Here is a 72,089-nt window from a genome sequence, read left to right on the forward strand (position 1 = left end):
GCAGCCTCCAGAGAATGCAACTGCTTCTTCTTCTTCTTCTTGGGCCTCCAGACCGGCGAGGGAGGACCAGCCTCAGGTCGGGGGTATAAGAGGAGGAGCCCTGGGATCAGTGCGGTGCCCCGACCTGCGATACAACCGCTGCACCAGCAAAGGCGTATCGATCCAGGCCGGTCCATCCAGGACGATCCATCCAGGACAATCCATCCAGGCCGATCTATCCAGGCCGATCCAGGCCGGTCCATCCAGGACGATCCATCCAGGCCAATCCAGGCCAATCAAGGCCGATCCATCCAGGTCAATCCAGGCCAATCCAGGCCGGTCCAGCCAGGCCAATCCATCCAGGATGATCCATCCAGGCCGGTCCATCCAGGCCGATCCATTCAGGCCAATCCAGGCCGGTCCATCCAGGACGATCCATCCAGGCCCATCCATCCAGGCCAATCCAGGCCCATCCATCCAGGCCCATCCAGGCCGACCTATCACCAACTCATACCAAATCAGAGATAGGTCAAAAAAATAATTAGGAAGGCAAAGAGGAACTATGAAATTAACTTATCAAAGAACACAAAAAACAGTAAAATATTTTACATGCACATCAATAAAATAGGATGGTTGGGATGGGAATAGGGCCATTCAGGGATGGACAGGATAATACCACAGGTAATGATAGAGATATGGCAGAAATATTAAATCATTGTTTTTCTTCAGTATTTGCCAGGTGGATAGAAGAGTGGACATGACATTGGATGGTGAGATTAGGAATGAGATAAGTGCATTTAAAATAGAGAGAAGGGATATGTTAAATAAACTAATCAAACTCAAAGAGGATAAAACCCTTGATTGCATCCACGCATTTTAATAGAATCTCTGTAATCTCCTCCAGCCCCACAACCCCCCGAGACCTCTGCGCTCCTCTAATTCTGCCCTCCTGACCATCCCTGATTATAATCGCTCCACCATCGGTGGCCGTGCCTTCTGTTGCCTGGGCCCCAAGCTCTGGAACTCCCTAAATCTCTCCGCCTCTCTTTCCTCCTTCAAAACGTTCCTTAAAACCTCCCTCTTTGACCAAGCTTTCAGTCACCTAATTTCACCTTATGCAGTTCAGTGTCATTTTTTTTTTAAATCTCACAATACTCCTGTTAAGCACCTTGGGACATTTCACTACGTTGAAGATGCTATGTAAATAGAGGTTGTTGTTGTTGATGATGAGGAGGAGGAAACTCACTCTCTGGCAGTGGGAATGGAAACTTCTGCAACGCACTGTCTGCAGTTTTCCGGCCGATTCCCAAACATCAGTAAGTCTACTCCCAAGCAGAAGACCTGCTATTGTCTTGCTGGCCCTTTGTGCAATTGTCTATACCAAGCCTTCTGATTCCATGGGCAGAGACTGGACGATCACAGGAGCCTCCCCTGGCCCCACCCCCAGCCACAGTTCCTTCAGCAACTAAAGCAGACAGCAGATGTGAGTTTAATGTAGATTCAACTGTCCCTCCCCCCACCCCCCGCCCCCCCTCCACCTCTGCATTTCACAACCCTCAGAGAACAAGCTCAGCCCCAGTGACGATGGTTTAAAAGCCCGTTCGAAGGTGCCACCGATGTCTGGACCGCATTGCATAATGCTGGCTTCTTTCTCCAGGAGCAGGGATGGAGATGCCCGGGGGCACCGCCCCAGTGGTTATGGTGGGACCACACCCGCCAGTCACCTCACCCACTGATGCCAGCGGAGGAGGTGGCGTTAAAGGTGGAAGGGCACCCAGTGTGAATGACGCAGACGAGCATCTCAGGCAACCATCTACGCAATGCTGCCTGAAAATCAGACAGCCACCCTTCTTTGGGTCGCCCAGAGACCAGCCACCGACTCCTAGCCTTCTCCCTGCTCAAGGGCAATGATTTTGACATTTTTTTTTTCGGGTCATTATCTCATTGATGTGTGTGGGATCTTGCTGTGTACAAATTGGCTGCAGCGTTTCTCAACATGACAACAGTGAGCACACCTCCAGAAAAACCAGTACTTCATTGGCTGTGCAGCCCTCTGGGACGTGCTGAGGTTGTGAGAATGGCTGTAGAAACGGAAATCTGTCTTTTTTTTTTAACTGACGCGCTGCACCGCAATGAGAAACGTACGGTGACATTGTGGGGTCAAAGTCCTGACAGGGATTGCCCAGGAACCGCCCCAGGAAATGCCGGACATGCTGTGGTACTGGTTCTCCGCCATTTGCAGGGGTTCCCGGCATGTCCCGGGAACTTGCAGTCCCGTTAGCTGCTGGCACAGGCTTGTCACCTTGTGGAGACTGGTGTACCACGACTCCCTCAGCACGGCAGAGATACGGTGCGGCAGGAAGACTAGGCATTGCGAATCACCACCCCCGGCTCAGTGACAACTGCCCACGATTCCTGTGTGAAGGGGGGAGCGGTGGGTAATGGAGGCAGAAGTTTCATCCCTCATGGCATGTCAAATGGCATTTCTGGATCCCTGGTGGGTCTTGGACCCCACAATGCCAACTGGTCAACCTCCTTGTTAGGCAGTCCCTCGGAGCACTCTGCAACAGTAAAGAAAAAGACGGATTTGCATTTGTACAGTGCCAGTCACCACCTCAAGAAACCCAAAGCAATTCAGAGCCAATGAAACACTTTTGAAGTGTAGTCACTGTTGTAATGTAGGAAACGCGGCAGTGAATTTACGCACAGCAAGCTCCCACAAACAGCAATGGGATAAATGAACAGGTAATCTGTTTTAGTGATGTTGATTAAAGGGATAAATATTGGCCAGGACACCGGGGATAACTCCCCTGCTCTTAGAAACATAGAAACATAGAAAATAGGTGCAGGAGTAGGCCATTCAGCCCTTCGAGCCTGCACCGCCATTCAATGAGTTCATGGCTGAACATGCAACTTCAGTACCCCATTCCTGCTTTCTCGCCATACCCCTTGATCCCCCTAGTAGTAAGGACTTCATCTAACTCCTTTTTGAATATATTTAGTGAATTGGCCTCAACAACTTTCTGTGGTAGAGAATTCCACAGGTTCACCACTCTCTGGGTGAAGAAGTTTCTCCTCATCTCGGTCCTAAATGGCTTACCCCTTATCCTTAGACTGTGACCCCTGGTTCTAGACTTCCCCAACATTGGGAACATTCTTCCTGCATCTAACCTGTCTAAACCCATCAGAATTTTAAACATTTCTATGAGATCCCCTCTCATTCTTCTGAACTCCAGTGAATACAAGCCCAGTTGATCCAGTCTTTCTTGGTATGTCAGTTCCGCCATCCCGGGAATCAGTCTGGTGAACCTTCGCTGCACTCCCTCAATAGCAAAAATGTCCTTCCTCAAGTTAGGAGACCAAAACTGTACACAATACTCCAGGTGTGGCCTCACCAAGGCCCTGTACAACTATAGTAACACCTCCCTGCCCCTGTACACAAATCCCCTCGCTATGAAGGCTAAAATGCCATTTGCTTTCTTAACCGCCTTCTGTACCTGCATGCCAACCTTCAGTGACTGATGTACCATGACACCCAGGTCTCGTTGTGCCTCCCCTTTTCCTAATCTGTCACCATTCAGATAATAGTCTGTCTCTCTGTTTTTACAACTAAAGTGGATAACCTCACATTTATCCACATTAAACTTCATCTGCCATGCATTTGCCCACTCACCTAACCTATCCAAGTCACTCTGCAGCCTCATAGCATCCTCCTCGCAGCTCACACTGCCACCCAACTTAGTGTCATCCGCAAACTTGGAGATACTACATTTAATCCCCTCGTCTAATTCATTAATGTACAATGTAAACAGCTGGGACCCCAGCACAGAACCTTGCAGTACCCCACTAGTCACTGCCATTCTGAAAAGTCCCCATTTACTCCTACTCTTTGATTCCTGTCTGCCAACCAGTTCTCAATCCACGTCAGCACACTACCCCCAATCCCATGTGCTTTAACTTTGCACATTAATCTCTTGTGTGTGACCTTGTCGAAAGCCTTCTGAAAGTCCAAATACACCACATCAACTGGTTTCCCCCTTGTCCACTTTACTGGAAACATCCTCAAAAAATTCCAGAAGATTTGTCAAGCATGATTTCCATTTCACAAATCCATGCTGACTTGGACCTATCATGTCACCTCTTTCCAAATGCACTGCTATGACATCCTGAATAATTGATTCCATCATTTTACCCACTACCGATGTCAGGCTGACCGGTCTATAATTCCCTGTTTTCTCTCTCCCTCCTTTTTTAAAAAGTGCCGTTACATTGGCTACCTTCCACTCCATAGGAACTGATCCAGAGTCTATGGAATGTTGGAAAATGACTGTCAATGCATCCGCTATTTCTAAGGCCACCTCCTTAATAACTCTGCGATGCAGTCCATCAGGCCCTGGGGATTTATCGGCCTTCAATCTCATCAATTTCCCCAACACAATTTCCCGACTAATAAGGATTTCCCTCAGTTCCTCCTTTTTACTAGATCCTCTGACCCCTTTTATATCCGGAAGGTTGTTTGTGTCCTCCTTAGTGGATACCAAACCAAAGTACTTGTTCAATTAGTCTGCCATTTCTTTGTTTCCAGTTATGACTTCCCCTGATTCTGGCTGCAGGGGACCTACATTTGTCTTTACTAACCTTTTTCTCTTTACATATTTCTAGAAGCTTTTGCAGTCCATTTTAATGTTCCCTGCAAGCTTCCTCTCGTACTCTATTTTCCCTGCCCTAATCAAACCCTTTGTCCTCCTCTGCTGAGTTCTAAATTTCTCCCAGTCCCCGGGTTCGCTGCTATTTCTGGCCAATTTGTATGCCACTTCCTTGGCTTTAATACTATCCCTGATTTCCCTTGATAGCCACGGTTGAGCCACCTTCCCTTTTTTATTTTTACTCCAGACAGGGATGTACAATTGTTGTAGTTCATCCATGCAGTCTCTAAATGTCTGCCATTGCCCATCCACTGTCAACCCCTTAAGTATCATTCACCAATCTATCCTAGCCAATTCACGCCTCATACCTTCAAAGTTACCCTTCTTTAAGTTCTGGACCATGGTCTCTGAATTAACTGTTTCATTCTCCATCCTAATGTAGAATTCCACCATATTATGGTCACTCTTCCCCAAGGGGCCTCGCACAACGAGATTGCTAATTAATCCTCTCTCATTACACAACAGACAGTCTAAGATGGCCTCCCCCCTAGTTGGTTCCTCGACATATTGGTCTAGAAACCATCCTTTATGCACTCCAGGAAATCTCCTCCACCATATTGTTTCCAGTTTGGTTAGCCCAATCTATATGCATATTAAAGTCACCCATGATAACTGCTGCATCTTTATTGCATGCACCCCTAATTTCCTGTTTGTTGCCCTCCCCAACATCACTTCTACTGTTTGGAGGTCTGTACACAACTCCCACTAGTGTTTTCTGCCCTTTGGTATTTCGTAGCTCCACCCATACCGATTCCACATCATCCAAGCTAATGTCCTTCCTTACAATTGCATTAATTTCCTCTTTAACCAGCAACACCACCCCGCCTCCTTTTCCTTTCTGTCTATCCTTCCTAAATGTTGAATACCCCTGGATGTTGAGTTCCCAGCCTTGGTCACCCTGGAGCCATGTCTCCGTGAAGCCAACCACATCGTATCCGTTAACTGCTATCTTCACAGTTAATTCGTCCACCTTATTCCGAATACTCCTCGCATTGAGGCACAGAGCCTTCAGGCTTGCCTTTTTAACACACTTTGACCCTTTAGAATTTTGCTGCAAAGTGGCCCTTTTTGTTTTTTGCCTTGGGTTTCTCTGCCCTCCACTTTTACTCATCTCCTTTCTGTCTTTTGCTTCTGTCTCCATTTTATTTCCGTCTGTCTCCCTGCATTGGTTCCCATTCCCTGCCATATTAGTTTAACTCCTCCCCAACAGCACTAGCAAACACTCCTCCTTGGACATTAGTTCCGGTCCTGCCTAGGTGCAGACCATCCAGGTTGTACTGGTCCCACCTCCCCCAGAACCGGTTCCAATGCCCCAGGAATTTGAATCCCTCCCTGCTGCACCACTGCTCAAGCCACGTATTCATCTGAGCTATCCTGCGATTCCTACTCTGACTAGCACGTGGCACTGGTAGCAATCCTGAGATGACTACTTTTGAGGTCCTACTTTTTAATTTAGCTCCTAGCTCCTTAAATTCGTCTCGTAGGACCTCATCCCGTTTTTTACCTATATCGTTGGTACCAATGTGCACCACGACAACTGGTTGTTCACCCTCCCTTTTCAGATGTCCTGCACCCACTCCGAGACATCCTTGATCCTTGCACCAGGGAGGCAACATACCATCCTGGAGTCTCAGTTGCGGCTGCAGAAACGCCTATCTATTCCCCTTACAATTGAATCCCCTATCACTCTTTTTCATGCCCTCCGGTGCAAAATAGTGCCATGGAATCTTTTATGTCGACCTGAGAGAGCGGATGGGGCCACAGTTTAACATCTCACCTGAAAAACTGCACTTCTGGCAGGACAGACCCACCTGAGGTGGTGGCACAGTGGTATACAGTTGGGAGGGAGTGGCCCTGGGAGACCACAACATTGACTCCGGACCCCATGAAGTCTCATGGCTTCAGGTCAAACATGGGCAAAGAAACCTCCTGCTAATTACCACCTAGCACCCTCCCCCACCTGATGAATCAGCACTCCTCCATCTTGAACACCACTTGGAAGAAGCACTGAGAGTAGCAAGGACACAGAGTGTACTCTGGGTGGAGACTTCAATGTCCATCACCAATAGTGGCTCATAGCACCACTCCTGACCGAGCTGGTCGAGTCCTGAAGGACATAGCTGCCAGACTGGGCCTGCAACAGGTGGTGAGAGAACCAACACGAGGGAAAAACCTATTTGACGCATCCTCACCAATCTACCTGATACAGATGCACCTGTCCATGACAGCATTGGTAGCAGTGACCACCGCACAGTCCTTGTGGAGACGAAGTTCCGTCTTCAGACTGAGGACACCCTCCATTGTATTGTGTGGCACTTCCACCGTGCTAAATGAGATAGATTCAGAACAGATCTAGCAGCTCAAAACTGGGCATCCATGAGGCGCCGTGGGCCATCTGCAGCAACAGAATTGTATTCCACCACAATCTGGCCGGCATATCTCTCACTCTACCATTACCATCAAGCCAGGGGACCAACCCTGGTTCAATGAAGAGTGCTGAAGAGCATGCCAGGAACACCTAAAATGAGGTGCCAGCCTGGGGAAGCTGTAACACAGGACTACATGCATGTTAAACATAGAAATTTACAGCGCAGAAGGAGGCCATTTCGGCCCATCGTGTCCGCGCCAGCCGACAAAGAGCCCACGGCCCTCGGTCAGCAGCCCTGAAGGTTACATATAAACCTATGAACAATGACGGAAAGGCAAAGAGCACCCAGCCCAACCAGTCTGCCTCACACAACTGTGACACCCTTTATACTGAAACATTCTACACTCCACCCCAACCGGAGCCATGTGATCTCCTGGGAGAGGCAAAAACCAGATAAAAACCCAGGCCAATTTAGGGAGAAAAAAATCTGGGAAAGTTCCTTCCTGACCCATCCAGGCGATCGAAACTATTCCAGGAGACCACCCTGGCCATATTCTATTCCCTTCAGTACTTACCATTATATCTGTGCCGTCCAACAAAAGGTCATCCAGGCTAATCCCAATTACCAGCTCTACGTCCGCAACCCTGCAGGTTACTGCACTTTAAGTGCCCATCCAAACCATCTCTTAAAAGTGGAGGGGGTTTCTGCATCCATCACTCTTCCAGGCAGTGAGTTTCAGATCCCCACAACCCTTTACGTAAAGAAGCCCCCCCCCTCAAATTCCCTCTAAACCTTCCACCAACCAACTTAAAACTATGCCCCCTTGTAATAGACCCCTCCACCAATGGAAATAGACCCTTACTATCCACTATGTCCAGGCCCCTCAATATTTTGTACACCTCAATGAGGTCTCCTCTCAACCATCTCTGTTCCAATGAGAATAAACCCAGCCTATCCAATCTGTCCTCATAACTAAGATTCTCCATTCCAGGCAGCATCCTAGTAAATCTCCTCTGCACCCTCTCTAGTGCAATCACGTCCGTCCGATAATAAGGTGACCAGCAGTACTCCAGCTGTGGCCTAACCAAAGTATTATACAATTTAAGCATAACCTCCCTGCTCTTATATTCTATGTCTCAGCTAATAAAGGCAAGCATTCCATATGCCTTCTTAACCACCTTATCCACCTGGCCTGCTACTTTCAGGGATCTGTGGACAAGCACTCCAAGGTCCCTTTGTTCATCTACACTATTAAGTGGCCTACCGTTTAATGTGTATACCCTTTCCTTATTAGCCCTCCCAAAGTGCATCACCTCAAACTTCTCTGAATTAAATTTCATTTGCCACTACTCTGCCCACCTGACCAGTAGATTGATATCCTCCTGCAGCCCATGACTTTCCTCTTCATTATCAACCACATAGCCAATTTTAGTGTTGTCTGTAGACTTCTTAAACAGCGGAAGCAGCATGCTACAGACAGGGTTAAGCGATCCCACAACCAACGGATCAGATCAAAACTCTTCAGTCCTGGTGGTGGACTATTAAGCAACTAACGGGAGGAGGCTCCATGAATATCCCCATCTTCAATGATGGCAGAGCTCAGCACACAAGTGCAAAAGACAAGGCTGAAGCGTTTGCAACCATCTTCAGCCAGAAGTGCCGAGTGGATGATCCATATCGGCCTCCTCCTGAGGTCCCCACCATCACAGAAACCAGTCTTCAGCCAATTCGATTCACTCCACATAAAATCAAGAACCGGTTAAGCGCACTGGATACAGCAAAGGCTATGGGCCCCGACAACATCCCGGCTGTTGTGCTGAAGTCTTGTGCTCCAGAACTAGCCGTGCCTCTAGCCAAGCTGTTCCAGTACAGCTACAACACTGCATCTACCCAACAATATGGAAAACTGCCCAGGTATGTCCTGTCCACAAAAAGCAGGACAAATCCAATCCGGCCAATTACCACCCCATCAGTCTACTCTCAATCATCAGCAAAGTGATGAAAAATGTCGTCGACAGTGCTATCAAGCAGCACTTACTCACCAATAACCTGCTCACCGATGCTCAGTTTGGGTTCCGCCAGGACCACTTGGCTCCTGACTTCATTACAGTCTTGGTCCAAACATGGACAAAAGAGCTGAATTCCAGAAGTGAGGTGAGAGTGACTGCCCTTGACATCAAGGCAGCATTTGATCAAGTGTGGCATCAAGGGGCCCTAGTAAAACTGAAGTCAATGGGAATCAGGGGGAAAACTCTTCACTGGCTGGAGTCATACCTTGCACAAAGGAAGATGGTTGTGGTGGTTGTAGGTCAATCATCCCAGCCCCAGGACATCGCTGCAGGAGTTCCTCAGGGCAGTGTCCTAGGCCCAACCATCTTCAGCTGCTTCATCAATGACCTTCCCTCCATCATAAGGTCAGAAGTGGGGATGTTCGCTGATGACTGCACAGTGTTCAGTTCCATTCACAACTTCTCAGATAATGGAACAGTCCGTGCCCACATGCAGCAAGACCTGGACAACATTCAGGCTTGGGCTGATAAGTGACAAGTAACATTCGCGCCACACAAGTGCCAGGCAATGACTATCTCCAACAAGCTTGATGTTAAACTGAGGCCCTGTCTGCTCTCTCAAGTGGATGTAAAAGATCCCATGGCACTATTTCGAAGAAAAGCAGGGGCGTTATTCCCGGTGTCCTGGGGCCAATATTTATCCCTCAATCAACACCACTAAAATAGATTGTCTGGTCATTGTCACATTGCTGTTAGTGGGAGCTTGCTGCGCGCAAATTGTTGCTGCGTTTCCTACGTTACGACAGTGACTATACTTCAAAAAAAGTACTTCATTTGCTTTAAAGCGCTTTGGGACATCCGGTGGTTGTAAAAGGCGTTATACAAATGCAAGGCTTTCTTTCTTGTATCATTCTTTCTCTCTAAGGGACATCAGTGAACCCGTTGGGTTTTTATGACAATCCGACAGCTTTGTGGTCACTTTTACTGATCCCAGATTTTTAATTTCCTGATTTTTAAAAAAAACTGAATTGAAATTCTCAAATTGCGCATTGTGGGATTCGGTGTCATGTTCTGTGGATCATTAGTCCAGAGACACAAGCAGTACACTGGCCATAGCCCTGCCATCGTGGAAGCTCAAATACAATCATTTCTTTGTTGGCTGATCATTTTCTTTCAAAGGAATGTTATCCCACTGGGTTCAGTCACAAGATCTGCAACACAGCGTGGAGCGAGCGAGAGCGTTTCCATAGTGAAACCATCCTCACAGCAGCCACAGAGGTCCACCACAGGACTGCCTTCTATCAATATCAGGCAATGTGAGAAAGATGGAGTGGCCCCTCTCTTTAAAGCTTCACGTAGCTTCCTGCTGTCAGACAATATTCTTCAGCCCCATTTAAAAGGAGGCTGTTATTTTGGCCTCATTCCATGTTCAATCAGACGGAAAGAAAATCACACTGCGTGGCTCTCTACACAAGCTGAATTCAGAGAACATCCCTATCACTAAAATATTCCTGCATCCCCAGAGCCTCAGCACATTTACCCAGTGTGTGTGGAAGATGGGAACAGGCAGAGGCCATTCAGCCCCTCGAGCCTTCCTCCATTCAATTAGCTGGTCCTGCCCACCTTGGCTCCGTAACCCTTAATACCTTTACCCAACAAAAAATATATCGATCTCAGTTATGAATTGTTCAACTGACCCCCGGCCTCAACAGCTTTTTGAGGGAGAGTTCCAGATTCCTACTGCCCTTTGTGTGAAGAAGCGTTTCCTGGCATCACCCCTGAACGGCCTGGCTCCAATTTTAAGGATATGGCCCCCTTCTTCTGGAGAACTCTCTCCCTGAACCTCTCCGCCTCGCTCTCCTCTTTTAAGATGCTCCTTAAAACCGACCCCTTTGACCAAGTTTTTGGGCACTTGTCCTAATATCTCCTTATGTGGCTCGGTGTCAAATTTTGTTTGATAATCGCTCCTGGGAAGCACCTTGGGACGTTTCACTGCATTAAAGGCGCTATATAAATGCACGTCATTGTGCCCTTCCATCGGTCAGTCCAAACAATGAGGAACAGCTCAGTTGCTCCCCGGTGTAAGTGGAAGGGATAAAACGCCGATGATTTGGAAGGGCATCGCTGGACGTACTCGCGAACTCTGCATGGTAGGGTCACGGAGTACAGGGAGCGAGCCTCATCGTGGCCTCAATCCTTGCAGCATCCGAGTGGAGACATCCTCACACCATTTGTCTCCGGAGTGGATCAAATGGCGAGGCGCAGACATTAGAGTGACACTCCGGAACCATCTGTCGGGGACAGAGGGGAGCCCTTGAGCAAACAATGACAAACAGAAGTGAAAAGCATTTCAATGATTTGCACAAACATGCGAAGTACTATCAAGTGTTTGAGTTAGCAGGATCTTGTCAAGCCAAGTAAACAAAAACAACATGCTCACTGTGCTGTATTTACACCCAGGCTTTCGACAGATCTGGCAGACGGGCCACGGAATTCCACAAAAATCCCAGGACCAGGCAGCACAATAAAAATAACCCAAACCCGACACACAGGATATTTGCTCAAGATGGTGAGGGTCACACTGGTGTATTTTCGACTCTCTCTCTCTCTCTCTCTCTCTCTCTCTCGTTTGTTTCCTTTTCTTTTCTTCTTCAGCTTTGGGCCCCTCTCTCTCTCTCTGCCTCGTTCTCCGTCCAAGCCATTGGAATGCCCCCACCCCCACTCCCTCCATCACCTGCTGGGACCTGAATGGTGGATGGAGTATCTAAGCAGCAGGGGCACAATTAGACAGAAGTTCAGCCTTTGATCATTTGCCCATATGTGAGTCCAACAGCTGACCACATGTGTCCGGGGGACAACAAGCTAGCCCAGCACAGGTTAACCTGCAGAATGGCAGACTGCATTTATAACCCCATTTCCATGTATTAAATTCCCAGTAAGTTCCACTACATGGCATCTTGAAATCACAGAGGTTAATAAAACTTGATTGCCTCTTAACTCCGGCAGCATTTCATTTAACCAAATCTCATTAAAATGCAGATAATAAGGTCCTGAATCATGTCGGCATTTCCTCTTTAGTGCTGCATCCCTTAAAATTATTTTAATTTTTTTCTAAAAAGAAGTTATAAACTTTGACAGGGAATGATAACCATGTGTTGAGAACACTGGAGGCACAGGTTACACACACAACCTGCCTAACCTTCCCCTCCCTTCATCCATAAAAGGGGCCATCTTCCGGTTTCCACAACACGCCATTTTCCAATTTAGTTTCGAGGGGCGGCTGAAGTCAGAATGATTAACCCTACAGGGTTGATGCTCCAACAGTCACGCCCAGAAGGAGTATCGGCCTCCGCAATGGCAAGCCACAAAACCATGGCCGCAATTCCCATCTTATTCCATTCACTATTTTAAGCAGAAGCTTCTTGCGCTGAGCCAGTGCGAGGGGCAGACATTTACCGGGTAACTTAAATTAACAAGGGTGATCCCAGAACTGAGGGGTTTTCACTATGAGGAAAGGCTGAACGGGCTGGGGCTCATTTCCCTGGAAAAGAGAAGACGGAGGGGAGACCTGATAGACATTTTTAACATTTTAAAGGGTTCGATAGGGTAGACGTAGAGAAGATGTTTCCACTTGTGGGGAGTCCAAAACTAGGGGCCATAAATATAAGATAGTCGCTAATAAATCCAATGGGGAATTCAAGAGAAACCTCTTAACCAGAGAGTGGTGAGAATGTGGAACTCGCTGCCACAGGGAGTGGTTGAGGAGAATAGTATCGATGCTTTTAAGGGAAAGCTGGATAAACACAAGAGGGAGAAAGGAATAGAAGGATATGGTGATTGGGAGAACATAAGAAATAGGAGCAGGAGGAGGCCATTCGGCCCCTCGAGCCTGCACCACCATTCAATAAGATCATGACCGATCTTCTACCTCAACTCCACTTTCCTGCACTATCCCCATCTTATTCCATTAATTTACTTAATATCCAAAAATCTATCGATCTCTGTCTTGAATATACTGAACAACTGAGCATCCACAACCCTCTGGGGTAGAGAATTTAAAGATTCACCACCCTCTGAGTGAAGAGGTTTCTCCTCATCTCCGTCCTAAGTGGACAACCCCTTATTCTGAGACTGTGTGACCCCCTGGTTCCAGACTCCCCAGCCAGGGGGAAACATCCTCCCTGCATCCACCCTGTCAAGCCCTGTAAGAATTTTGTATGTTTCAATGAGATCATCTCTCATTCTTCTAAATTCTAGAGAATATCGGCCTAGTCAACTCAATCACTCCTCATAGGACAATCCCCCCCCATCCCAGGAATCAATCTGGTGAATCTTCGTTGCACTCCCTCTATGGTAAGTATATCCTTTCTTGGGTAAGGAGACCAAAACTGTACACAATATTCCAGATGTGGTATCACCAGGGCCCTATATAATTGCAATAAGACGTCTTTATTCTTATACTAAATCCTCTTGTAATAAAGGCCATTCGGGGGGAGTTCAAAACTAGGGCCCATAAATGTAAGATAGACAGATATAAGATGTGAGATGAAGAGGGTGGGAGTGGGCTGGTGTGGCGCACAAACTCCGGCACGGAGCAGGTAGGCCGAAGAGCCTGTCTCTGTGCTGAACATTCTGTGAGATATGTAACCAACGATTCTATTTATGGCGGTATGTGTTGCTAAGCTGCAGAGAGCGGTCCATTAATCTGGGCAGTTTTACAAATGGAAAGCACCAGGGATTACGGCAGCGTTGTCTTTTTCGATGGAGTTCAAAACTTTCAAAGAGAATAAGTATCATGTTTTAAATCAAAACACTGCAGAAAAGAAACGAAAATGCTGGAGCCAGCCAGCAGGTGAGGCCCAAGCTGTGGAGAGAGAGGGAGATGCAGGGGTAACCTTTCTGTTCGATGAAACCTTCGTCAGAACCGGTTTAAGTGTTCCAAAACCTTTTGGTGCAGTGACTGAGCCAGAGGTGCTGCCTTGCTTTCTGTGGCTTAAATCTGCAGGGACAATTGTGCACTCTCTGAAAGGGCGAATCAGTTTAAGAGTCGCACAGTTTTAACTCAGGTTAATTTTAAAGTTGGCTGCAGTCAGGATCTCTATACCTTATAACTTGCTGTCAGCTTTTTTTAATGAAGGGAATGCACAGTTTGGCTTCTATGAGAATGATACCTTTGCATATTATCTGCCAAAAAAGTCATCAGCATATTCATGAAAACGCTATTGATTTAAGGATTTCAAGTTATCAGTAAAACAACAAGGGCTGTTTTGATTAGAAGTTATCTAAAGATCACTGGGGTCCGGAGTCAGCTGCCTGTCAGGAATCCCACTTCACAATGCCATCGCTGAAAATTGGTCGCTGACCATTCGCTTCAAACAGCAGCAAACGTTCCCACAAGTAGATTTGGAGAAGCGATTCTCAGTGCCACATGGTTCCATTCCGCAGGAACCAGCTCAGAGTTCTGCCCAATCAGGGGCGGGCTTGGTAATTGACACAGTGTTGGAGGTTGGGGGGGGCCTAGCATTTCCTGGGAGATCTCCTGCTCCTGTTCACGGGAATGAGCGAGGTCTCAGCCCAAGTTATGGCGGAGGACAGGGAGAAGAGTCCCTTCATGTTTTAATCTTCCTTCTCCAGGCATCCCCTGCCTCAGCTCATCCATTGCTGAAACTCTCATCCATGCCTTTGTTAACTACAGACTCTACTATTCCATCGCTCTTCTGGCCGGCCTCATATTCTCCACTCTCCATAACCTTCAGTTCGCCCAAACTTCTGCTGCCCATGTCCTAACTCGCACCAAGTTCCGTTCACCCATCACCCCCCCATGCTCACTGACAATGTTCCCGCTCATTTTTTGGGCGGGCATCACATTCCCTTTAACATGCCCGTTCTTTTTCAATATAACAGCCCGTGAGCCGGCTGCACAAACTCGCAGCTTAAAGGGACCATTACTTGCTGACCGACATTGGCTCCTTGTCCAGCAACGCATTAAATTTACAATCATCATCCTTGTTTTCAAAGCCCTCCATGGCCTCGCCCCTCCCTATCTCCGTAATCTACCCCAGCCCCCACAACCCTCCGAGATCTCTGCGTTTCTCCAATTCTAGTCTCTTGACCATCCCCGATTTTAATCGCTCCACCATTGGTGGCCGTGCCTTCAGCTGCCTGGGCCCCAAGCTCTGGAACTCCCTGCCTAAACCTCTCCGCTTCTCTACATCTCTCCTCCTCTAAGATGTTCCTTAAAACCTACCTCTTTATCCGAGCTTTTGATCACCTGCGCTAATATCTCCTTCTATGGCTCAGTGTCAAATTATGTTTAACAATCACTCCTGTCAAGCTCTTTACTCTGTTAAAAGCGCTATATAAATGAAAGTTGTTTGTTTAAAATTACTTTCAGCGATATTAGTGGGCAAGGATGTACCGGAATCAAGCAACATTTCCAGGCCTACTATTTCTATTTAGGCTTTAAACTATTTATTTACAATGGGTTAAAATAGCAGATAGAGGAACGTCAGATAGGAAGGCATGAAACATTCAACCTAGTCATATATATTTATATTCATTCACGGGATGTGGGCGGCGTTGGTAAGGCTGGCATTTATTGCACATCCCTAATTGCCCCTTGAGAAGGTGGTGGTGAGCCGCCTTCTTGAACTGCTGCAGTCCGTGTGGTTCTCCCACAGTGCTGTTAGGGAGGGAGTTCCAGGATTGTGACCCAGCTACGATGAAGGAACGGCCGATATATTTCCAACTCAGGATGGCGAGTGACTTGGAGAGGAACGTGGAGGTGGTGGTGTTCCCAAGCGCCTGCTGCCCTTGTCCTTCTAGGTGGTAGAGGTCGCAGGTTTGGGAGGTGCTGCTGAAGAAGTTGCTGCAGTGCATCTTGTAGATGGTACATACTGCAGCCACGGTGCGCTGGTGGTGGAGGGAGTGAATGTTGAAGGTGGTGGGTGGGGTGCCAATCAAGCGGGCTGCTTTGTCCTGGATGGTGTCGAGCTTCTTGAGTGTTGTTGGAGCTGCACTCATCCAGGCAAGTGGAGAGTATTCCATCACACTCCTGACTTGTGCCTTGCAGATGGTGGAAAGACTTTGGGCAGTCAGGAGGTGAGACACTCGCCGGAGAATACCTAGCCTCTGAACTGCTCTTGTTGCCACAGTATTTATGTGGCTGGTCCAGTTAAGTTTCTGGTCAATGGTGACCCCCAGGATGTTGATGGTGGGGGATTCGGTGATGGTAATGCCGTTGAATGTCAAGGGGCGGTGGTTAGACTCTCGCTTGTTGGAGATGGTCATAGCCTGGCACTTGTGTGGCGCGAATGTTACTTGCCACTTATCAGCCCAAGTTTGAATGTTGTCCAGGTCTTGCTGCATGTGGGCACGGACTGCTTCATTATCTGAGGAGTTGTGAATGGAACTGAACACTGTGCAGTCATCAGTGAACATCCCCACTTCTGGCCTTATGATGGAGGGAAGGTCATTGATGAAGCAGCTGAAGATGGTTGGGCCGAGGACACTGCCCTGAGGGACTCCTGCAGCAATGCCCTGGGGCTGAGATGATTGACCTCCAACCACCAAAACCATCTTCCTTTGTGCTAGGTATGACTCCAGCTTTAAACTATTTATTTACAATGGGTTAAAATAGCAGACTTCATTTTTCTTAGGGCTCCTTGATGTCATGCTCGGTCAAATGCCACCTTAATGTCAAGGGCAGTCACTCCCACCTCACCTCTGAAATTCAGCTCTTTTGTCCATGTTTGGACCAAGGCTGTAATGAGGTCTGGAGCTGAGTGGTCCTGGCGGAACCCAAACTGGGCATCGGTGAGCAGGTTATTGGTGAGTAAGTACCGCTTGATAGCACTGTCACCGTCCATCACTTTGCTGATGATTGAGAGTAGACTGATGGGGCAGATTTGGATTTGTCTTGCTTTTTGTGGACAGGACATACCTGGACAGTTTCCACATTGTCGGGTAGATGCCAGTGTTGTAGCTGTACTGGAACAGCTTGGCTAGAGGCGCGGCCAGTTCTGGAGCACAAGTCTTCAGCACAACAGCTGGGATGTTGTTGGGGCCCATAGCCTTTGCTGTATCCAGTGCACTCAGCCGTTTCTTGATATCACGTGGAGTGAATCGAATTGGCTGAAGACTGGCTTCTGTGATGGTGGGGACCTCAAGAAGAGGCCGATATGGATCATCCACTCGGCACTTCTGGCTGAAGATGGCACCATTCACGACTGGATGTGTCAGGACTGCAGAGCTCTGCTCTGATTTGTTGATTATGGGATTGTTTAGCTCTGTCTATAGCATGCTGCTTTCGCTGGTTAACATGCATGTCATCCTGTGTTGCAGTTTCCCCAGGTTGGCACCTCATTTTTAGGTACGTCTGTTGCTACTCCTGGCATGCTCGTCTGCACTCCTCATTGAACCAGGATCGCCTGGCTTGATGGTAATGGTAGAGTGAGGGATATGCAGGGCCATGAGGTTACAGATTGTGGTGGAATACAATTCTGCTGCTGCTGATGGCCCACAGCGCCTCATGGATGCCCAGTTTTGAGCTGCTACTTGAATCTATCCCATTTAGCACGGTGGTAGTGCCACACAACATGATGGAGGGTGTCCTCAGTGTGAAGACAGGACTTCGTCACCACAATGACTGTGCGGTGGTCACTGCTACATACTACCACTAGGTAGTCCCTCGTGATGAGGATGACGCTCTTCACACCAAAATAAGATGGGCTGACAGGTGTTACAATGAGTTACATCCTGAAGAATGGAAGATGCCTGTGTGTGGATTTTTTAACGTGTGGTGGCCGTTGCACACCATCCACCACACGGGCTTGACAGAGCGAGGTGTTGATCCAGTGGTGAGAATTGACCAAAGCGATTGGATATCAAGCTCTGTTGCACCTCCCCTGAGCCCCGCTGCTGCTGTATGCTGCACTGCCCCTTGCTGGGCCCGACCTCCGCCCCTCGCTGGGCTCGGACACTGCCCCCCCCACTGGGCCTGACCTCCGCCCCTTGCTGGGCTCGACCTCCAACCCTCACTGGGCTCGACCTACGCCCCTCGCTGGGCTTGACCGCCGCCCCTCGCTGGGCCTGACCTACGCCCCTCGCTGGGCCCAGATCTCAACCACTGCTACCAATGCTGTCTTGGACAGATGCATCTGTGATAGGTGAATTGGTGAGGACAAGGTCAAGTAGGTTTTATCCCTCTTGTTGGTTCTCTCACCACCTGCTGCAGCTCTGTCCGTCAGAATTCAGCTATCGATCCATTCTTGGTGATGGGCATTTAAGTCCCCACCCCTTGAAGTGAGCTAGCGGTAGGGAACGGTAGCATAGTGGTTATGTTCGTGGAGCTGGAAATCTGGAGTCTTATGTTAATGATCTGGAGATGTGAGTTCAAATCCCACAATGGCAGCTGGGGAATTTAAATTCAGTGAATTAAATAAATGTGGAATAAAAAGCTAGTATCAGTAATGGTGACCATGAAACCACTGGATTGTTATAAAAACCCATCTGGTTCACTGATGCCCTTACCTGGTCTGGGCCGATATGTGACTCCAGACCCACAGCAATGTAGCTTGACTGAAATGGCCCAACATTTATAGGCAATAAGTGACATCTCGATCCTGCATTACTCCATTAAACTTGGTTTATTTATAGGAATTCTAAAAACAGAAATGATAAAGCTTTAAAAATCTATTTGAAACACCAAACATCTTTAATGAGTGGGGTTTTCTGTCTGAATGCAGTGTATAGAGACTATAACATGTTGAACTCATAAAACCTGGCGTATTCCTGCTATGCAATAGACAGACTATTGCTCGCTGTTAAATCGGAAAACTTTGTTGTAAGAAAGAACTTGTATTTCTATAGCGCCTTTCATGACCATAGGACGTCTCAAAGTGTCTCACAGCCAATGAAGTACTTTTTGGAGTGTAGTCATTGTTGTAATGTTGGAAATAGAGCAGCCAATCTGCGCACAGCAAGCTCCTACAAAAAGCAATATGATAATGACCAGATAATCTGTGTTAGTGATGTTGATTGAGGGATAAATATTGCCCAGGACACCGGGGATAACTCCCCTGCTCTTTTTCGAATAATGGCAATAGGATCTTTTGCAGCCACCTGAGAGAGCAGATGGGGCCTCGGTTCAGCATCTCATCTGAAAGATGGCACCCCCGACAGTGCGGGGCTCCCTCAGTACTGCACCTCCGACAGTGCAGCGCTCCCTCAGTATTGCCCCTCTGACAGTGCAGTGCTCCCTCAGTACTGCACCTCCGACAGTGCAGCGTTCCCTCAGTACTGCACCTCCGACAGTGCGGGGCTCCCTCAGTACTGCCCCTTCGACAGTGTGACGCTGCCTCAGTACTGCACCTTCAATAGTGCAGCGCTCCCTCAGGCAGTGCAACACTCCCTCAGTACTGCCCCTCTGATAGTGCAGTGCTCCCTCAGTACTGCCCCTCTGACAGTGCAGCACTCCCTCAGTATTGCCCCTCTCAGTACTGCCCCTCCAACAGTGCAGCATTCCCTCAGTACTGCCCCTCCGGCAGTGTAGCACTCCCTCAGTACTGCACTGAAATGTCAGCCTAGTTTGTGCTCAAGTTCCTGGAGTGGGACTTGAACCCACAATCTTCCAACGAGGCGAGAGAGCTGTCCACTGAGCCATGCCTGACACTGACATTGAGCAGACACTTGGACAGAACTTAACATCAGCATAATAGGCACAACCTCGGGTGAATTTCAGATAACCCGGAGAGGGTTCCCCAGGTGTTTATCGACACAGCCAAACTACAGGTACAAACAGGAAAGCCATTGTTTTGGCTGGGCTTTGTTATTCCTCAACTGTGGTGTTAAACTTCTAAATTCACAGATTCAAGTTGGGTTCAACACTCACCCATCAAGTGGGAGAAATAATGCAGACTGGTCAGTGTGGTGGTTGAGACAAGTTTCTAGAAATTCTGATGCTGAAAACCAGACACCAAAGGTTTGATTTTCAAATCAGAAATCTATTTTTCTACAGGGTTCAGTAGCTTACGATGTGGATCTTTGGTCAGCCGATGAATTGGGCACAGTGGTCTGCACGGATAAATCACGGCACAGAATATCAGAACTGCCGCATTTTGTGCGTGCTGACCAGTGTTTATATTGAAGAGGAGAGCAGACACTTTAGAATACATTTTGCAAGTTACAAACTATAGAAATGATTCCTAGAAGAGGGTGAGCTTGTTCAGGCATTAGTGGGCAGCACTCTCACCTCTGAGTCTGAGATTGTGGGTTCAAATCCCACTCCAGGGACTCGAGCACAAAAATCCAAGCTGATATTCCCAGTGCAGTGCTGAGGGAGCGCTTCACTGTCAGAGGGGCAGGACTGAGGGAGCGCTGCACTGTCGGAGGGGCAGGACTGAGGGAGCGCCGCACTGTTGAAGGGACAGTACTGAGGGAGTGCTGCACTGTCGGAGGGGCAGTACTGAGGGAGCGCTGCACTGTCGGAGGGGCAGTACTGAGGGAGCGCTGCACTGTCGGAGGGGCAGTACTGAGGGCGTGCCGCACGTTCTCCACTGGGCCCCCGGGCAGCGTGGAACCGGGTCAGCAGCCCCGCACCCAAGACGGAGCGCCGGCCTGCACGATGACGGCCCCATCACACAAGGGCCGCCACCATCAAGCCGACCCGAGAGTCAGCCGACAAAAAAAGATAGATGGCATCCACTCATGCCAGCCTCATGGCCAGCAAGAGAATTCCCCCCCGCACCCCCCCCCCACCGCGGATGGTAAGGGATCAGCGCGGGGCAGTGATGGTTCACGTGCGCGTCGATGATGTCATCACCGGTTGCGTGGCGGCCCAGTGGAGCACGGGGCGTGACGCTGTTGTGTCAGTACCTCCATAAACTACCGGGCAATTTCCTGGGACGTCATAGGGCCCCCCCCCCTCCCTCCCCTCACCGAGCAAAAACTGTCTTGCGCCCAGTTAGCGGCCCCCAGAGGCACTAACGGGGCTATAAAAAGGAGCAATTTCGGCCCCAGAGAGTAGGGATAATGGGCAGGTACTCTAATTGGTGGGATGTGTCTAGTGGTGTCCCGCAGGGATCTGTGTTGGGGCCTCAACTATTCACCGTGTTTATTAACGACTTCGATTATGGGATAGAAAGCCACATGCCAAATTTGCCGAAGACACGAAGATAGACGGTATTGTAGATATTGTAGATGGAAACATAAAATTACAAAGGAATATCAATAGATTAAGTGAATGGGCAAAACTGCGGAAAATGGATTTCAAAGTTGGTAAATGTGAGGTCATCCATTTTGGACCTAAAAAGGAGAGAACAGGGAGCTTTCTAAATGGTGAAAGGCTAAACACAGTGGAGGTCCAAAGAGACTTGGTCCAGGTACATCGATCGTTAAAGTGTCATGGACAGGGACAGAGAATAATCAAAAGGCTAATGGGATGCTGGCCTTTATATCAGAGGACTAAAATACAAGGGGGTAGAAGTTATGCTGCAGCTGTACAAAGCCCTGGTTAGCCCACACCTGGAACACTGTGAGCAGTTCTGGGCACCACACCGTAGGAAGGATATACTGACCTTGGTTAAGGGGGGATTTGATCGAAGTTTTCAGGATATTAAGGGGAACAGAGAGGGTAGGTAGAGAAACTATTCCCGCTGGTTGGGGAGTCTAGGACTAGGGGCACAGTCTAAAAATTAGAGCCAGACCTTTCAGGAGTGAAATTAGGAAACACTTCTACACACAAAGGGTGGGAGAAGTTTGGAACTCTCTTCCACAAATGGCAATTAATGTTGGGTCAATTGTTAATTTTAAATCTGAGATTGATAGCTTTCTGTTAACCGAAGGTATTAAGGGATATGGGTCAAAGGCAGGTATATGGAGTTAGGTTGCAGATCAGCCATGATCTGATTGAATGGTGGAGCAGGCTCAAGGGGCTGAATGGCCTATTCCAGCCGATGGCCAGGATTTTCCGGGGTGGGTGGCGGGTTAGGTGGGAAAGTTGTTGCTTTTGACAGTGAGTCGGGAACCCAATTTGATCTTGCTCCCAAGTGCCTTTCCCCCAAGAGTGTCTGTCATCGTGGAGCCGACCCGAGTGGCAGCAGTGGACAACCCAATGGAAATAATTTTCGGGTAGTTTACAGGCACTTCAGAGACTTCTTTCATTTACTTTTTTAATTTCCCAGGATAGACACGGGATTCATGCAGCTCGGGAACCACATCTGTCAACCTGAGGTGGGAGATCAGTGGCCATTGCTCCAGCTGATTACTTGACGGCATCAAATGTACAGTAAAAGCTCCCAACTAACAGACAATCATTTTCCTCAGGCAGAAGCTGTTGCTCAGTCCATTCCTAGCACAGATTCTGCAGGCTGAAAGTCTTTCCAGCAAAATCACCATCCAGACTCACCTCATTGGAAGAACTCTCTCACCATTGACAGATCGCTTCTGCCATCTGTACTTCATCTGCCATCTATGCCAGCAACATGGTGCCATTTATACTGTCTCACTTTGGTCCTCAGAATCGAACCATGATCAGCCCCAACACCAGCAGCACCAACAACTACAGTTTTGGTCTCCGTATTTAAGGAAGGATATACTTGCATTGGAGGCTTTTCAGAGAAGGTTCACTAGGTTGATTCTGGAAATGAGGGGGTTGACTTATGAAGATAAGTTGAGTAGGTTGGACCTATATACATTGGAGTTCAGAAGAATGAGAGGTGATCTTATCAAAACATATAAGATAATGAGGGGGCTCGACAAGGTGGATGCAGAGAGGATGTTTCCACTCATAGGGGAAACTAAAACTAGGGAGCATAGTCTCAGAATAAGGGGCCACCCATTTAAAACTGAGATGTGGAGGAATTTCTTCTCTCAGAGGATTGTAAATCTGTGGAATTCTCTGCCCCAGAGAGCTGTGGAGGCTGGGTCATTGAATATATTTAAGGTGGAGATAGACAGATTTCTGAGTGATAAGTGAATAACGGGTTATGGGGAGCAGGCAGGGAAGTGATCTTATTAAATGGCAGAGCAGGCTCGAGGGGCCAGGTGGCCAACTTCTGCTCCTATTGATAAAGTGCAACATTCCCACCGACACCTGGGAGTCCCTGGCCAAAGACCCTGGCCTAAGTGGAGGAAGAGCATCCGAGAGGGCGCTGAGCACCTCGATCTCGTCGCCGAGAGCATGCAGAAAACAAGCGCAGGCAGTGAAATGAAAGTGTGGCAAACCAGACTCCCCACCCACCCTTTCCTCCAATGACTGTCTCTCCCACCTGTAACAGAGAATGTAATTCCCGTATTGGACTGTTCAGTCACCTGAGAACTCACTTTTAGAGTGCAAGCAAGTCTTCTTCGATTTCAAGGGACTGCCTATGAATGAATGGAGAGAGAGGAATGAGTGGAGGTGCAAGTTAGGTTGGTGTAAGGATGTGCAGGAGTAGGGAAGGGAAGGCAAAGTGATGGGGATGTGATGAATGGCACAGTGCTGGGACCCCAGCTATTTACAACATACATTAATGATTTAGACGAAGGAATTGAATGTAATATCTCCAAGATTGCAGATGACACTAAGCTGGGTGGCAGGGCGAGCAGCGAGGAGGGTGCTAAGAGGCTGCAGGAGGACTTGGACAGGTTACGTGAATGGGCAAATGCATGGCAGATGCAGTATAATGTAGATAAATGTGAGGTTATCCACTTTGGTGGCAAAAACAGGAAGGCAGATTATTATCTGAATGGTGACAGATTAGTAAAATGGGAGGTGCAACGAGACCTGGGTGTCATGGTACATCAGTCATTGAAGGTAGGCATGCAGGTACAGTAGGCAGTAAAGAAAGCAAATGGCATGCTGGCCTTCATAGCAAGAGGATTTGAGTATAGGAGCAGGGAGGTCTTGCTGCAGTTGTACAGGGCCTTGGTGAGACCACACCTTTTGTGCAGTTTTGGTCTCCTAATCTGAGAAAAGACGTGCTTGCTATTGAGAGAGTGCAGAGAAGGTTCACCAGACTGATTCCCGGGATGGCTGGACTGACATATGAGGAAAGACTGGATTGGCTAGTCTTATACTCACTGGAATTTAGAAGAATGAGAGGAAATCTCATAGAAACGTATAAAATTCTGACGGGACTGGACAGGTTAGATGCAGGAAGAATGTTCCTGATGTTGGGGAAGTCCAGAACCAGGGGACACAGTCTAAGGATAAGTGGTAAGCCATATAGGGCCGAGATGAGGAGAACATTTTTCACCCAGAGAATTGTGAACCTGTGGAATTCTCTCCCACAGTGAGTTGTGGAGTCCAGTTCATTGGACATATTCAAAAGGGAGTTAGATATGGCCCTTATGGTTAAAGGAATCAATGGGTATGGAGAGAAGGCAGGGGTGGGGTACTGAGGTTGCATGATCAGCCATGATCATATTGAATGGCAGTGTAGGCTCGAAGGGCCGAGTGGCCTGCTCCTGCACCTATTTTCTATGTTTCTATGAGTTTGAGTGTCGCTTTATACTAACGTTTCCTGATCAGTGAAAGGTTTGCAGCACTGCACCCAGGTTCCCCGACGACATCCCTGCTGGTGACCTCCTCTGCAATCTACAACCTGGCTGTGTTGGTCTCCTTGGGACGTCTCTTCCACATGGGAATGGATGAGGACCTCCCTGCGTGCTCTGACTCCCTCCATAAGCATATAGCCCCCATTAAAGTAAGTTAAGTTTCAACAGTGGGATGGAGCCAGCAGTGGGGTCGTGGCCCGCCACGGACCCTTCCCCCTGCCCCCCCCCAGGTAGGCAAAGTTCCAACCCTTGGTTGCTTTGCATTCCAGATCACATCAACAGAGTTGGCTAAAGTGGCCTGGGAAAATAGATTAAAGGGTAAGACAGTGGATAAGCAGTGACAGACATTTAAAGAGATATTTCATAACCCGCAGCAAAGATATATTCCAGTGAGAAAGAAAGACTCTAAGAGAAGGAAGTAAACTAAGGAAGTAAAGGATGGTATCAATTTGAAAACAAAGACATACAATGTTGTGAAGCTTAGTGGTAGGTGAAAAGATTGGGAAATGTTTAGAAACCAGCAAAGGACGATTAAAAATATAATGAAGAGAAGATAGATTATGAGAGTAAACGAACCAGAAATATAAACACAGACAGTAAGAGTGTCTCCAGGTATATCAAAAGGAAGAGAGTAGCGAAAGTAAACGTTGGTCCCTTAGAGGATGAGAGTCGAGAATTAATAATGCGGAACAGGGAAATGGCAGAGACTTTGAACAAATATTTTGTATCAGTCTTCACAGCAGAAGACACTAAAAGTATCCCAATAATAATAGATAATCAAGGGGCTATAGAGAGGGGGAACTTGAAACGATCACTATCACTAGAGAAAAAGTACTAGGCAAACTAATGGGACTAAAGGCAAACAAGACCCCCGGACCTGATGGCCTGCATCCTAGGGTCTTAAAAGAAGTGGTTGCAGAGTTAGTGGATGCATTGGTTGTAATCTACCAAAATTCCCTGGATTCTGGAGAGGTCCCAGAAAAGTGCAAATGTAATGCCCCTATTTAAGAAAGGAGGGAGACAAAAAGCAGGAAACTATAGACCAGTTAGACTAACATCTATCGTTGGGAAAATTCTGGAGTTCATTATTAAGGAAGCAGTAGCAGGACATTTGGAAAAGCATGATTCAATCAATTAGAGTCAGCATGGTGTTATGAAAGGGAAATCACGTTTGACAAATTTGCTAGAATTCTTTGAGGATGTAATGAGCAGGGTGGATAAAGGGGAACCAGTAGATGTAGTGTATTTGGATTTCCAGAAAGCATTCGATGAGGTGCCACATAAAAGGTTACTGCACAAGATAAGAGCTCACGGGGTTGGGGGTAATATATGAACATGGATAGAGGATTGGCTAATTAACAGAAAACAGAGAGTGGGGATAAATGGGTCATTTTAAGGTTGCCTTCCTAATTACAGCAAGTAATCAGGAAGGGAAATGGAATGTTGGCCTTTATTGCAAGGGGGGTGGAGTATAAAAGTAGGGAAGTCCTGCTACAACTGAACACAGCATTGGTGTGACCACACCTGGAGTACTGCGTGCAGTTTTGGTCTCCTTATTTAAGGAGGGATATACTGGCATTGGAAGCAGTTCATAGAAGGTTCACTAGGTTGATTCCTGAGATGTCTTATGAAGAAAGGTTGCGCAGTTTGGGCCTATACTCATTGGAGTTTAGAAAAATGAGATGTAATCTTATTGGAACTTATAAGGTTCTGAGGGGGCTTGACAGGGTAGATGCAAAGAGGATGTTTCCCCTCGTGGGGTAATCTAGAACTAGGGAGCATAGTTTCAGAATAAGAAGTCGCCCAAATAAAATGGAGATGAGGAGGAATTTCTTCTCTCAGAGGGTTGTAAATCTGTGGAATTCTCAGCCCAGACAGCTGTGGAGGCTGGGCCATTTAAGGTGGAGATAGACAGAATTTTGAGCAATAAGGGAGTGAAGGATTATGGGGAGCGGGCAGTGAAGTGGGGCTGAGTCCATGATCAGATCAGCCATGATGTTATTGAATGGCGGAGCAGGCTCGAGGGGCGTATGGCCTACTCCTGCTCCTATTCCTATTCCTTATGTAACTCGTTGCATAAAAGTTTCTCTCCTCATGTTGCTTCTGGGTTTTTGCCAGTTACCTTAAATCTGTGCCTTCTGGTTACTGGCCCTTCTGCCACTGGAAACAATTTCTCCTCATTTACTCTATCAAAATCTTCATGATTTCGAACACCTCGATCAATTTGTCCCTTAACCCTCGCTGCTCCAAGGAGAACAATCCCAGCCTCTCTGGTCTAATGTAATGGGAAGCTTCGCCAGACAATGGCAGAGGCAGGGAATATCCTGTTTTCTCTGCAGTAATTTCACTGATGACGATCTTGCGACACGCCCCTATTCTCACACTGATTATTAATTCACTTTTTTGATGAATTAGCAGCTGTGCCAAATTGCTCAAAGCTGCCTCGACACAGGAAGTTCCCTGCTGCGATTTTATTGAAGAGCAAAATCTCCCAGCTCCAGGGTGCGGATTGATTTTACTGTGTAACAAAGTCAGCCAATGCATAGCTGCTTAAATAGCCCCACGCCACTCAATCAGACTTCCTTGCCAGGAAAGCACACGGTCAGTCAGCCAGTTTATTAACTCATTAAAAGGAACGTTGATCGTTCACTGCCTTTACTCAGAACAATGAAAGAACGAAAGCTAAGAGGGCGCGAATGAGTGAGAGAAAGAAAAATAGACAGAAACTTCGGGTTTGAGAAATTACTGGTTTCTTAAAGAAAGTTGGAAAATGTTGCGTCCTCACGACAAAGGCAACCAAGGGGCGGGCTGCGGAAATTACCATATTGCAATAAGATTCTGATAACACAGATATAGGAGCGTGAAATTGGGCTTCGGAGATACCGCCAAATGGGCGCTCAATTTACACCCCCAAAATACACCCCCAAAATACACCCCGATTTACATCCCTCCAATATATAGCCGGCCTGATTTACACCCCCCCCCCCCACTATACCAACTCCCCGATACACACCCCTCACAATTTACAACCCCCCCACTCCCCGTTTTACCACCCCTCGATTTACACCCCCCCGATATACACCCCCTGATTTATACCCCTGATTCACAACCCGCATAATTTTCTTTTCCATTTTCTTCAACGAGTGCCGAGGGCTATCATCCATTTCCCACTACAAAGACCACATGGCCTTTAAATACCTGATTAAACCCACAGTATCAATGTGTTGGTTAGTGAATCTCAGGAAAGATTTACATAGCGGTGATATAATTTGATGAAGCCCTGCATCTGAAAGTAAAGAGTACTGAGGGGGTGCTGCACTGTTGGAGCGGCAGTACTGAGAGAGTGCTGCACTGTCGGAAGGGCAGTACTGAGGGAGTGCCGCACTGTCGGAAGGGCAGTACTGAGGGAGTGCTGCACTGTCGGAGGGGCAGTACTGAGGGAGCGCCGCACTGTCACAGGGTCAGTACTGAGAGAGTGCTGCACTGTTGGAGGGGCAGTACTGAGGGAGCGTCGCACTGTCGGAGGGTCAGTACTGAAGGAGCGCCGCACTGTTGGAGGGACAGTACTGAGGGAGAGCCACACTGTCGCAGGGGCAGTACTGAGGGAGTGCTGCACTATCGCAGGGTCAGTGCTGAGGGAGCGCCGCACTGTCGCAGAGTCAGTGCTGAGGGAGCGCCGCACTGTCACAGGGTCAGTACTGAGAGAGTGCTGCACTGTCGGAGGGGCAGTACTGAGGGAGCGCCGCACTGTCACAGGGTCAGTACTGAGAGAGTGCTGCACTGTTGGAGGGGCAGTACTTAGGGAGTGCTGCACTGTCGGAGGGGCAGTACTAAGGGAGCGCCGCACTATCGGAGGAGCAGTACTGAGGGAACGCCGCACTGTCGGAGGGGCAGTACTGAGCGAGTGCCGCACTGTCGGAGGGGCAGTACTGAGGGAGTGCCGCATTGTCGGAGGTGCCGTCCTTCAGATGAGACGTTAAACCAATACCCCATCTGCTCTCAGGTGGACGTAAAAGATCCCATGGCACTATTTTGAAGAAAAGCAGAGGACTTTGCTCCAGTGTCCTGGCCAATATTTATCCCACAACCAACATCACTAAAAACATTATATAATCAGTATCACATTGCTGTTTGTGGGAGCTTGCTTTGCACAAAGTGGCTGCTGCATTTCCCACATTACAACAGTGACTACACTTCAAAAAGTACTTCATTGGCTGTACAGTATTTTGGGATATCCTCAGGTAGTGAAAGGCGCTGTAACCCTCTCCCCAACTTCTGTCTGAGGCGGAACCACACTGTTCGTAACCTTGGTGTTATATTTGACCCTGAAATGAGCTTTCGACCGCAGCATAATTAAGACCGCCTATTCCCACCTCTGTAACATCGCCTGTCTCCGCCCCTGCCTCAGCTCATCAGCTGCTGAAGCCCTCATCCGTGTCTTTGTTACCTCTAGACTTGACTATTCCAATGCACTCCTAGTTGACCTCCCACATTCTACCCTACATAAACTAGAGGTGATCCAAAACTCAGCTGCCCGTGTCCTAACTCGTACCAAGTCCCGCTCATCCATCACCCCCTGTGCTCGCTGACCTACATTGGCTCCCAGTTAAGCAATGCCTCGATTTCAAAATTCTCATCCTTGTTTACAAATCCCTCCATGGCCTCGCCCCTCCCTATCTCTGTAACCTCCTCCAGCCCCACAACCCCCCAAGATATGTGTGTCCTCTAATTCTGCTCTCTTGACCATCCCTGATTATAATCACTCCACCATTGGTGTCCGCGCCTTCTGTTGCCTCGGCCTCAAGCTCTGGAACTCTATCCCTAAACCTTTCCACCTCTCTTTCCTCCTTTAAGACGCTCCTTAAAGCCTACCTCTTTGATCAAGCTTTTGGTCACCTGCACTGATTTCTCCTTATGTGGCTCGGGGTCAAATTTTTTAAATCTCATAATACTCCTGTGAAGCATCTTGGGACTTTTCACTAGTTAAAGGCGCTATATAAATACAAGTTGTTGTAAAGAAATGCAAGTTCTTTCTTTAACTCTCTGACTTTTAGAGATTTAAAAGAAGCTAGCTAGCTTGCTCATGGGTTATATGTAGATCATAAATGAAGGTTCTTTGCTTCCAATTCAATGTCAGTTTATTGGCCCTGAGTCTGCATGGTTATCGGGTGGGGATCTCACCGGCATTGGTCAGTGGGGCATTTCCTGCCCTTGTTTGAAACCCATCCACATGTGGGTAATCCACACTGCAGCCACGGTGCGTCGGTGGTGGAGGGAGTGAATGGTGAAGGTGGTGGATGGGGTGCCAATCAAGCGGGCTGCTTTGTCCTGGATGGTGTCGAGCTTCTTGAGTGTTGTTGGAGCTGCACTCATCCAGGCAAGTGGAGAGTATTCCAGCACACTCCTGACTTGTGCCTTGTAGATGGTGGAAAGTCTTTGGGGAGTCAGGAGGTGAGACACTCGCCGCAGAATACCCAGCCTCTGACCTGCTCTTGTTGCCACAGTATTTATGTGGCTGGTTCAGTTAAGTTTCTGGTCAATGGTGACCCCCCAGGATACTGATGATGGGGGATTCAGCGATGGTAATGCCATTGAATATCAAGGGCAGTTGGTTAGACTCTCGCTTGTTGGAGATGGTTATTGCCTGGCACTTGTGTGGCGTGAATGTTACTTGCCACTTATCAGCCCAAGCCTGAATGTCATCCAGGACTTGCTGCATGCGGGCATGGACTGCTCCATTTTGAGGAGTTGCGAATGGCACTGAACCTCATCATCATCATCATCTTAGGCAGTCCCTCGGAATCGAGGAAGACTTGCTTCCACTCCTGAAGTGAGTTCTTGGTGGCTGAACAGTCCAATACGAGAGCCACAGACTCTATCACAGATGGGACAGACAGTCGTTGAGGGAAGGGTGGGTGGGACTTGTTTGCCGCGCCTGCGCTTGACCTCTTCACGCTCTCGGCGTTGCGACTCGACGAGCTCAGCGCCCTCCCGGATGCACTTTCTCCACTTAGGGCGGTCTTTGGCCAGGGTCTCCCAGGTGTCAGTGGGGATATTGCACTTTATCAGGGAGGCTTTGAGGGTGTCCTTGTAACGTTTCCGCTGCCCACCTTTGTCTCGTTTGCCGTAAAGGAGTTCCGCGTAGAGCACTTGCTTTGGGAGTCTCGTGTCTGGCATGCGAACTATGTGGCCTGCCTAGCAGAGCTGATCTGATCGAGTGTGGTCAGTGCTTCAATGCTGGGGATGTTAGCCTGGACGAGGACGCTGATGTTGGTGTGCTTGTCCTCCCAGAGGATTTGTAGGATCTTGCGGAGACATCGTTGGTGATATATCTCCAGCGACTTGAGGTGTCTACTGTAAAATGGTCCATGTCTCTGAGCCATACGGGAGGGCGTGTATTACTACAGCCCTGTAGACCATGAGTTTGGTGGTAGATTTGAGGGCCTGGTATTCGAACACTCTTTTCTTCAGGCTGCCGAAGGCTGCACTGGCGCACTGAACACTGTTCAGTCATCAGCGGACAGCTGACCTTATGATGGAGAGAAGGACGTTGTTGAAGCAGTTGATGATATCTGGTCGAGGACGCTCTCCTGAGGAATCCCTGCAGCGATGTCCTGGGCTGGAGTTGCTCATGTCAGCATCCTCAGCCCAACTATCATCAGCTGCATTGTCTCCGACTCTCAGGGGAGTTCTCCCCAGTGTCCTGGCCAACGTTTATCCCTCAAACAACACCACTAAAACAGATTAACTGGTCATCCAGCGAATTACAATTTGTGTGACCTTGCTGGGTGCACATTGGTTGCCACCTTTGCCTACAGAAGAATAGCGATAGCATTGCAATTCATTGGCTCTGAAGCCATTGGGGACGTCCTGAGGATGTGAAAGGTGCTATAGAAATGAAAGTTAATTTAATAACCTGCAAGAAAAATGGTCGATGTGCATGTCTTTGCTCCAGTGTTGGACACAAGAGCTAAATATCAGAGCAGATCCCGGATTGACTGCTCTGAAAATTAATGCTGCATTATTCTGACAATGGCACTACAGAGCCCTGGCAAAACTACGGTCACAACAGGTAAAGGGGAAAACTCTTCAGCAGTTGGAGTCATGCACATGGAGATCGTTGTCAGAGGTCAATCCTCACAAGCTCCAGGGCATTTGTTCCGGTGTTACACAGGGAAGAGCCCTTGGACCAATCATCTTCAGCCGGCCTTCCTTCTGACACAAGGCAGGAGTGGGGCTGAGAATTTGAGTGTTCAGCTCCATTTAAGTCACCTCCAATCATGAAGCAGCCTCTGTCGGTCTACAGTAAGTGACAGATAGCATTTGCACCGTGTATGTGCCAAGTGACGAGCATCTCCGACAAGGACAGCCCAACCACCTCCTCTTGGTCTTCAGGCCCATCATCAAGTCTCCCGCCACCAACCTGAACCAGCCACATATAGAATATGGCTCATGGGTAATAATCTCTGGATTGTTACCTGAGCCACCAGCAAATTGACATAGGGGCAAACAGATTAAAAGGTTAAATGCGTGGCTAAAAGAGTGGTGTGGGAGGCAGAGGCTTCAATTCTTGGAGCACTGACACCAGTACTGGGGAAAGAGGGAGCTGTTCCGATAGGACTGGCTCCACTAAAACCGGGCTGGGATCAGTGCCCTGGCGAATCAAATAACTAGGGTGGTAGATTGGGCTTTAAACTAATGAAGGGGGGGTCTGCGAACTCAGAAAAAGGTCAATTCAAAAGCAGCAAGAGAAATGTTAAGGCTCTGGAGCAAAGTAGTGATTTGGGTAAAAAATAAACAGTGTGGGTCAGGAAAGAATAACGTTCAAGAAATTGGGCTCCTTTGCGCCTCCCGTTATTGCCTCCAGGGTCGATATCGGGGCGTTAGCGACTCCCGCTAAATTCTCCGTGAGGTTTGTGATGGCAGTAACCCCGAGCGCCACGCTCCCTTGCGCCCAGAGATCGTGACGTCATCATCGTGCGTATCGCCCGGTTAGCACCCCGGACCCCAACTTGGGTTCCGCCCCCTGCAGTATTGGCGGGCAACAACACCCACAGCTGCAGGAGGCGATGCTCGGGAGTGAAAGGGGATGTTGGCGTATGAAAGGAAAAAACATTTGCTAATGCACAATGGCCATTTCTCAGAACTGTCTTCGGTTGCGATCGATCAGCCGGGCACTCCGCCCAGAAAGTGAACAATTAAAACTCTGGACTCTCATTCCTGCGGCTAGTACATTGTTGGCAGAGGTTTTTAAAATGCAAAGTTACATTTTGTGAATTATTTTCTTACTTTCCTTTCTGTCTCTTTTTATTCTCTCTTAATCCAATCTTTCTTTTTATTTATGTTCCTCATTTGACTAGTTCACCCGATTTCTTTTTCCGTCGTTCCTCTGTCTCTTTCACAATGCTCAAATCTCACAGGCTGAGGAGACCTCGGGTCCAGCCATTCCCCGAGGTCCTGAGGTCCCGTCATTCCCGTCGTTCCCTGAGGTCCCGTCGTTCCCCGCGGTCCCAGACACCCTGCTGCCTTTGCCGCACCATTACCAGCTCGCACTCCCCACGGGTTACTGAGGGGTAAATGTTTTCGGTGAGGGAAAAGTCTAACGCGCGGGGCGGCCGCGAGACGCCACACTCCACCAAGAGCCGGGCCTAACGTGCAAAGTGGCTGGTGATCGCTAACAGTCGACATCGATTTATCGTAACTCACTTACCATTGGGTCCGCTCCGGGGCCCTGACCGCCGCAGATGCAGTGCAGTTGCCTGTGCGGCATGGCTCTGAGACCATCCGTGCAGGGCGTGACTGAACTCATGTATCAGTTCCCTTCCCTCGAGGGCAATGATTTTTGAGTTTTGAGCAACAATTCGACAGTTTTGATAGCCATTCATTGTGGTGCCAGCCCGGCAGATTTATTGAATTCACAACGTGCCATGCTGGGATTTGAACTCACGACCTCTCCATTCCAGAACCATCAATCATGGAGAGCACCTTTCCAGCCCCCACATCCCCCCAGCCTCCTAACAAACAGCATGCATTCGAATTGAAATCACTTTTGCAACCCACAATGATCCCAGCGCAATAATTACCGTCATTTACTCTGGTGGGGGAGTTTACGTTTGTTCAAGGACCACTGAAGCCCGCAAAAAAATCCTGCTGCCACTCTCAAAAATGCCAATCGGATTTAGCTCAGTTGGCAATCCTTCCGTGGCCTTTGGAGTCAGCTGTGGCTCAGTGGGCAGACCTCTCGCCTCTGAGTCAGGAGGTCGTGGATTCAAGTCCCTCTCCAGATACTTGAGCACATAATCCAGGCTGACACTCCAGTGCAGTACTGAGGGAGCACCGCAGTGTCGGAGGGGCAGTACTGAGGGAGTGCCGCACTGTCGGAGGGGCAGTACTGAGGGAGTGTCGGAGGGGCAGTACTGAGGGAGTGTCGGAGGGGCAGTACTGAGGGAGTACCGCAGTGTCAGAGGGGCAGTACTGAGGGAGTGCCGCACTGTCGGAGGGGCAGTACTGAGGGAGCGCCACACTGTCGGAGGGGCGGTACTGAGGGAGCGCCGCACTGTCGGAGGGGCAGTACTGAGAGAGTACCGCACTGTCGGAGGGGGCAGTACTGAGGGAGTGCGGCCTTGTTGGAGGGGCAGTACTGAGGGAGTGCCAAACTGTCGGAAGGGCAGTACTGAGAGAGTGCCGCACTGTCGAAGTGGCAGTACTGGGTTAGCGCCGCATTGTTGGAGGAGCAACACTGAGGGAGCGCCGCAGTGTTGGAGGGGCAGTACTGAGAGAGCGCCGCAGTTTCGGAGGGGCAGTACTGAGGGAGTGCTGCACTGTTGGAGTGACGGTACTGAGGGAGTGCTGCACTGTCGGAGGAGCAGTCCTGAGGGAGCGACACACTATCGGAGGGGCAGTACTGATGGAGCGGCACACTGTCGGAGGGGCAGTACTGAGGGAGTGCTGCACTGTCGGTGGGGCCATCTTTCGGATGAGAGGTTAAACTGAGGCCCCGTCTGCTCTCTCAGGTGATAAAAAATCCCATGCTATTATTTCGAAGAAGAGTAGGGGAGTTATCCTCTGTGTTCTGGCCAATATTTATTCCTGAAACATCACTAATTCAGTTTATCTGGTCATTATCACATTGCTGTTTGTGGGAGCTTGCTGTGCATAAATTGTCTGCTGCATTTCCTAAATTACCACAGTGACTACACTTCTAAAAAGTACTTCATTTGCTGTAAAGCGTCTTAGGACGGCCCGAGTTTGTGCAAGGAGCTGTAGAAATGTGGGTTTCTTTCCCCTCCAATGCTCAGTGAGCCAGTTGTGGTTGCGAGCCCTACGCCAGGGGTGGATTTGACCCCCCTGCAGATTCTAGGCAGCCGGTTGGTGGAGCATGGGTCTTTGAGAGCCAGGCTTCATTGGTCGGGGGATGGCGGGCTGTGGCTGGAGATTGCTTGTGTGGGTCAGCCTGCCGGTTAATAATCCGGACATCGTGAGTTTAAATCCCACCATGGGCTGCTCCGGAATTTCAATTCTTTTTAAAAAACCTGGAAATAAAAAAGCTCGTGTCAGTAACAGCGACCATGAAACTACCGGATTGTCGTAAAAACCCAATGGGTTCACTAATGTTCCTTAGGGAAGCAAACCTGTCATCCTTACTCCAGTCCCACAGCACCTTAACTGCCCCATGAGGTGGCCCAGCGAGACACTTGGTTTCATCAAACCACTTTCAGGGCAACTAGGAATGGGCAATAAATGATACACCTACATGCTGAAAATAAATGTTTAAACGCACTCGACAGCCAATCTGAGAGATGTGATGCTGTGCCATGAAATGCAGGCTCTGTACTTTCCCGGCGTGCAGCTGCCCATTGTACACATGAACACCAGAGGGCGCCAGGCCCCTTCACTGTAACTGGCCTACTCCTGCACCTATTTTCTATGTTTCTGTTTCTATGTAATGTCTGCCCACTTCGTGCACTGTTAACGGGGTTCACTTCAGTTAGACAAGGAACAAGTGAGGTCAGAGAAATACCTGTCAACATGCTTCACTTGTTAGCAATACACGAACAACTTGTATTTATACAGCGCCTTTCACTTAGTAAAATGACCCATGTCATTCCATAGGAGCGTGGCCAGACTACATCTGACCCCGAGCCACAGAAGGAGATATTGGGACAAGGGACCACACGCTCGGTCAAAGAGGGCGGGTTTATAGAGCGTCTTAAGAAGCCAATCTCCTTGAAATATACACTGCAATTCGTGGGAGGGCGGGAAGGAAGGAGGAAGAGAAGGAGGGAGGGAAGGACGGAGGGAGGGAAGGAGGGAAGGAAGGAATTGACCTAGTGAACCTTCTCTGAACAGCCTCCAAAACAAGTATATCCTTTTGTAAATATGGAAACTAAAACTACACGCAGTATTCAGGTTTGGCCTCACCAAGACCCTGTATAACTGTAGCAAGACTTCCCTGCTTTTATACTCCATCCTCCAAGATACCATTGGCTTTCCTGATCACTTGCTGTACCTGCATACTAACTCATTTCCGGGCGCCTCGAATCTGGTGGCAGAGAGCATTCTCTGATGAGGGGGTTGACTTATGAGGATAGGTTGAGCAAGTTGGGCCTAAACACATTGGAATTCAGAAGAATGAGCGGTGATCTTATCGAGACATATAGGACAATGAGGGGGCTTGACAAGGTAGATGCAGAGAGGATATTTCCACTCATAGGGGAAACTAAAACTAGGGGACATAGTCTTAGAATAAGAGGCCGCCCATTTAAAATTGAGATGAGGAGGAATTTCTTCTCTCAGAGGATTGTAAATCTGTGGAATTCTCTGCCCCAGAGAGCTGTGGAGGCTGGGTCATTGAATAGATTTAAGGCGGAGATAGACAGATTTTTGAGCAATAAGGGAATAAAGGGTTATGGGGAGAGGGCAGGGGCATCAGTCATTGAAAGTTGGCATGCAGGTGGTGAAGAAGGAAAATGGTATGTTGGCCTTCATAGATAGGGATTTTGTGTATAGGAGCAGGGAGGTCTTACTGCAGTTGTACAGGGCCTTGGTGAGGCCTCACCTGGAATACTGTGTTCAGTTTTGGTTTCCTAATCTAAGGAAGGATGTTCTTGCTATTGAGGGAGTGCAGCGAAGGTTCACCAGACTGATTCCTGGGATGGCAGGACTGACATGAGGAGAGACTGGATCAACTGGGCCTTTATACACTGGAGTTTAGAAGAATGAGAGGGGATCTCATAGAAACATATAAAATTCTGACAGGGCTGGGCAAGTTAGATGCAGGAAGAATGTTCCCGATGTTGGGGAAGTCCAGAACTAGGGGACACAGTCTAAGGATAAGGGGTAAGCCATTTAGGACTGAGATGAGGAGAAACTTCTTCACTCAGAGAGTTGTTAACCTGTGGAATTCCCTGCCGCAGAGAGTTGTTGAGGCCAGTTCATTGGATATATTCAAGAGGGAGTTACATGTGGCCCTTACGGCTAAAGGGATCAAGGAGTATGGAGAGAAAGCAGGAAAGGGGTACTGAGGTGAATGATCAGCCATGATCTTAAAAAAAGGTGGTGCAGGCTCGAAGGGCTGGATGGCCAACTCCGGCACCTATTTTCTATGTTTCTATGTAAATGGAGCTGAGCCCATGATCAGATCAGCCATGATCTTATTGAATAGCAGAGCAGGCTCGATGACCAAATAGCCGACTCCTGCACCTATTTCTGATGTTCTTATGTGCTGATTACGAGCGGCCTAATAGCTGGTCCTTAAAGGGATCACTGCATTCCGTGACCAACAGGGTGAGAGCTTAAAATATACTTACCTGACTGTGGAGCCAGGTGGCCTTCAGCTGACATTGTGTGATTATGAGAGACAAATGGGGGAGATTTTAACTCCCTCCGCCAGGTACAATGGGGTAGGAGCTGAGTTAAAATGGTGGTTGTGGACTTATTGCACCATTCCCGCTCTGCCGCCATCTTTCCTAGGGCCTTCCGCGGCCCAGGTGTATGCCTGAATCAGGCGGGACCCTCATTAATCTTCGCAAATCCTAAGCCTGTGCCATACAAAGGACCCGGATGAAATATTAACTGTACACTGGGTGGAGCATGCACTTTCAGCGAACCTTGGCATGCAGCACAAGAAGCCTGAGCAGGTAGGGCTCATTATTTTTGATTGACCAGGAGGATCAGGAGTGCCCCATCTGGGCTTCCCGAGAATAGAGTGGGCCACTGTCGCCCCCCACATCCCTCTCTCTGAGCTCGCACTCTCCCTCCACAGCTGCCATAACCGCCGCCCCCCACCACCTACACTCCCCAACCCCCACCACCACTCCACGATTGCAGCTCCCCAGCCCTTTGTACCCCCCCCACGGCCCCACCTCCACGATCACACCCTTCCCTCCCACCACCCGCCCGCCCCAGAAATGCATTACCTTCCCTACTGCTGACCGATTCAGCCGTGGGCCACCCGCCCTTGCCCCTGGCCAGAGCCAGTGGTCAGCCCTGGGACACCTGGAGATAAGTAATCGAGGCCCCTCCCTCCAAATGTACCGCCGGTTCCCCACCACCTCCCACCCCCGGCACTAATGGACCGGACAGTTAGCCAGCGCACTCCGCCAGTCTGTGCTCACCCCCACACACTCACAAAAGGTTAAACCTACCTCAGCAGGCCTCCACCAACATCGAGGGTGAGAGGAGTTTCAGAACTGCGCGTTAGGCATTCCAAGCTCATTATCTCACAACTTCATTCCCAGCACGACATGTCACAACCTGGTTGGGGTCCAGCGCTCTCATTCCTTGCTCCAGACATTCATTACCATCAAAATCCTGCCTCAACCTCTCACCTTGTTTCACAGCTCATTTGGAGAAGACTCACAATGAACAACGAAAGACTTGCTTTTATATAGTGCCTTTCACATCCTCAGGACGTCCCAAAGCACATTACAGCCAATGAAGTACTTTAAAGTGTAGTCACTGTTGTAATGTGGGAAACGCAGCAGCCAATTTGTGCACAGCAAGGTCCCGCAAACAGCAATGTGATAATGACCCAGATTATCTGTTTCAGTGATGTTGATTGAGGGATAAATACATTAAGAGCAGCAGAACAACTAGGGAAAGAGTAATAACTTTATAGACTGAAAAGGTAACCTGTGTGTGGGGGCAGATAATGTCGGTATGGTTCTTAATGAATACTTTGCGTCTGTTTTCACAGAAGAGAGGCCGATGCAGATATTGTAATTGAGGAGCAGTGTGAATTATTAGATGAGATAAACATAGTGAGAGAGGAAGCATTAAGGGGTTTAGAAACATAGAAACATAGAAAATAGGTGCAGGATTAGGCTATTCGGCCCTTCGTGCCTGCACCACCATTCAATATAATCATGGCTGATCATGCAACTTCAGTACCCCATTCCTGCTTTTTCTCCATACCCCTTGATCCATTTAGCCGTAAGGGCCACATCTAACTCCTTTTTGAATATATCTAACAATTGGCCTCAGTAACTTTCGATGGTAGAGAATTCCACAGGTTCACAATTCTCTTGAGTGAAGAAGTTTCTCCTCATCTCGGTCCTAAATGGCTTACCTCTTATCCTTAAACTGTGACCACTGGTTCTGGACTTCTCCAACATCGGGAACATTCTTCCTGAATCTAACATGTCCAATCCCGTCAGAATTTAATACGTTTCTATGAGATCCTCTCTCATTCTTCTAAATTCCAGTGAATATAAGCCTAGTCGGTCCAGTCTTTCTTTATATGTCAATCCTGCCATCCTAGGAATCAGTCTAGTGAACCTTTGCTGCACTCCCTCAATAGCAAGAATGTCCTTCCTCAGATTAGGAGACCAAAACTGAACACAATATTCAAGATGTGGCCTCACCAAGACCCTGTACAACTGCAATAAGACCTCCCTGCACCTATACTCAAATCCTCTCGCTACGATGTCCAACATGCCATTTGCCTTCTTCACCGCCTGCTGTCCCTGCATGCAAACTTTCAATGACAGATGTACCATGACACCCAGGTCTCGTTGCACCTCCCCTTTTCCTAATCTGTCACCATTCAGATAATATTCTCACACTTATCTGCATTATATTGCATCTGCCATCCATTTGCCCACTTACCTAACCTGTCCAAGTCACCCTGCTGCCTCTTAGCATCTTCCTCACAGCTCACACTGCCACCCAGCTTATTGTCATCTGCAAACTTGGAGATATTACATTCAATTCCTACGTCTAAATCATTAATGTATATTATAAATAGCTGGTGTCCCAGCGCTGAACCTTGCGGTACCCCACTAGTCACTGCCTGCCATTCTGAAAAGGACCCATTTATTCCTACTCTTTGCTTCATGTCTGCCAACCAGTTCACTATCCATGTCAATACATTATCCCAATACCATGTGCCTTAATTTTGCACTCTTGTGTGGGACCTTGTCAAAAGCCTTTTGAAAGTACAAATACACCACATCCACTGGTTCTCCCCTGTCCACTCTAATAGTTACATCCTCAAAAAATTCTAGAAGATTTGTCAAGCGTGATTTTCCTTTCATAAATCCATTTTGACTTGGACCGATCCTGTCACTGCTTTCCAAATGCGCTGCTATTACATCTTTAATCATTGATTCCAACATTTTCCCCCACTACCGATGTCAGGCTAGCCGGTCTATAATTACCCGTTTTCTCTCATCCTCCTTTTGTAAAAAGTGGAGTTACATTAGCTACCCTCCAAACCATAGGAACTGATCCAGAGTCTGCAGAATGTTGGAAAATGACCACCAATGCATCTACTATTTCTAGAGCCACTTCCTTAAGTACTCTGGGATGCAGACTATCAGGCCCTGGGGATTTATCAGCCTTCAATTTGCCTAACACAATTTCCTGACTAATAAGGATTTCCTTCAGTTCCTCCTTCTCGCGAGACCCTCGATCCCCCAGTATTTCCGTTAGGTTATTTGTGTCTTCCTTAGTGAAGACAGAACCAAAGTATTTGTTCAATTGGTCTGCCATTTCTTTGTTCCCCATTATAAATTCACCTGATTCTGACTGCAAAGGACCTACATTTGTCTTCACTAATCTTTTCCTCTTCACATATCTATAGAAGCTATTGCAGTCAGTTTTTATGTTCCCTGCAAGCTTCCTCTCATACTCTATTTTCATCCTCCTAATTAAGCCGTTTGTCCTCCTCTGCTGAATTCTAAATTTCTCCCAGTCCTCAGGTTTGCTGCTTTTTCTGGCCAATTTATATGCCTCTTCCTTGGATTTAACACTATCCCTAATATTGTGTATGGAGAAAGAGTCAGACTGAACACTGCGAGCTCAAAGTAATATGTGACCATAGTCTTTTATTGCAGAACTCCAGAGTGCCTCTCCAACCTGGGAAGCCTCCTTAAATACCTGTGCTCTCAAAGGATTATGGGATCCCTTGGGACTCCAGGGGATGAGCCCTCTGATGGCTATACAGAGTAAATACAAGTCCACATATATAACAACATTCCCCCCCCCCCCAAAGTCAATAGTGTAACTATTTACAGTGTGAGTCGATCTGGGGCCCTTCTTGCCCTGGTTGATCATCTCGGTGTGAAAGCTGTTGTTGTTGAATCATTTGTTTGGCCCTCGCTGGGCTGCTGTGCAGCCGACCTTGCTGGGCTGCCTGGTGTGTTGGGCCCTGCTTGGCTGCTGTGGATGATGGGTTCTGCTTCCTGGTCAACCGTGGTGCCGGTTGCCACTGGTGTGTATGTTGGGGGATCAAAAAAGGTAGGGTCCAAGGTGGGTTGCTCAGGATAGTCCATAATCTGAGTGTGATTTGGTCCAAGTGTTTCCAGTGAATGAATCCATTTGAAAGTTTGACCCGAAACACCCTGCTCCCGTCTTTGGCCACGACAGTGCCGGGAAGCCACTTGGGACCTTGTCCATAATTTAATACAAATACAGGATCATTGATTTCAATCTCGCGTGACACATTTGCGCTATCATGGTATGCCACCTGCTCTCTACCTGTTCATGTAGATCAGGGTGAACTAACGACAGCCTTGTCTTAAGTGCTCTTTTCATGAGCAGTTCAGCAGGTGGGATCCCAGTGAGTGAGTGGGGTCTCGTGCGGTAGCTAAGCAGGACTTGGGATAGGCGAGTCTGCAATGAGCCTTCAGTTACCCTCTTCAAGCCTTGCTTGATGTTTGCACTGCTCTCTCTGCCTGACCATTGGACGCTGGTTTAAATGGGGCAGATGTGACATGTTTGATCCCATTACGGGTCATGAATTCTTTGAACTCAGCACTGGTACAACATGGCCTGTTGTCGCTCACCAGGACATCGGGTAGGCCGTGTGTGGCAAACATGGCCCGCAGGCTTTCAGTAGTGGCAGCGGACATGCTCGCCGACATTATCTCACATTCAATCCACTTGGAGTATGCGTCTACAACCACAAGCAACATTTTACCCAAGAACAGGCCTGCATAGTCAACGTATACCTTAGACCACGGTTTGGAGAGCCAAGACCATAAACTTAGCGGCGCTTCCCTGGGTACATTGCTTAACTGCGAGCATCTATTACATCTGTGAACGCAGGACTCTAAGTCCGCATCGATACCGGGCCACCACACGTGGGATCTGGCTATCGCTTTCATCATTACGATGCCTGGGTGGGTACTGTGAAGGTCACTGATGAAGGTGTCTCTGCCCTTCTTGGGGACCACTACTCGATTGCCCCACAGAAGGCAGTCTGCCTGTACAGACATTTCATCTTTGCGCCGCTGGAATGGCTTTATCTCTTCCTGCATTTCCACTGGGACACAGGACCAGCTCCCGTGAAGCACACAGCTTTTGACGAGAGATAATAAGGGGTCCTGGCTTGTCCAAGTTTTGATCTGCCGGGCAGTGACGGGGGATTGCTCACTCTCAAATGCTTCCATAACCATGGCTAGATCTGCGGGCTACACTATTTCCACCTCCGTGGTGGGCAATGGCAGCCTACTGAGAGCATCGACGTAGTTTTCTGTGCCTGGCCTGTGGCGGATGGCATAGTTGTATGTGGACAACGTAAGCGCACATCTCTGGATGCGGGCCGATGCGTTGGTATTTATCCCTTTACTCTCGGAAAACAGGGATATAAGTGGCTTATGGTCAGTTTCCAATTTGAATTTTAGCCCAAACAGGTATTGATGCATTTTCCTTACCCCATAGACACACGCTAATGTTTCTTTTTCAATCATGCTGTAGACTCTCTCAGCCTTAGACAGACTCCTGGATGCATGAGCAACCGGTTGCAGTTTCCCGAAATCATTAGCTTGTTGCAATACACGCCCAACGCCATATGGTGACTCATCACATGCTAATACCAAACGTTTACATGGATCATACAACACAAGCAATTTGTTTGAGCATAACAATTTTCTCACTTTTACAAAGCCATTTTCTTGGCTTTTGCCCCAAACCCATTCACCCCCTTTTCGTAGTAAGACATGTGTGGTTCTAACAGTGTGCTGAGACCAAGAAAGAGTCCCAGAAACGACCGCAGCTCTGTTACGTTCTGTGGCCTCGGTGCGTTCTCGATTGCCTCCGTCTTTGCGTTGGTGGGCCTGATGCCGTCCGCTGCACCCTCCTTCCCAAGAACTCCACTTCAGGCGCCAGGAAAACGCACTTCGAGCATTTTAACCTGAGCCACACGTGGTTGAGTCGACTAAGAACCTCCTCCAGGCTCTGCAGGTGCTCAACTGTGTTCCGACCTGTGAACAAGATGTCGTCCTGGAAGACCACGGTGTGCGAGACCGACTTCAGTAAACTTTCTATGTTTCTCTGGAATATCGCTGCCGCTTATCAGATTCCAAACGAGCATCTGTTATAAACAAAGAAACCTTTGTGCGTGTTGATGCAGGTGAAGGCCTTCGATGATTCCTCCAGTTCCTGCGTCATGTAGGCTGAAGTCAGATCCAGCTTTGTGAATGTCTTTACTCCCTCCAGCGTTGCAAAAAGTCGGTCTTTGGTAGTGGATATTGGTCCTGCAGAGAGAAACGATTGATAGTTACTTTGTAATCGCCATAGATTCTGACGGTGCAGTCTCCCTTGAGGACTGGGACAATAGGACTGGCCCAGTCGCTGAACTCGATCGGTGAAATTATGCCCTCTCTTTGTGGCCGGTCTAGCTCGATCTCTACACTTTCTCTCATCATGTATGGTACTGCTCTCACCTTGTGATGGATGGGTCGCGTCCCTGGAATTAGGTGGATCTGCACTTTTGCTCCTTGGAATTCCCCGATGTCTGGTTCGAACAGTAAAGGAAATTTGTTTAAGACCTGGGCACACGAAGTGTTGATAGTGCTCGGACGTTGCCCCAGTTCCAGCGTATCTTTCCCAGCCAGTTCCTGCCGAGCTGCATGGGACCATCGCCCGGTACCAACCAGAGTGGTAGCTTGTGCACCACTCCATCGTAGGAGACCTTTACGGTAGCACTGCCGATTACAGGAATCAGTTCTTTCCTGTTAGTTCTTAGTTTCGTGCGAACTGGAGTTAAGACTGGCCTTGAGGCCTTGTTGAACCACAACCTTTCGAAAGTCTTTTTGCCCATGATGGACTGGCTCGCGCCTGTGTGCAGCTCCATTGACACCGGGAGTCCATTTAGTTCAACATTCAGCATTATCGGGGGACAATTCATAGTGAATGTGTGCACCCCATGTACCTCTGCCACCTCGGTCTGAGGCTCTGGTTCATCGTGATCCTCCATGATTCTGTCTTCCTCTGCAACATGGTGGTTTGCAGGATTAACAGGCTTTGCTGCTCGCCTGCACACTCGTTGGAGGTGTCCCATTGTTCCACAGCCCTTGCAAACGTACTCTTTGAATCGGCATGAATGAAAACGATGATCACCCCCACAGCGCTAACAAGGTGTTAATGGCCTTGCATTCATCACCCTTGATGGTGGACTCTGAGTCATCTGCGGACGTGCAGCTGCAGATATGTGTGACCTGCCCTGTACGTTACGATTCGAAAACAACATCACTTTGTTCACAGTACTTGTAGCAGCACGTGTGTGCTGAGAGATTTGCTTCGTATTGTCACTGGGGGCAAAGAACGGCTGGGCTATCACTATGGCCTTACTCAAGGTTGGGGTCTCTACAGTCAAAAGTTGCGAAGTATGGTTTCGTGGCCAATGCCAAGTACGATAAAGTCTCTGAGCATCTGCTCCAAGTGTCCTTCAAATTCGCAATGTTCTGCGAGGCGTCTTAACTCGGCGACATAACTCGCCACTTCCTGGCCTTCAGACTTTTTGTAGGTGTAGAACCGGTACCTCGCCATCAGAACGCTTTCCTTCGGGTTCAAATGCTCTCGGACTAGCGTGCACAAATCGTCGTACGATTTCTCCGTGGGTTTCGCTGGAGTGAGCAGATTCTTCATGAGGCCATACGTTGGTGCCCCACAAATGGTGAGGAGGATCGCCCTTCGTTTGGCAGTGCTCTCTTCCCCATCTAGCTTGTTGGCCAGGAAATATTGGTCAAGTTGCTCCACAAAAGTTTCTCAATCATCTCCCTCCGAAAATTTTTCCACGATGCCCACTGTTCTCTGCATCTTTGGGTTCGCTATCTGTATCTCGTCGCCAGTTGTTGTGTATGGAGAAAGTATGAACATTGTGAGCTCAAAGTAAAGTGTGAGCTTAGTCTTTTATTGCAGGTCTCCAGAGTGCCTCTCCAACCTGTAAAACCTCCTTAAATACCTGTGCTCTCAAGGGATTATGGGATCCCTTGGGACTCCAGTGGATGAGCCCTCTGGTGGCCGTACAGAGTAAATACAAGTCCACATATATAACACCTAATTTCCCTTGTTAGCCACAGTTGAGCCACCTTTTACGTCAGACAGGGATATACAATTGTTGAAGTTCATCCATGTGATCTTTAAAAGTTTGCCATTGCCTATCCACCGTCAAACCTTTAAGTATCATTCGCCAGTCTATTCTAGCCAATTCACGTCTCACACCATCGAAGTTACCTTTCTTTAAGTTCAGGACCCTAGTCTCTGAATTAACTGTGTCACTCTCCATCTTAATGAAGAATTCTACCATATTATGGTCACTCTTCCTCAAGAGGCCTCGCACAACAAGATTGCTAATTAATCCTCTCTCATTTAGTATCTTTGAAAGTGGATAAATCCCCAGGTCCGGATGAATGTATCCCAGGCTGTTAAGAGAGACAAGAGAGGAAATAGCAGAGGCTATGACCATCATTTTCCAGCCCTCTCTGGCTACAGGTGTGGTGCCAGAGGACTGGAGGACTGTTAATGTGGTACCTTTGTTTAAGAAGGGAGAAAGGGATTGGCCGAGTAATTACAGGCCAGTCAGCCTAACCTCGGTGGTGGGAAAATTATTGGAAAAATTCTGAGGCACTGTATTAATCAGGGACAGTCAGCATGGATTTGTTAAGGGAAGGTCATGTCTGACTAACTTGATTGATTTTTTAAGGAGGTAACAAGGAAGGTTGATGAGGGCAGTGTATATGATGTAGTATATATAGATTTTAGCAAAGTTTTTGATAAGGTCCCACATGGCAGACCGGTCACAAAAGTAAAGGCCCATGGGATCCAGGGCAAATTGCAAGTTGGATCCAAAATTGGCTCACAGGCAAGAAACAAAGAGTAATATGGCAGGGGGATGGGAACCTATGCAGGGAGACAGAGGGAAGTAGAATGGGGGCAGAAGCAAAAGATAGAAAGAAGAAAAGTAAAAGTGGAGGGCAGAGAAACCCAAGGCAAAAATCAAAAAGGACCACATTACAGCAAAATTCTAAAAGGGCAAAGTGTTTTAAAAAGACAAGCCTGAAGGCTCTGTGCCTCAATGCGAGGAGTATTCATAATAAGGTGGAGGAATTAACTGCACAGGCAGCAATTAATGAATATGATATAATTGGCATCATGGAAACATGGCTCCAGGGTGACCAAGGCTGGGAACTCAACATCCAGGGGTATTCAACATTCAGGAAGGATAGACTGAAAGGAAAAGGAGGTGGGATAGCGTTGCTGGTTAAAGAGGAAATTAACGCAATAGTAAGGAAGGACATCAGCTTGGATGATGTGGAATCTGTATGGGTAGAGCTGCGGAATACCAAAAGGCAGAAAACGCTAGTGGGAGTTGTACACAGACCACCAAACAGTAGTAGTGAGGTTGGGGACAGCATCAAACAAGAAATTAGGGATGCGTGCAATAAAGGTACAACAGTTATCATGCGCGACTTTAATCTACATATAGATTGGGCTAACCAAACTGGTAGCAATACGGTGGAGGAGGATTTCCTGGAGTGTACTAGGGATGGTTTTTTAAACCAATATGTCGAGGAGCCAACTAGAGGGCTGGTCATCCTAGACTGGGTGATCTGTAATGAGAAAGGACTAATTAACAATCTTGTTGTGCGAGGCCCCTTGGGGAAGAGTGACCATAATATGGTAGAATTCTTTATTAGGATGGAGAGTGACACAGTTAATTTGGAGACTAGGGTCTTGAACTTAAGGAAAGGTAACTTCGATGGTATGAGGCGTGAATTAGCTCGATTAGACTGGCGAATGATACTTAAAGGGTTGACGGTGGATAGGCAATGGCAAACATTTAAAGATCACATGGATGAACTTCAACAATTGTACATCCCTGTCTAGAGTAAAAATAAAACGGGTAAGGTGGCTCAACCGTGGCTAACAAGGGAAATTAAGGATAGTTTTAAATCCAAAGAAGAGGCACATAAATTGGCCAGAAAAAACAGCAAACCTGAGGACTAGGAGAAATTTAGAATTCAACAGAGGAGGACAAAAGGTTTAATTAGGAGGGGGAAAAACAGAGTATGAGAGGAAGCTTGCTGGGAACATAAAAACTGACTGCAAAAGCTTCTATAGACATGTGAAGAGAAAAAGATTAGTGAAGACAAACGTAGGTCCCTTGCAGTCAGATCCAGGTGAATTTATAATGGGGAACAAAGAAATGGCAGACCAGTTAAACAAATACTTTGGTTCTGTCTTCATGAAGGAAGACACAAATAATCTTCCGGAAATACTAGGGGACCGAAGATCTAGTGAGAAGGAGGAACTGAAGGCAATCCTTATTAGGCATGAAACTGTGTTAGGGAAATTGATGGGATTGAAGGCCGATAAATCCCCGGGGCCTGGGAGTCTGCATCCCACTCTGGGGGCTCAAGTTTCCACATGATTTGCGCCTGATTTTTAGGAGCAACTGGTGGAGAACGGACTATTTTAGAAATCGCAATTCTCCACATTTTTTTTTCTGCAGTTCTAGTCAGGTAGAACAGTTCTAGTTTAGAACAGAATTTTTTCTTCAAAAGGGGGCGTGTCCGGCCACTGACGCCTGATTTGAAAGTTTCCACAGTGAAAACGTACTCCAAACTAAAGTAGAATGGAGCCATTGAAGATTTTTGTAGAACTGAAAAAACCTGTTCTACACATTAAAAAATCAGGCGCAGGTTACAAATTAGGCGTCCAGAACGAGGTGGGGGGGGAGGGGGGGGGAAGGGAACTCATTAAATTCGACAATAAATCCTTATTTATACTTCTACAAATATTATACAAATAAATCCAACCTGAATAAACATTTATAAGCCAAGAAAAGATTAAATAAACCATCTTCCTACCTGTGTGAAAGTGCTTCAGCCAGGGAGAATTCTGCAGCCGTTCGTGCCGCTGAGCGGGAGGGGAAGAGAGAGAGAGAGAGAGGGAGGGAGGGAGAGGGGAGGGGAGGGAGCGGGAGGGGGGGAGAGAGGGAGAGGGAGGGAGAGAGGGAGAGGGGGGGAGGGAGGGAGAGAGAGAGAGGGGGAGGGAGAGAGTGGGAGGGAGAGGGGGAGGGAGGGAGGGAGAGGGAGAGGGGGGGCGTCGGGTCGGGGAACAGGAGCGCAGGTCGGGTCAGTCGGGGGTGGGGGGGAGCGGGTCGGGTCTCGGGTCGGGGGGGGGAGCGGGTGTCGGGTCTCGGGTCAGGGCGGTGGGGGGGAGCGGGTGTCGGGTCTCGGGTCGGGGGGGGGAGCGGGTGTCGGGTCTCGGGTCGGTGCGGGGGGTGGGGAGCGGGTGTCGGGTCTCGGGGCGGGTGTCGGGTCTGGTCGGCGGGGGTGGGGGGGAGCGATTGTCGCGTCTGGTCGGGTGGGGAGCAGGAGCTGGCCGTGGGAGGAGCCTCATTCACGCAGCCCCAGTGAGGCCATTGGGCCAGGGCTAGGGGCTGCGTGCTTCGGGCCCCTCCCACACAGTTCGGCGCCTGGAGCTACTGCACTTGCGTGCCGACTGTAGCGCGCATGTGCAGAGGTCCCGGCACTGTTTTCAGCACCGGGACCTGGCTCCGCCCCCCCACAGCTCGTGCTGACTGCGCCGAGTGCCACAGGACCTGTAAGTAGGTGGAGAATACCGAGGATTTTTTTAGGCGCCGTTTTAGGCACGAAAAACGGGCGCCCAGCTCGGAGGGGCGCCCGTTTTTTTTCTTGTGGAAACTTGGGCCCTGGAAGTGGCCCTAGAAATAGTGGATGCATTGGTGATCATTTTCCAACAGTCTATCGACTCTGGATCAGTCCCTATGGACTGGAGGGTAGCTAATGTAACACCACTTTTAAAAAAAGGAGGGAGAGAGAAAACAGGTAATTATAGACCGGTTAGCCTGACAACAGGAGTGGAGAAAATGTTGGAATCAATTATTAAAGATGAAATAGCAGTGCATTTGGAAAGCAGTGACAGGATTGGTCCAAGTCATCATGGATTTATGAAAGGGAAATCATGCTTGACAAATCTTCTCGAATTTTTTGAGGATGTAACTAGTAGAATGGACAAGGGAGAACCAGTGGATGTGGTGTATTTGGACTTTCAAAAGGCTTTTGTCAAGGTCCCACACAAGAGATTGGTGTGCAAAATTATGCACATGGTATTGGGGGTAATGTACTGACGTCGATAGAGAACTGGTTGGCAGACAGGACGCAAAGTGTCGGGATAAACGGGTCCTTTTCAGAATGGCAGGCAGTGACTAGTGGGGTGCCACAGGGCTCAGTGCTGGGACCCCAGCTATTTACAATATACATTAATGATTTAGATGAAGGAATTGAGTGTAATATCTCCAAGTTTGCGGATGACACTAAGCTGGGTGGCGGTGTGAGCTGTGAGGAGGATGCTAAGAGGCAGCAGGGTGACTTGGACAGGTTCGGTGAGTGGGTAAATGCATGGCAGATGCAGTATAATGTGGATAAATATGAGGTTATCCACTTTGGTGGCAAAAACACGAAGGCAGACTATTATCTGAATGGCAGCAGATTAGAAAAAGGGAAGGTGCAACAAGACCTGGGTGTCATGGTACATCAGTCACTGAAAGTTGGCATGCAGGTACAGCAGGCGGTGAAGAAGGCAAATGGTATGTTGGCCTTCATAGCTAGGAGGTTTGAGTATAGGAGCAGGGAGGTCTTACTGCAGTTGTACAGGGCCTTGGTGAGACCTCATCTAGAATATTGTGTTCAGTTTTGGTCTCCTAATCTGAGGAAGGATGTTCTTGCTATTGAGGGAGTGCAACAAAGGTTCACCAGACTGATTCCCGGGATGGCAGGACTGACATATGAGGAGGGACTGGATCGACTGGGCCTGTATTCACTGGAGTTCAGAAGGATGAGAGGGGATCTCATAGAAACATACAAAATTCTGACGGGACTGGACAGGTTAGATGCAGGAAGAATGTTCCCGATGTTGGGGAAGTCCAGAACTAGGGGACACAGTCTAAGGATAAGGGGTAGGCCATTTAGGACTGAGATGAGGGGAAACTTCTTCACTCAGAGAGTTGTTGATGCCAGTTCATTGGATATATTCAAGAGGGAGTTAGATGTGGCCCTTACAGCTAAAGGGATCAAAGGGTATGGGGAGAAAACAGGAAAAGGGTACTGAGGTGAATGATCAGCCATCAGCTTATTGAATATTGGTGCAGGCTCAAAGGGCCGAATGGCCTACTCCTTTACCTATATTCTATGTTTCTATGTTTAGTAATGGTTGATGGATGTTTTTGTGACTGAAAGGCTGTTTCCAGTGGGGTTCTACAGGGCTCAGTACTGGGTCCCTTGCTTTTTGTGGTATCTATCAATGATTTAGATGTGAATATAGCGGGTATGAGTAAGAATTTTGCAGATGATACAAAAATCGACTGTGTAATGAAGAAGGAAGCTGCAGACTGCAGGAAGATAGCAATAGACTGGTCAGGTGGGCAGAACAGTGGCAAATGGAATTAAATCCAGAGAAGTGTGAGGTAATGCATTTGGGGAGGGCTAACAAGGAAAGGGAATACACATTAACTGGTAGGACACTGAGAAGTGTAGAGGAACAAAGGGACCTTGGAGTGCAGATCCACAGATCCCTGAAGATAGCAGGTCAGGTAGATAAGGTGATTAAGAAGGCATTCGGAATACTTGCCTTTATTAGCCGAAGCATAGAATACAAGAGCAGGGGGGTTATGCTTGAACTGTATAAAACACTGGTCAGGCCACAGCTGAAGTACTGTGCGCAGTCCTGGTCACCATATTACAGAAAAGATGTGATTTCACTGGAGCGGGTACAGAGGAGATTTACAAGGATGTTGCCTGGACTGGAGAATTTTAGCTATGAGGAAAGATTGGATAGGCTGGGATTGTTTTCTTTGGATCAGAGGAGGCTGAGGGGCGACCTTATTGAGGTGTATAAAGTTATGAGGGGCCTGGATAGAGTGGATAGGAAGGACCTGTTTCCTTAGCAGAGGGGTCAACAACCAGGGGGCAGAGATTGAAAGTAATTGGGGGGAGGTTTAGAGGGGATTTGAGGGGAAATTTCTTCACCCAGAGGATAGTGGGGGTCTGGAACTCACTGCCTGAAAGGGTGGTAGAGTCAGAAACCCTCACCACATTTAAAAAGTACTTGGATGTGCCCTTGAAGTGCTGTAACCTGGAGGGCTACGGACCAAGGGCTGGAATGTGGGATTGGGCTGGAAAGCTCTTTTTCGACAAATGGCCTCCTTCTGTGCCGTATCTTTCTATGATTCTATGATTTACCCCTCAGCCTTCGAGTTCCTAGAAAAAAGCCCCAGCCTATTATTTGCCAGGAATTGATGACAGCATTTAAAGAGTGAGCCATTTGATGGTGTGCTGTTGTATGTAACTAACCTATCCCTTACCCGGTATTGGAATAGGGCTCGAACACAATGGGAGGAGGGGAAGCCCCTCTATTGCTATATTTCCCATCTGCCTATATTTCCTTCCTTTGTGATCGGAATTGATCTGAATCCGTACACTAACAAAATAAACCAAAAGTCTAAACCGTAGCAGTTGAATTGAATGCTGTGACTAGTTTTCCATATGTGATACCCAGCGTGTGGATATAATCGCTGGAGAGATGGTATACGGTGACCAAGGTCAAGAAGATACAGTGTCCGACCACATGAGTGTTTGAGTGAAAAAAAATGTTCCATGGTCATTCCCAAGACTCGATATAAATATATTGCAATTACTGGTCCTGGCTTGTGTTATTTAATGTTACTATCAGGTTTTTTTTAAAGTAATGCTTCATTTTTCCACATTGTAATATTTGCAAACCCCCCACTCCTGCAGACAGCTGTTTTATAATTGTTCTAATGATTTTGCCATTTAATCCGCACTGTATAATTTTGCAACCCCGCTTCATAATTTGTGATATTTTGACCACAGCGAATATTTTGACTGGGTCATTGGTTCAGATTGTTGCTTTTTTTTGAACCTGCAGCCATTAGTTGTAACCCCGAGAGAGGAAAACAATGGAAATCTCTCTCCCATTAATCTCTGCTTTTAAGATAAATTTTTCGCCATTATAACAGAATTCTGCTAATGCAGCAAGAGCAGCGGGCCTCCTTCTGTGCCTTTATCCCTGCTGTCAGGTGTTGCAATTTTACACTTGACTGAATCAGACAACCAATCTTCTCGCAACTGCCTGGCTCGAATTTTCAGATAATTTGAGCGATGTGCACTGCGGGGGAAGGTCCCTGCGGTCTTGTCTTCAGTCCGCAGATCGCTCGGTTTACCAAACGCGCAGCTCGCACCTTTACAGTGGAGATCGTGCAGTCGTCGCTTCAAAAATAAACCCAACGGGGTAAAAATCGGGCTTCGCTCCCCGCCTGATCTGCTGGCTTAAAACGGGCACGACGAGGGCCAATTTCAGAGGGTCAAGTACGACTGAAAGTCGCCCCACCTGTGGCTCAGTGGGCAGCGTCTCGCCTCTCAGCCAGAAGGTTGTGGGTTCAAGCCCCACTCCAGAGGCATTCCACTGCAATACTGAGGGAGCGCTGCACTGTCGGAGGGGCAATACTGAGGGAGCGCTGCACTGTCGGAGGGGAGGAACTGAGGGAGCGCCGCACTGTCGGAGGGGCAGTACTGAGGGAGTGCTGCACTGTTGGAGGGGCAGTACTGAGGGAGTGCTGCACTGTCGGAGGGGCAGTACTGAGGGAGTGCTGCACTGTCGGAGGGGCAGTAGTGAGGGAGGGCTGCACTGTTGGAGGGGCAATACTGAGGGAGCGCTGCACTGTCGGAAGGGCAGTAGTGAGGGAGGGCTGCACTGTAGGAGGGGCAGTACTGAGGGAGCGCTGCACTGTTGGAGGGGCGGTACTGAGGGAGCGCTGCACTGTTGGCAGAGCAGTACTGAGGGAGTGCCGCACTGTCGGAGGGGTAGTACTGAGGGGCGCTGCACTGTCGGAGGGCCGGGAGAAGCAAGAACGAGTTCCCTCCAACTTCACAAAAATATTCGCCCGCTCCAGACCCATCCACACCACTCCACCCGCCCCCCCCGAAACCTTACACCCCGTTCTCCCTAATGATTGCTGTCGATCCCGGAAGAAATTTTCTGGCATTGCTGGAATAGAAGGCGCTGCCACCACCCTCCCCCTCCCCCCTTCCCCAATAACCAAGCTGCCCATGAGCCCATCATCGTCATCATCATAGGCAGTCCCTCGGAATCGAGGAAGACTTGCTTCCATTCTAAACATGAGTCCTTAGGTGGTTGAACACTCCAATGTAGGAATTACAGTCTCTGTCACAGGTGGGACAGACACCAAACAGCAAGTCGCGGCTCACCAAGATTATGGAAACAAGGCATACCCTCAACAACAACAGCAAAAACTTGTATTTATATAGCGCCTTTAACGCAGTAAAACATCCCAAGGCGCTTCACAGGAGTGATTGTTAAACAAAATTTGACACCGAGCCTCATAAGGAAAAATTAGTGCAGGTGACCAAAAGCTTAGTCTCAGAGGCAGGTTTTAAGGAGCGTCTTGAAGGAGGAGAGAGAGGTAGAGTGGCAGAGAGGTTTAGGGAGGGAGTTCCAGAGCTTGGGGCTCAGGCAACAGAAGGCCCTGCCACCAATGGTTGAGCGGTTATAATTAGCGATAGGCAAAAGATCAGAATTTGCTGCAGATATTGACTGCTTTCAACGTGTCAGAAGGATATTTTTCGCGGAGCCCAGTTTAACGTGCGCAGTGCAGCTTTGTGGGAATTTGGAGGGAGATTCTGTTGGTGACCCCGTTCCTACAGTTGGACCACACGCTCGATCTTTTTACCCTGTGCGCATGTTACAGAAAAAACCCAACAAATTGTTAACTGAGCGCATTAGCAAATGGTCAGTTACCTTCAATTAATCGGCCAAAATAGCAACCGCCTGTAAACCACGGAGCCAATGACATGGCTGGCCAGGATACGTGGGGAACTTCAAACACAATAAACCAAGGGGGAACAAAACAGGGTGTCACAGAACTGCTTTGCTCATGGGCAAAATCTGCCGGAAAGATCAATTCTGATTACAACAACAACAATAACGTGAATTTATATAGCGCCTTTAACATAGTGAAACATCTCAAGGCAAGGTATTATGAGATTTTTAAAAATTGACACCGAGCCGCAGAAGTAGAATTTAGTGCAGGTGACCAAAAGCTTGGCCAAAGAGGTATGTTTTAAGGAGCGTCTTGAAGGAGGAAAGAGAGGCAGAGAGGGGGAGAGGTTTAGGGAGGGAGTTCCAGAGCTTGGGGCCCAGGCAACAGAAGGCAAGGCCACCGATGGTGCATTAAAATTCGGGGGTGCAAGAAGCTAGAATTAGAGGAGTGCAGACATCTCGGGGGTTGTGGGGCTGGAGGAGGTTGCAGAGATAGGGAGGTGCAAGGCCATGGAGGGATTTGAAAACAAGGGGAGAATTTTGAAATCGAGGCCTGCTTAACCGGGAGCCAATTTGGGTCAGCGAGCACAGGGGGATGGGTGAGCGGGACTCGGTGCGAGTTGGGACACGGGCTACCGAGTTTTGGATCACCTCTAGTTTACGTCGGGTAGAATATGGGAGGCCAGCCTGGGCACACCTAACAGATAAGCATTGTTCCCACACACCTCACCTTCCCCCTCCCTCCAATCCTGCCAAATCATAAAAGGAACATCTTTTTCATACTTTGTCAGCTGTGTCTCAGTGGGCAGCACTTTCACCTCCGAGTCAGAAGGTTGTGGGTTCAAGTCCCACTCCAGGGACTTAAGCACATAAACATAGGCTGACGCTCCAGTGCAATGCTGAGGGAGTGCTGCACTGTCGGAGGTGCCGTCTTTTAGATGAGACGTTAAACCGAGGCTGTTATGTATTTAACCCCTTGCAACCTGTATCACAAGGGATCCCAGCATCCCTTGGGAGCACTGTATGTAAGCAGGCCACCCACGAGGTACCTGCATTCTGGAGTCTTATTAAAGGAGCTAAGGTCACACTTGCTCATTGTTCACAGTACTCAGTTTCATCCTTTATTATGAGTGTATCAATTAGCGACGAGATAACGAATAACTGCGCAAAAATGCAAAGAACAGTTGGTATCCTGGAGAAGTTCTCAGAAGGGGACAATTGGGAGACCTTCGTGGAGTGACTCCGACCAATACTTTGTGGCCAATGAGCTGGAAGGGGACGAGAATGCTTCCAAACAACGGGCGATCCTCCTTACTGTCTCTGGGGCAACAACCTATGGCTTCATGACGAATCTTCTAGCTCCGGTAAAACCAACAACTAAATCCTATGAAGAATTGTGTACGCTGGTCCGGGAGCACCTAAATCCGAAGGAAAGAGTTTTGATGGCGAGTTATCGGTTGTACACGTGTCAAAGGTCGGAGGGCCAGGAATTGGCGAGCTATGTCGCCGAACTAAGGCGCCTCGCAGGACATTGCGAATTTGAGGGATTCCTAGAACAAATGCTTAGAAACTTTTTTGTACTGTGCATTGGCCATGAGGTAATCCTTCGCAAACTGTTGAATGTTGAAACTCCGAATCTAAGCAAAGCCATAACGATAGCCCGGGCATTTATGTCCACCAGCGACAACACCAAACAGATTTCGCAGAGTAAAGAGGTTTCGGCCAGTACTGTGCACAAAGTAACGTCGTTTTTGAGCAGGAATATACATGGCAGAATGTACACGCTGGCTGCTGCTGCATGACCTCAGATGACCCAGAGTCCGCCATCAATCGTTAATGCTAGGCAGTTAACACCTTGTTGGCTCTGTGGAGGTGATCATTGGGCCCATCAATGCCGCTTCAAGCACCATGCGTGCAATAGCTGCAGAACAATGCGACACCTCCAGCGAATGTGCAGGTGAGCTGCAAACCCTGCAAACCACCACGTTGCAGAGGAAGATCGATCCACTGTGGATCAGGCTGAATTGGAGACTCGTACCGAGAAGGCAGAAGTATACGGTGTACACACATTCACCACGAATTGTTCACCAATAATGTTGAAAGTTGATCTGAACGGAATTCCAGTATGTATGGAACTGGACAAAGGTGCGAGTCAGTCCATAATGAGTAAAAAGGCCTTCGACAGGCTGTGGTGCAACAAGGCACACAGGCCCAAGCTGAGCCCCATTCACACCAAACACCAAGGACTTACACCAAGGAACTGATCCCTGTAATTGGCAGTGCAGAAGTCAAAGTCTCCTATGATGGAGCAGTACACGAACTCCCGCTGTGGATCGTGCCAGGGGATCGTGGCAGAAGTTGGCTGGGAAAAATCCGCTGGAACTGGGACGACATCCGAGCGCTTTCATCCGTCGACAATGCCTCATGTGCTCAGGTTCTGAGCATATTTCCATCGTTGTTCGAGCCAGGCATTGGAAGCTTCTCGGAGGCGAAAGTGCAGATCCATTTGGTTCCCGGTACACAACCCATCCACCACAAGGCATGGGTGATATCATATATGATGCGTGAGAAAGTGGAAATTGAGCTGGACAGGCTGCAGCGAGAAGGCATCATCGCGTCGGTGGAATTCAACGAGTGGGCCAGTCCGATTGTCCCGGTACTTAAAGAGGACGGCACAGTCAGAATTTGTGGGGACTATAAAGTAACAATTAACCGTTTCTCGCTGCAGGACCAGTACCCGCTACCCAAGGCAGACGACCTATTTGCGACCCTGGCTGGAAGACGTTCACCAAGTTGGACCTGACCTCGGCCTACATGACGCAGGAGCTGGAGGAGTCTTCGAAAGGCCTCACCTTCATCAACACGCACAAAGGTCTGTTCATCTATAACATGTGCGCGTTTGGGATTCGGTCGGCCGTGGCAATCTTCCAATGGAACATGGAGAGCTTGCTAAAGTCGGTTCCTCGCACCGTGATTTTCCAGGATGACATACTGGTTACAGGTTGGGACACCATTGAGCACTTGAAGAATCTGGAAGAGGTTCTTAGTCGGTTGGACCGCATGGGGCTCAGGTTGAAACGCTCGAAGTGTGTTTTCCTGGTGCCAGAGGTCGAGTTCTTGGGAAGAAGAATCGCAGCAGACGGCATCAGACCCACCGATGCCAAGATGGAGGCCATCAAGAACACATCGAGACCACAGAACGTGACGGAGCTGCGGTCGTTCCTGGGACTCCTTAACTATTTCGGTAATTTCCTACATGGGTTAAGCACCCTGCTAGAACCCCTGCATGTGCTGCTATGCAGGGGAGACGACTGGGTATGGAGGAATTCGCAAGAGGCTGCCTTTCAGAAAGCCAGAAATCAAAGGTCACACTTGCTCATTGTTCACAGTACTCAGTTTCATCCTTTATTATGAGTGTATCAGAGGCCCCGTCTGCTCTCTGAGGTGGATGTAAAAGATCCCATGGCATTATTTCGAAGAAGAGCAGGGGAGTTATCCCGCGTCCTGGGGCCAATATTTATCCCTCAATCAACATAACAACAATAGATGATCTGGTCATTATCACATTGCTGTGTTTGGGAGCTTGCTGTGCACAAATTGGCTGCCATGTTTCCCACATTACAACAGTGACCACACTCCAAAAGTACTTCACTGGATGTAAAGCACTTGGGGACGTCCAGTGGTCGTGAAAGGCGCTATAGAAACACAAGCCTATTTTCTATGTTTCTATTTCACTAAATATATTCAAAAAGGAGTTAGATGAAGTCCTTACTACTAGGGGGATCAAGGGGTATGGTGAGAAAGCAGGAATGGGGTACTGAAGTTGCATGTTCAGCCATGAACTCATTGAATGGCGGTGCAGGCTAGAAGGGCCGAATGGCCTACTCCTGCACCTATTTTCTATGTTTCTATGTTTCTAAGTCTTTCTTTCTTTAATTCCCCCCGAACGGATAACAAAAGACATATCGACAGACTGTTACCACGACCACTGTTGGTGGGTACTGCCAGTTACCGTTCCTCCCCCCGCTGCTGAACGTCTGTTCCTTGTGTGGAATCTCCAAGCCCCTCACTGTGACCGGAAGTTGAAAGCCTGTAACCGGAGCTGTGGCAGTGGAAGCTGACTGAGTCCCATTGTCAACTCTTCGCAGAGAGTGTGAAGGGCATTAGCGTCCGTCCGTCTAATAGTTTTACATGAACAAGCCCGTGATAAACTGGGCCCGTCAAATACACAACAGGAAACTCCGCCGCTTGTTAAATTTACCCCACAAGCACCGGTACACTATGGGTTTGAGCATTCAGTGAGCATCTCGCCTTATTCCATCCCCCTCGCCTCTCATTTAAAATTCTCATTCTTCACTGCCCACCCAAATACCATAAAAACATTAATTACCGAGATATCTTCACTGCTTTACTCCCTCTGCCTCTGCACCGAGCGACTTCTCATCCTCGGTGATTTCAACCTCCATCTCAATTCATCATGTTCTCCCTCCTCTGTGTTCACTAGCCTCCTACCCTCCCTTAATCTCTCCATCTCTCCCTCCATGTAAACTCTCCAACCCATATTCATGGCCACCCCCTCGACCTTGCCATTTCTCGTGGCCTCACTACTCCCATCGTGTCAATCGCAGATAAGGCCATCTCTGACCACTTCCTTGTATCGCTCTCCACCCACATCCCCCTTCCACCCCCAATCCTACCTCCACTGGAAACAACTCTCTCCCAACTCTCTTACAACTGCATTTATGAACTGCATTCACCATGATATCACTGCAGCTACTTATCTGCTCAATCACACCCTCACCACCACCTTTGATGCCCTAGTCCCTGTTAAAATCATTACTCTCTCTCCTCCTGACCGTTCCCCCGGTACAGCCCTCATATTCACTCCCTTAGGTGCAAGGGATGCAGACTTCAACGAATTGGACAGATAGCTGGTTTAGCCTTCACCACCAGATCTGGCTGGACCACATAAAGCGTTATCGAGTCCTTCTCACGTCTGCCAAAACCGCTCACTATTTCAGAAACATTAATGTAAAGATAAACCCCGGCTTCTATTCTCCACTGCTAACCAAACCCCTCTCCCCAGTCTCCACCCTCACCTCCAACAATAAGTGTGAGGAGCTCATGGACTTCTTTGATGCTAAGATTGAGACCATCCAATCAGCTGCCTCTGCCTCTTCCCTTCCCTCCCCTAGCCCACCGGGCCAAACTTTCTCTAAGGAAGCCCCCTGCCCTAGCCCTGACCTCACATCTTTCTCCAGTTTTTCTCCGATCTCCCCACATGATCTCTGTACTCATCCTGTCCATGAGACCCACTTCCTGCTCCCTTGACCCTATCCCCACCAAACTGCTGACCACCCAACTTCCTTTTCTGACTCCCATGTTAGCCGACATTGTTAACGGTTCTCTCTCCTCAGGTACCGTCCCCCTCGCCCTCAAATCTGCTGTTGTAATGTCCTTACACACTACTATATATTCACACGAGGCACATCCTGCAGACAAGGTCACTCTGTAACCCAAACTTTTATGCACAGGGCCAAGAAGTGATGACCCTGCGTGGGACCTCCCTTTATATACCTGGATGACCAGGTGAGGAGTGTCTCCCACAAGTTCACCCCCTGTGGTCAAGGTGTGCATTTCTTAGGTGTATACAGTGTACAGTGTTGTTACTTGAAGGTTACAGTAACATGAAGTTTACATACATGACAGCTATCATCACCCCTTTTCTCAAAAAAAAACCCTCGACCCCTCTATCCTTGCAAAATAACAACCACCCCATCTCCAATCTCCCTTTCCTCTCCCAAGTCCTTAAACATGTTGTCGTCTCCCAAATCCATGCCCATCTTTCTCACAACTCCATGTTTGAATCCTTCCAATCCGGTTTCCGCCCCAGCTACAGTACCGAAACGGCTCTCATCAAAGTCACAAATAACATCCTTTGTGACTGTGACAAAGGTAAACTATCCCTCCTCGTCCTCCTCGACCTGTCTGCAGCCTTTGACATCATGGACAACTCCATCCTTCTCCAACGCCTCTCCATCGTCCAGCTGGGTGGGACTGCACTCGCCTGGTTCCATTCTTATCCATCTAATCGTAGCCAGAGAATCACCTGCAACGGCTTCTCTTCCCGCTCCCGCATCGTTACCTCTGGTGTCCCCCAAGGATCTGTCCTTGGCCCCCTCCTATTTCTCATCTATATGATGTCCCTCGGCAACATCATCCAAAAACACAGCGTCAGTTTCCACATGAATGCTGATGGCACCCAGCTCTACCTCACTACCACTTCCCTCGACCCCTCCACGGTCTCTAAATTGTCAGACTGCTTGTCCGACATCTAGTTCTGGATGAGCAGAAATTTTCTCGAATTGAATACCGGGAAGCTATTGTTTTCAGTCCCTGCCACGAACTCCGTTCCCTAGCCACTGACTCCATCCCTCTTCCCAAGTTCTGTCTGAGGATGAACTACATTGTTTGCAACCTTGGTGTCATATTTGACCCTGAAATGAGCTTCTGGCCACATATATGCAGCATAACTAAGACCGCCTAGTTCCACCTCCGTAACATTACCCGTCTCCACCCTTGCCTCAGCTTATCAGCTACTGAAACCTTCATCCATGCCTTTGTTACCTCGAGACTTGACTATTCTAACGCTCTCCTGGCTGACCTCCCACATTCTACCCTACGTAAACTTGACTTCATCCAAAACTCGGCTGCCCGTGTCCTAACTCGCACCGAGTCCTGCTCACCCATCACCCCTGTGCTCGCTGCCCCGTGTCCTAACTCGCACCGAGTCCTGCTCACCCATCACCCACTGTGCTCGCTGATCTACATTGGCTCCCAGTTAAGCAAGGTCTTGATTTCAAAATTCTCATCCTTGTTTTCAAATCCATCCATGACCTCGCCCCCTCCCTATCTCTGTAATCTCCTCCAGCCCCACAACCCTCCAAGATGTCTGCACTCCTCTAATTCTGCCCTCTTGACCATCCCTGATTATAATCGCTCCACCATTGGTGGCTGTGCCTTCAGCTGCCTGGGCCCCAAGTTTTGGAACGCCCTGCCTAAACCTCTCCACCTCTCTTTCCTCTTTATTACATTCTTTAACACCTCCGTCTTTGACCAAGCTTTTGGTCATCTGTCCTAATATCTACTTATGTGGTTCAGTGTTATATTTTGTTCGAAAGTGCTCCCATGAACCGCCCTGGGACATTTTATTATGTTAAAGGCGCTATATAAAAGAAAGTTGTTGTTATTTTTCAACACACACATACGTAGAATTTACAGCACGGAAACAGACTATTCGGCCCAACTGGTCTATGTTTATGCTCCACACAAGCCTCCTCCCACGCTATTTCATCTCACCCCATCAACATTTACTACTCCCTGTGGCAGCGATTTCCACATTCTCAACACTTTCTGGGTAAAGAAGTTTCTCCTCAATTCCCTTTTGAATTTATTGGTGACTGTCTTATATTTATGGCCTTGAGTTCTGGTCTCCCCCACAAGTGTAATTGAAACCCTTCATAACTTTAATGATCTCTATCGGGTCATCCCCCTGCCTTCTGTTCTCAGCCCCAGCCTCTTCAGCTTTCCCTGATAGGCGGACGGGGTGACGTGGTTGTGTTGCTGGCAAGGCAAGCCGGCAGAAACCAGCCCATAGGCATTTGACTGTACGGATCGAGTACGAACTAAGTTCTAATACTTCTGCCCAAAACGCATTTGTGACCATTTATTTTTCTGTTATGTTCTGTTTCACCTGACACTGACCTGCATTCAGGTTGCTGATGTGATTGTGTCCTGCAAGCTTTGCAAATGAGACAGAGACTCCAGGAAGGGGCAAACGTAGCTGGATTCTTAATAAACCCACAATTCCTTAACCCCCATCCCCCAAACCACCCTCCCACCCCATCAACCCATTCCCCCACCCCCCCCCATATGCACCCCTAACCCCCCACCCCACCCACACACCCCCGATTCTCCCCAATGCCCAGCCTCACCCGCCCCCCGGCCCCACACCCCCCCCACACCCACCCACGGACCCCACCCCCAGGTCCCAACCCCACCCCTAGGCCCCAGCCCTACACCCCCTCAACCCGTTCCCCCCCCACCCCCCCGCATGTCCCCCCAACCCCTCCCCATCCACACACCCCCCAACTTCGCCTCCACCCGACCCCCAACCCCCTCCCACCCAACACACCCCCGATTCCCCCCAGCTCACACCACCCCCCAGCCCCCCAAGCGACCCCCAGCCTCAACCCCCGGTCCCACACCCTCCCACACCCCCCACACCCACCCACCGACCCCACAACCAGGTCCCAACCCTACCCCTAGGCCCCAGCCCTACACCCTCCACCCACCACCCCCACCTCGACCCGCCTTCATCACCCCAGACTGCCCCCAATCCAATCCCGACCCAAACACCACCCCCCCACAACACTCTCGACCCACCCCCGATCTAACCCTGATTCCCGACCACAACACCCCCGATCCCCCACCCCAACCTAACCTTCCCACTGCCCTTTGTGTGAAGAAGTGCTCCCTGACATCACCCCTGAACGGCCTGGCTCTAAGTTTAGGTGACGTCCCCTTGTTCTGGACTCCCCCCACCCGAGGGAATAGTTTCTCTCGATCGACCCCATCAACTCCTTTAATCATAAACCCCTCGATTAGATCACCCCTTAATCATCTAAACTCGAGGGAACACAAGCCCAGTCTGTGCATCCGGTCCTCGTCATTTAACTCTTTCAGCCCCGGCATCACTGGTGAAATTGCTTCCCCTCCGAGGCCGATATACCCTCCCTGAGGGGTGGGGCCCAGAACTGGACACTGTTATCTCACATGGGTTTGACCCAGGGCTTTACACAACTGAAACATTGCTTCCACCTGTTTGTATTCCAGCCCCTTACAGCTGGTATGTGGCATCATCTTTCATCCGGCATATGTACCGCAATCGTGTTAGGAATTTTCTTTGGCTGAGGGGATCGAACATGGTTTTGTAAATCAGCAGGTTTTCGGAGTAATAGATGGCGCATACTGTGCTGCACTTATGTCAGTTCATCAACCCTATGGTTAATATCTCCTCCATTGTCGTTACTGCGTTCAGCACTGCGATTGGTATTGTCTCTCCTGCTCTCAGACCAACTTTGTCAAGCCTCTCTCTTCGCAACAGAACTGCATTTAAGAGAGGCCGTTCATTCATGTAAGGATAAAATGAACCACCTGCTCCAGCATAAGAACAGGAGGAGGCCATTCAGCCCCTCCACCTGTTCTGCCATTCAGTTCGATCCTGGTTTATAAGAACATAATAAGAACCTAAGAAATAGGAGCAGGAGTAGACAATATGGCCCCTCGAGCCTGCTCCGCCATTCAATAAGATCATGGCTGAGCTGATCATGGACTCAGCTCCACTTCCCCATAACCCTTTAGTCCCTTATCGCTCTATAATCTGTCTATCTCCGCCTTACATGTATTCAATGACCCAGCCTCCACAGCTCTCTGGAGCAGAGAATTCCACAGATTCCCCACCCTCTGAGAGAAGAAATTTCTCATCATCTCAGTTTTAAATGGACAGCCCCTTATTCTAAAACTATGCCCCGAGTTCTAGATCCCCCATGAGGGGAAGCATCCTCTCAGCATCTATCTTGTCCAGCCCCCTCAGAATTTTAACAGGCTGTGAGATCAAAAGTGAATGTGTTATTACCCTCAGCCACCATCAATAAAACAGATGGTCTGGTCATTATCTCATTCCTGTGTGTGGGAGCTTGCTCTGTGCAAATTGGCTGCCGCAGTTCCCACATTACAACAGTGACTATACTTTGGAGGGTCTGGTGGTCGTGAAAGGCGCTATAGAAATGCAAGTCCTTCTTTCTTTTACTCTGACTGCGAGAGGCAGTCTCCCAATGGGTGTTCACACTTTCGTAGCACACAGCAATGATTAAACACATACAAACGCCCCGAAACAAAGCAGCAGTGGTTTTCAGTCAAGGAGACAAGTTAATTTGGAGCATGACAATTCTGATTGCCAGCAGTCTGGCTGCTGCTTTTTTATGGACAAAGATATTTTAAAGCTCTTATGATGTCGAATGTTTTTAACTTGCAAGCAATAAAACAGATAGTGGTAAATAGTCCAGGAATGAATCACTCCATGCCAATCTCGTGACATCAATTCCTGCTTGCCGGCAATGCTAGTGGGCGACATCATTTTGATGCTGTTGTCAATGGAATCTTTGCCAACTCTCGCTACTACACACCTCCAGCGGGCGCCAAATTCAAGCCGACACTCCCAGGCCAGTACTGAGGGAGCGCCGCACTGTCGGAGGGGTGGTACTGAGGGAGCGCCGCACTGTTGGAGGGGCAGTACTGAGGGAGCGCCGCACTGTCGGAGGGGCAGTGCTGAGGGAGCGCCGCACTGTCGGAGGGGCAGTACTGAGGGAGCGCCGCACTGTCGGAGGGGCAGTGCTGAGGGAGCGCCGCACTGTCGGAGGGGCAGTACTGAGGGACCGCCGCACTGTCGGAGGGGCAGTACTGAGGGAGCGCCGCACTGTCGGAGGGGCAGTACTGAGGTAATGCCGCACTGTCGGAGGGGCAGTACTGAGGTAATGCCGCACTGTCGGAGGGGCAGTACTGAGGTAATGCCGCAGTGTCGGAGGGGCAGTACTGAGGTAATGCCGCACTATCGGAGGGGCAGTACTGAGGTAATGCCGCACTGTCGGAGGGGCAGTACTGAGGTAATGCCGCACTGTCGGAGGGGCAGTACTGAGGTAATGCCGCACTGTCGGAGGGGCAGTACTGAGGGAGCGCCGCACTGTCGGAGGGGCAGTACTGAGGAAGTGCCGTATTGTCGGAGGGGCAGTGCGGAGGGAGCACCGCACTGTCAGAGGGGCAGTGCTGGGGGAGTGCCGCACTGTTGGAGGGGCAGTGCTGAGGGAGTGCCGCACTGTTGGAGGGGGAGTGCTGCACTGTCGGAGCGGCAGTGCTGGGGGAGTGCCACACTGTCGGAGGGGCAGTACTGAGGGAGTGCCGCACTGTCGGAGAGGCAGTACTGAGGGAGCGCTGCACTGTTGGAGGGTCAGTATTGAGGGTGTGCTGCACTGTCGGAGAGGTAGTACTGAGGGTGCACTGCACTGTCAGAGGGGGCTGCACTGAGGGAGCACTGCACTGTCGGAGGGTCAGTACGGAGAGAGCACTGCACTGTCGGAGGGGCAGTACTGAGGGAGTGTTGCACTGTTGGATAGGCAGTACTGAGGGACTGAGGGAGCACTGCACTGTTGGAGGGGCAGTACTGAGGGAGCCACGATGCCTTGTATTTTTACCTCTGGTGGAACAGGGTGAGGAGGAGTTCGTGTTCTGGACATTTGGTCAGGAATAGGGTACCACTGGAGTTGGCTTTCCCTACCCACTCTCTGCCAATCGTGCCTCCCCAGAGGGCTGTGTATTTGCCGACCCTAGGAGGATCAATTTGTCGCCCGAGGGAAAGCACTATAGGGATGTCTCAAGGCTGGAATAAAAACCCTCTTTAGCCTCATCCATTTCATCGAGTGTTGGGGCGTACGCACTCATCACGGAGACATGGCTCCAGGGTGACCAAGACTGGGACCTCAATATCCAGGGGTATTCCACATTCAGGAAGAATAGACAGAAAGGAAAAGGAGGTGGGGTAGCGTTGCTAGTTAAAGAGGAAATTAACGCAATAGTAAGGAAGAACATCAGCTTGGATGATGTGGAATCGGTATGGGTGGAACTACGGAATACCAAAGGGCAGAAAATGCCAGTGGGAGTTGTGTACAGACCACCAAACAGTAGTAATGAGGTTGGGGACAGCATCAAACAAGAAATTTGGGATGCGTGCAATAAAGGTACAGCAGTTATCATGGGCGACTTTAATCTACATATAGATTGGCCTAACCAAACTGGTAACAATGCGGTGGAAGAGGATTTCCTGGAGTGTATTTGGGATGGTTTTCTAAACCAATATGTCGAGGAACCAACTAGAGGGCTGGCCATCCTAGACTGGATCATGTGCAATGAGAAAGGACTAATTAGCAATCTTGTTGTGCGAGGCCCCTTGTGGAAGAGTGACCATAATATGGTAGAATTCTTTATTAAGATGGAGAGTGACACAGTTAATTCAGAGACTAGGATCCTGAACTTAAGGAAAGGTAACTTTTAATATATGAGACGTGAATTGGCTAAATAGACAGGTGAATGATACTTAAAGGGTTGACAGTGGATAGGCAATGGCAAACATTTAAAGATCACATGGATGAACTTCAACAATTGTACATCCCTGGAGTAAAGAATAAAATGGGGAAGATGGCTCAACCGTGGCTAACAAGGGAAATTAAGGATAGTGTTAAATCCAAGGAAGAGGCATATAAATTGGCCAGAAAAAGCAGCAAATCTGAGGACTGGGAGAAATTTAGAATTCAGTAGAGGAGGACAAAGGGTCTAATTAGGAGGGGGGAAATAGAGTATGAGAGGAAGCTTGCTGGGAACATAAAAACTGACTGCAAAAGCTTCTATAGATATGTGAAGAGAAAAAGATTAGTGAAGACAAACGTAGATCCCTTGCAGTCAGATTCAGGTGAATTTATAATGGGGAGAAAAAAAAATGGCAAACCAGTTGAAGAAATACTTTGGTTCTGTCTTCACAAAGGAAGACACAAAAAGCCTTCCAGAAATACTAGGAGACCAAGGGCGTAGTGAGATGGAGGAACTGAAGGAAATCCTTATTAGATGTGAAATTGTGTTAGGGAAATTGATGGGATTGAAGGCCGATAAATCCATGGGGCCTGATGGTCTGCATCCCAGAGTACTTAAGGAAGTGGCCCTAGAAATAGTGGATGCATTGGTGATCATTTTCCAACAGTCTATCGACTCTGGATCAATTCCTATGGACTGGAGGGTAGCTAATGTCACCCCACTTTTTAAAAAAGGAGGACGAGAGAAAACGGGTAATTATAGACCAGTTAGCCTGACATCAGCAGTGGGGAAAATGTTGGAATCAATTATTAAGATGAAATAGCAGCGCATTTGGAAAGCAGTGACAGGATCGCTCCAAGTCAGCATCGATTTATGAAAGGGAAATCATGCTTGACAAATTTTCTAGAATTTTTTGAGCATGTAACTAGTAGAGTGGACAAGGGAGAATCAGTGGATGTGGTGTATTTGGACTTTCAAAAGGCTTTTGTCAAGGTCCCACACAAGAGATTTGTGTTCAAAATTAAAGCACATGGTATTGGGGGTAATGTACTGACATGGACTGGTTGGCAGACAGGAAGCAGAGAGTTAGGATAAACGGGTCCTTTTCAGAATGGCAGACAGTGACTAGTGGGGTGCCGCAGGGCTTAGTGCTGGGACCCCAGTTATTTACAATATACATTAATGATTTAGATGAAGGAATTGAGTGTAATATAGAAACATAGAAACATAGAAAATAGGTGCAGGAGTAGGCCATTCGGCCCTTCTAGCCTGCACCGCCATTCAATGAGTTCATGGCTGAACATTCAACTTCAGTACCCCATTCCTGCTTTCTCGCCATACCCCTTGATCCCCCTAGCAGTAAGGACCTCATCTAACTCCTTTTTGAATATATTTAGTGAATTGGCCTCAACAACTTTCTGTGGTAGAGAATTCCACAGGTTCACCACTCTCTGGGTGAAGAAGTTCCTCCGCATCTCGGTCCTAAATGGCTTACCCCTTATCCTTAGACTGTGACCCCTGGTTCTGGACTTCCCCAACATTGGGAACATTCTTCCTGCATCTAACCTGTCTAACCCCGTCAGAATTTTATATGTTTCTATGAGGTCCCCTCTCATTCTTCTGAACTCCAGTGAATACAAGCCCAGTTGATCCAGTCTTTCTTGATAGGTCAGTCCCGCCATCCCGGGAATCAGTCTGGTGAACCTTCGCTGCACTCCCTCAATAGCAAGAATGTCCTTCCTCAGGTTAGGAGACCAAAACTGTACACAATACTCCAGGTGTGGCCTCACCAATGCCCTGTACAACTGTAGCAACACCTCCCTGCCCCTGTACTCAAATCCTCTTGCTATGAAGGCCAACATGCCATTTGCTTTCTTAACCGCCTGCTGCACCTGCATGCCAACCTTCAATGACTGATGTACCATGACACCCAGGTCTCTTTGCACCTCCCCTTTTCCTAATCTGTCACCATTCAGATAATAGTCTGTCTCTCTGTTTTTACCACCAAAGTGGATAACCTCACATTTATCCACATTATACTGCATCTGCCATGCATTTGCCCACTCACCTAACCTATCCAAGTCGCTCTGCAGCCTCACAGCATCCTCCTCGCAGCTCACACTGCCACCCAACTTAGTGTCATCCGCAAATTTGGAGATACTACATTTAATCCCCTCATCTAAATCATTAATGTACAGTGTAAACAGCTGGGGCCCCAGCACAGAACCTTGCGGTACCCCACTAGTCACTGCCTGCCATTCTGAAAAGTACCCATTTACTCCTACTCTTTGCTTCCTGTCTGACAACCAGTTCTCAATCCATGTCAGTACACTACCCCCAATCCCATGTGCTCTAACTTTGCACATCAATCTCTTGTGTGGGACCTTGTCGAACGCCTTCTGAAAGTCCAAATATACCACATCAACTGGTTCTCCCTTATCCACTCTACTGGAAACATCCTCAAAAAATTCCAGAAGATTTGTCAAGCATGATTTCCCTTTCACAAATCCATGCTGACTTGGACCTATCATGTCACCTCTTTCCAAATGCACTGCTATGACATCCTTAATAATTGATTCCATCATTTTACCCACTACCGATGTCAGGCTGACCGGTCTATAATTCCCTGTTTTCTCTCTCCCTCCTTTTTTAAAAAGTGGGGTTACATTGGCTACCCTCCACTCCATAGGAACTGATCCAGAGTCAATGGAATGTTGGAAAATGACTGTCAACGCATCCACTATTTCCAAGGCCACCTCCTTAAGTACTCTGGGATGCAGTCCATCAGGCCCTGGGGATTTATCGGCCTTCAATCCCATCAATTTCCCCAACACAATTTCCCGGCTAATAAGGATTTCCCTCAGTTCCTCCTCCTTACTAGACCCCCCGACCCCTTTTATAACCGGAAGGTTGTTCGTGTCCTCCTTCGTGAATACCGAACCAAAGTACTTGTTCAATTGGTCCGCCATTTCTTTGTTCCCCGTTATGACTTCCCCTGATTCTGACTGCAGGGGACCTACATTTGTCTTTACTAACCTTTTTCTCTTTACATATCTATAGAAACTTTTGCAATCCGTCTTAATGTTCCCTGCAAGCTTCTTCTCATACTCCATTTTCCCTGCCCTAATCAAACCCTTTGTCCTCCTCTGCTGAGTTCTGAATTTCTCCCAGTCCCCAGGTTCGCTGCTATTTCTGGCCAATTTGTATGCCACTTCCTTGGCTTTAATACTATCCCTGATTGCCCTTGATAGCCACGGTTGAGCCACCTTCCCTTTTTTATTTCTATGCCAGACAGGAATGTACAATTGTTGTAGTTCATCCATGCGGTCTCTAAATGTCTGCCATTGCCCATCCACAGTCAACCCCTTAAGTATCATTCGCCAATCCATCTCAGCCAATTCACGCCTCATACCTTCAAAGTTAGCCTTCTTTAAGTTCTGGACCATGGTCTCTGAATTAACTGTTTCATTCTCCATCCTAATGCAGAATTCCACCATATTATGGTCACTCTTCCCCAAGGGGCCTCGCACAACGAGATTGCTAATTAATCCTTTCTCATTACATAACACCCAGTCTAAGATGGCCTCCCCCCTAGTTGGTTCCTCGACATATTGGTCTAAAAAACCATCCCTTATGCACTCCAGAAAATCCTCCTCCACCGTATTGCTTCCAGTTTGGTTAGCCCAATCTATGTGCATATTAAAGTCACCCATTATAACTGCTGCACCTTTATTGCACGCACCCCTAATTTCCTGTTTGATGCCCTCCCCAACATCACTACTACTGTTTGGAGGTCTGTACACAACTCCCACTAACGTTTTTTGCCCCTTGGTGTTCTGCAGCTCTACCCATATAGATTCCACATCATCCAAGCTAATGTCCTTCCTAACTATTGCCTTAATCTCCTCCTTAACCAGCAATGCTACCCCACCTCCTTTTCCTTTTATTCTATCCTTCCTGAATGTTGAATACCCCTGGATGTTGCGGATAACACTAAGCTGGGTGGCGGTGTGAGCTGTGAGGAGGATGCTCAGAGGCTGCAGGATGACTTGGACAGGTTATGTGAGTGGGCAAATGCATGACAGATGCAGTATAATGTGGATAAATGTGAGGATATCCACTTTGGTGGCAAAATCACGAAGGCAGAATATTATCTGAATGGCGGCAGATTAGGAAAAAGGGAGGTGCAACGAGACCTGAGTGTCATGGTACATCAGTCATTGAAAGTTGGCATGCAGGTACAGCAGGTGGTGAAGGCAGCAAATGGTATGTTGGCCTTCATAGCTAGGGGATTTGAGTATAGGAGAAGAGAGGTATTACTGCAGTTGTGGCCTAGGTGAGACCTCACCTGGAATATTGGGGTCAGTTTTGGTCTCCTACTGTGAAGAACGACATTCTTGCTGTTGAGGGAGTGCAGCGAAGGTTCACCAGACTGATTCCCAGGATGGCAGGATTGACATATGAGGAGAGACTGGATCGACTGGGCCTGTATTCACTGGAGTTTAGAAGGATGAGAGGGGATCTCATAGAAACATATAAAATTCTGACAGGACTGGACAGGTTATGATACGTCCTTACTACACAGTATAAATGCACACAAGGCCCATGCTTGAGAGAAGGTCAGTCTGTGACCTGTCCTTTATTCCTTAGCACTCAAGTGATGAAGGTGGGTGGAGCTTCCCCTTTTATACCTGAAGGTCCAGGTTCAGAGTGTCTCCCACCTAGTGGTCAGTGTTCTCACGGTGTACAACTTAGGTCAGTTTATACATGGGTTACAATGCTGGTTGAATACATGACATCACCTCCCCCCTCAAAGTCTTATTGGGATCACAGGTTGAGTCTCTCTGGTGGTTTACGCTCCCTTGTAGAGCGCCTGAGTTGGGGCTCCGGTTGTTGGGCGCTGGCCTGAGTGTCTGCTGTTTGCAGTGCCTCAGGCCTGTCCAGACTGCCCACAGTGACTGGGCTCTCCTCCCTTTGGTTCCGGTGTTCGGTCACCTGTGGTGGAGTGAACTCTATATCGTGTTCTTCCTCTGCTTCTTCTATGGGGTTGCTGAACCTCCTTTTTGTTTGATCCACATGTTTGCGGCAGATTTGTCCATTGGTAAGTTTAACTACCAGAATCCTATTTCCCTCTTTGGCAACCACAGTGCCTGCAAGCCATTTGGGCCCTGCAGCGTAGTTGAGGACAAAAACAGGATCATTTACATCAATACATCGCGCCCTCGCATTCCTGTCATGGTAGTGATATTGTGACTGGCGCCTGCTCTCGACAATTTCTTTCATGGTGGGGTGTATAAGGGATAATCGGGTTTTGAGCATCCTTTTCATTAGTAGCTCTGCGGGTGGAACCCCTGTGAGCGAGTGTCGTCGGGATCTATAGGCCAACAGAAGGCATGATAAGCGGGTTTGTAGGGAACCCCCTTGGAATCTGAGCATCCCCTGTTTGATTATCTGCATTGCTCGTTCTGCCTGGCTGTTTGAGGCCGGCTTGAACAGTGCCATTCTAACATGGTTAATTCCATTGCCTGCCATGAAGTCCTGGAATTCAGTGCTTGTGAAGCACGGTCCATTGTCACTGACCAAGATGTCCGGTAGACCGTGGGCGGCGAACATTGCCCGTAGACTTTCTACCGTGGCAGAGGATGTGCTTGAATTTAAAATGTCACACTCGATCCATTTGG

The sequence above is a fragment of the Pristiophorus japonicus genome, chromosome 6, assembly GCF_044704955.1.
Source record: "Pristiophorus japonicus isolate sPriJap1 chromosome 6, sPriJap1.hap1, whole genome shotgun sequence".
NCBI lineage: Eukaryota > Metazoa > Chordata > Chondrichthyes > Pristiophoridae > Pristiophorus > Pristiophorus japonicus.